Source organism: Dryobates pubescens, chromosome 9, assembly GCF_014839835.1.
Source record: "Dryobates pubescens isolate bDryPub1 chromosome 9, bDryPub1.pri, whole genome shotgun sequence".
Lineage (NCBI taxonomy): Eukaryota > Metazoa > Chordata > Aves > Piciformes > Picidae > Dryobates > Dryobates pubescens.
The window spans coordinates 10,204,782-10,271,714 of NC_071620.1; the positions used below are offsets into that span (position 1 = coordinate 10,204,782).

General features: G+C 44.1%; 1 protein-coding gene across 1 annotated transcript; it reads right to left on the reverse strand.

The window, feature by feature from the left end:
* Positions 1-24,967: 24,967 nt before the first annotated feature.
* GLIPR2 (GLI pathogenesis related 2) lies at positions 24,968-60,520 on the reverse strand. The gene is made up of 5 exons (XM_054164207.1): positions 60,347-60,520; positions 44,222-44,330; positions 40,195-40,298; positions 27,342-27,419; positions 24,968-26,130 (listed from the first exon to the last, which is right to left on the reverse strand). Exons 1-5 carry the CDS (start codon positions 60,357-60,359, stop codon positions 25,970-25,972), a joined length of 465 nt encoding a protein of 154 aa, XP_054020182.1. The 5' UTR covers positions 60,360-60,520; the 3' UTR covers positions 24,968-25,969.
* Positions 60,521-66,933: the final 6,413 nt, after the last annotated feature.

Sequence of the window (66,933 nt, forward strand, 5' to 3'; positions counted from 1 at the left end):
CCTTTCAACCTCCTCATTGGCCAGTGCTGTATATGTGCTCTTTGCATCTCTTCAAGGTCTGATGCGATGATCCAAGGCTGTTCTCTAGACCAAACATGGGAAACATGCACATCTTCTTGACAGAGTGCTTATTTGCACTTGCACTGAGCACTCTGCAGGACCTGTTCTGCTGGACACAGTGCAATCTCTGAATCTCAGAAGATCTGATAGTCTACCTGGAGTAAGACCAACACATTCCTTTCAAACCAGCAACTAGATACCCAGAAGGTGGATTAAGGAGATTAGCTGTTTCCTCCTCTGAAGAGAAGGATCCCTCAATGCTTTTTTCCTGGACTTTTATTCTGCTGAAGTTCTGAGTGTTGTAACAGTACTCAAAAACAGTATTATGGTACCACAGTATCAGAGCATATTAGAGGTTGGAAGGGACCTCAACAGACCATTGGGTCCAACCCCCTTGCCCAAGCAGGATCACTTAGGGTAGTCCACACAGGAATGCATCCAGGCAGGTTTTGGAAGTCTCCAGAGAAGGAGACTCCATAACCCCCCTGGGCAGCCTGTTCCAGTGCTCTGTCACCCTCACTGTAAAGAAGTTTCTCCTCATGTTGAGGTGAAATCTTCTGTGTTCAGGTTTAAACCTGTTGTTGTCTTATTACTGCGCACTGGAAAGAGCTTGGCTCCATCCACTTGATATCCACCCCTCAGATATTTATAGACATTAATGAGATCCCCTCTCAGACTTCTCAAGACTAAATAGTATTCAAACAGTATTATGCAGGCTGCCTGCAAATGTCCATTTCCTTATGTCTTGGGTTTAGAGTGGACAGAAGCTCTTTTACCCCTCCCCAGAGGAGTAAGAGGAAAACACTCCACATAGGGTTGGAAAGAATTGGAAATTTAAATGGAAGTGCTATTCACAACTATATACAAGAGTACAAAAAGATATGAAATACACAAATTCATATTCACCCTCAGCCCAGTTCTCCCCAACCTGGGCTTTACCAAGCCTCACTGGACCAGAACCTTGCCAAAACCCCAGGTCTCAATGACTCCATACCTCCCTACCCAGGCCCTAATGACACAGTAATGTATCCAGAGAAGGGTAACAAGGCTGGTGAGGGGTCTGGAGCACAAGCCCTATGAGGAGAGGCTGAGAGAGCTGGGGCTGCTCAGCCTGGAAAAGAGGCTCAGGAGAGACCTTATTGCCATCTACAACTACCTGAAAGGAGGCTGTAACCAGGTGGGGGTTGGTCTCTTCTCCCAGGCAACCGGCACCAGAACAAGAGGACACAGTCTCAAGCTGCACCAGGGGAAGTTTAGGCTTGAGGTGAGGAGAAAGTTCTTCACAGAAAGATTGGCCATTGGAATGTGCTGCCTGTGGAGGTGGTGGAGTCCCCATCACTGGAGGTGATTAGGAAGAGACTGGATGGGGCTCTTGGTGCCATGGTTTAGGTGATTAGATGGTGTTGGGTGATAGGTTGGATCTGATGATCTTGAAGGTCTTTTCTAACCTGGTTAATTCTATGTTCTCTACTTTGTATTCTGTAAAAATTAGCCAGGCCACTCAAGGGTGAAAGCCTCAACTTCCCCAGGAAAATACCAGCGAGATAAGAGCTCAGCATGCTGAGAAGAAATCAGAGAGAGGAAAGGGCAGAACATCCTGTGCTGTCCATTTATGTAGGGGAGATGCAGGCATGATGGCATGAAATAACAAAAGATTACACTTTCTGGTGTCCACCCCTGAACTATGTAGTCCCCATGGAGGACTATACTCTGTGGTTAAGGCATCCAGTCTTAAACCCACAACACCATAGGACCTCACACATTAAGGAGACACAATTAATAATTCAATTTAAAAAATATTGTAAATACATGTCCTTAAAAAGTTTTCTTCATTAATCGTTGCAGTAATTCTCATCCTTCTCTGTATCGCTTTGGGGGAAAAGTGAGCATTGAAATGTAATCTGATTTAGTGCTCATCTAATACAAGCAATATTTTGAAGCTGTCTTGGTTTTACCCATTGTTTGGTGGGTCTGGGGGTTTGGTTTTTTTAGAGGAATGTCTGGATGTGAAAACTAAATGAAGAAAGAAATTTTTCTTAATGTCATAACAATTTATAGGAAATACTGTCCCTGAGGGGGGGAAAAAAGTGTGTGCTACAAAAGCAGTTCTTAAAATTCAGATGTTGCTTCTTGCAGTCTTTTGTAATTGAAATTTCCACCCAGCCAAGGTTTTTACTGGCCAGTTTTAAGCTTCCTCTGCAATTTATGTTCATACATAAACAGCTCTGATTTTAACTGCTATCAACTTCTTATACTTGATAGATGGTCTTCAACATTTTTTTTGCCTCCAGAGACTACCTCCTTTGCCAAGTATTGACACACTTTGAAGATTTATACTTCTCTAAGGAATGAAATTTACAATAAAATATAATGTATTCCGTGGCTGTGAATGGTAATGTTGCTAAACAATCCAAAGATATTTCACAGCTGATGGTTATTTCCCTCTCACACCCAGCACTGCACTGGTTTAGTCCCACTACAGGCTTATGTTTTTAAAGCAAAATGCCTAATTTGCCTATTCTAATGTTCCAGAGAGCCATTATGACTTAATTTAAGTTTCCTTCCATTAGAGCCATTATTGAGCTAATGATTATACTTCTGTTTTTCTCAATAATTATTTGGGTAACTCTTGTGGAAGGGACTCATTCATTTAGGGGGTTGAAGTAACCCCTTACAGAGTGACACTGCATTCAGAAATAGGAACTGTACAGAAGTGTTAAAAACAATGTCAAACATACAAGTAGTTACTGCTTGCTAGGCAGACATAACCCAGTAGATGAGTGAAGTCACATCTAGGTCTAAATATCTAGGCTGGATCCAGTTTGCTGGTAGCAAAACACATTGCCTAGAGGAAACCCCAGAGGACAAAGAAGGGTTCTTAGAAAAAATATATTAATTTGTACCATCTGCAAGCAGCTGCTCTTGCTTTACTGCAGAAGCAGCAGCAACAAGCTCTATCAGCAGCTTTTAAAATCAGTTGAAAAGATCTCCAGCACTGAAACAATTCAAGGCTGTTACTTCAGTGACAAAGTGCATCTATCAACTTTCTAAGAGTACACTTTCAAGGGAGATTTAATTTTCTTACATTATGTTTTTCCACCCATTTTGCCTCTTTAATACAATAGTTACTTTGTTACACAGCTGCTTTGCAAAGGAAAAAAGGAAAGACAGCTCTGAGTTGCTCTCTTGTTATCTTATTGCTAACACTTCACAGAGATGGCACCACAGATGGGAGAGCCACCCTCCAGGAAGAGTTTGACAGGCTGGTCGAGTGGGCAAGAAAGAGCTCTATGAAGTTTAATGAGGCCAAGTGTAGGATCTTGCACCTGGGAACACATAACCCAGGAAAGCAGCTCAGATTGGGAGCCACCTGTCCTAAGAGCAGCACTGTGGAGAGGGACCTGGGGATCTTGGTGGACAAAAGGCTCAACATGAGTGAACAGTGTGCTGCAGTGGCCAACAGGATGCTGAGTTGCATTAATAAGGGTATTACAAGCAGAGATAAAGATGTCGTTCTCCTACTCAGTGCTGGTCAGGCTGCACCTTGAGTACTGTGTACAGTTTTGGTCCCCACTATACAAGGATGTGGACAGGCTGGATAGGGTCCAGAGAAGAACACAAGAAGTTCTTAGTGTTCTGTCGGCATGAAGTTAATTTTCATACAGGCCTGGACATCTGTGTTGCAAAGACTTTTTGTGCTACCACCAGCGAGTTTCCAATGACATTTTTATGACTATGTAAATTAATTCTAGAGAACTATTACAAGACACAAAATAAATAATCATTCTGTGGTGTATTTTATATGTTCCTTTTGATGCAAGGGTATAAAACTGACAGTAACTTTGAACTAGTTCAATAGAAGACTTCTAAAAGCCAGTGGATGAAATAATGGCTTTCCAATTATTCGTGTTTATTTTATCTTTAGCACAAATAGGTTATGAAAATAATCTGTTCCATGGGCTGGTTCTATTCTGATGAGTTTAAATTGCACGTGGAATATTCTTAAGAAGAGAGACACAAAAAAATAAAGCACAGAATCACAGAATCAATCAGGTTGGAAAAGACCTTTGAGGTCATCGAGTCCAGCCTATCACCCAACACCACCTAATCAACTAAACCATGGCACCAAGTGCCACATCCAGTCTTTTTAAAAACACTTATTGTCTTGACTCCTGTTGGCTCCTGTGCTTAAAAATATCTACACACAGAAATTAATGGCAATATGATTTGCAGATAATCTGTATTTGAATTGCTGACTTGAAAATGGTGAGATTAATAACACTGAGAACATCTAAAGGTAATAGGATTATGATTTAATATTAACTAAGTTTTTTTTCTCGGTCTGTTGTCTCATCTCTGGAACACACTGGAGTGATTAGTCTGTAGTGGCATACAGTGGTGATGCAAGGTAACTGCAGCTTTCTCCTACTGCAGTTTGGTTTTTCTGTTTGCTGGTAACTAGTTTGCATTTGTAGCATCTGGCATAAATAGGCACAGAGCAAGATACAGACTGGGGGATGAGGTGATAGAAAGCAGCCCTGTGGAAAAGGACTTGGGGTGCTGATGGATGAGAAGCTGGACATGAGCAGGCAGTGTGAGCTTGCAGCCCAGAAGGCCAATCGCATCCTGGGCTGCATCAAAAGATTGTTGCCAGCAGATCCAGAGAGGTGATTATGCCACTTTATTCTGTTCTGGTGAGACCTCACCTGGAGTTCTGTGTGCAGCTCTGGAGCCCTCGGTATAGGAAGGAAATGGACCTGATGGAATGGGTCCAGTGGAGGGCCACAAACATGATCAGGAGGTTGGAGCACAGGCTGAGGGAGCTGGGGTTGTTCAGCCTGGAGATGAGGAGGGTCCAGGGACACCTAATAGCAGCCTTCCAGTACCTGAAGGGGGCCTACAAGAAGGATGGGGAAGGACTATTTACAAAGGTCTGTAGTGATAGGATGAGGGGCAATGGCTTCAAAGTAGAGAAGAGCAGATTTAGATTGAATATTAGGAACAAGTTCTTTACCGTGAAGGTGGTGGAACACATGAACAGGTTGCCCAGGGACATGGTTGGGGCCCCATCCCTGGAGATACTCAAGGTGAGGCTTGGCAGGGCTCTGGGCAACCTGATCTAGTTAAGGATGCCCCTGCTGACTGCAGAGGGGCTTGGACTAGATGGACTTCAGAGGTCTCTTTCAACCCAGACCATCCTGTGATTCTGTGCTTCTATAACTCCCATGCTCTTGCTCTAAACTCATGCTGATGAGGGAGAAACCAGTCCTCAGAGGGTCCCATATTGATGTAAGCGCACATGGAAGGATTAATTTTTCTTTTCTCCCATATAATCAAATCAAATTATATACTCTCACTTCCACTACACTCCAGGACAGGTGATACTGCACAGTCACTTTAGGAGAAAGCGTTGTAACCCAGGGTGACCACAGGCTGCAGGCGTTGTGCTGTCTGCAGAAGGACAAAGGGAGAGAGGGACAGCTACTGCAGTATTATCATGTAAATGTCTGGGGTTTTCTCCTCATTTTGCTAATTATCAGTGTGAAAGGAGTTGACCTCTTCTATCCCATGTTGGCTTTCCCATGTGGGGGTGACAGGGTGATTTCTTTCTGCTGTCACATATGATTGTCTAGCCAAGCCACACCTGAAATACCAGTCAGCTAATCAGGACAATGAAGTGAGGGTCATGAGGACCTTCCTCTTGCTGTAGGAGTTTGTAAAAGAACCACTATGGTAGCATTACTGAAGTGCAAGTGGAAAATTATCTGAGGACAAGGCAGAGCAAAGGCTACAGGATCAGCTTTTTGTTTGTAAACAAAGGCACAGTCAACAGCAGGCACGCTTGTAAACGTTGAAGAAGGTATTCTTTATAACAAGACAGAAGGCCCCTGCTTCAATAATGCCAAAGTACAGCTAGGTCAGCAAAGGACCTAGAGGGGAGGATGGAAAAAAGGCCCTGTTTACCTGACATGGCTTCTGCTCTCCCAGCAGAAACATGCAGCTTTACTAGAAGGATTCCCAAACTGGGAAAAGGAAACAACATGTAATAAACTGTGCAGAGGGTTAAACCTGTGCAGAGGGTTAAATAAGACAAGTTCAGAAGCAAAATATTATCTCACACTAAATATTGATCCTTAGAAGCTCAAACAGATGTGTCCAACAAGCCACTTTATGATGACCAGACCCAGGAGAGCAGTGAGGACTCTGCAGATAGAGCCCCTTGTTCTCTGCTTGTATGCAGGCTTGAGTGAGTGAAACCTACAGAAGTTGTGCAAATTTGGTAGCAAAATGAAAGCATTTAAATTAGAAAAGTAGGCTAACAAAAAACAAACAAACAAAACACAACAACACTAAACCCCAATCACTCTATACATCTTTGTAATCAGTTGAAGGGTGGTATCTCAGCTTGCAGAATATCCTCATAAAACACAAAGCTTGGGAATGCTGCGTTTCAAGGACTTCTCCCTGGAAAATGCTAGAAGGATTTTAATGCTGTTACCTGTGCATTTTAAATTCTGCCTTTCAGAGAATGAACAATTTACAAGGTTCCATTCACCCAGAAAGTTCAGATCCACAAAAGATCTCAGGTAGAGCCTTCACTAAAAAGTAGCATTATGCTCAGTACCAATCTCTTCCCTGCCTTCATTCAGTTCAGCTGCTCAAATTTCCAGCTATTTTTGCCAGTAATTTTTAACCCTTTCCTTGCTAGGGAATATCTTTATGCTAGTCAGAAAACAGCTAATCACAGAATCACAGGATGGTAGAGGTTGGAAGGGACCTCTGAAGATCATCAGGTCCAATCACCTAGGGCAGGTTACACAGGAGTGTGTCCAGATGGGTCTTAAAAGTCTACAGAGAAGGAGGTGCCATGAACTCTCTGGGCAGCCTGATCCAGTGCCCTGCCACTCCCACAGTAAAGAAGTTTCTCCTCATGCTGAGGTGGAAACTGAATCTCCTGTGCCTCAGCCTGTGTCTGCTAATGAAGATAATGACTCAAAGAGTGAAAACCAGTAACAATTCGATGAATGTAATATAAGATGAAACAGAGGACTGAGATCTAGTCACAGTTTCTCTCAATTTCAAAACCTCTGTAGTTCGATGAACCCCCAATGAACCCCATTAGGTTAGCAGATGGGAGCCTACTTTACCTTCATGGCAGAAAACTTTATTGGGGAGCAACTGAGTGCAAAAGGAACCTGAGGAAGCTGTCCACAGCCATGCAGCAGAGGAGAAAATCTGGGATTTCTTGGATGGCTCTGATACAGACTCATTTCCCCCCTCCCTATAGAGTTACAGAAGCTCAAAAGTCAATCATATTACATGAGCCACTGCCTATCCCCACTTCTTGACCTTCCTGCTGTATTTAGGTGCCCTCCACTGGTATATTCTAGAGTCCATAGGTGATTCCTGCCAAAACTTACCCTAACAGTGCTGCACTCATACACATGCTTTCCTCATTTGGGTGCCTCTGTTAGAAACTCATTCCCACAGCTTCAGAAGCACACAAAGGAAACTGAAAACATATTGCCCAATATCAGTGAAACGTACAGTAAAAATATGTGACCACCAACAAAGAAACACCAGCAGAATAAAAAGGAGTAGAGGTGAAAGGGGAGGTAGGATGCACACTTGCAAGGGAAAAAAGTGATGGCAGCAAACTTCTGAACTGAAGGGGGAAAAATGTCCTATGCAAGGCCATAAGCCATAAGCATCTCGAGCTGAGAGGGTAAGGACTGCACCTGAGCACATAGTTATCACTGTAACCGCTTATTGGCAACACTGAGCCGTAGGACAGCTGGCCAGAAGGAGCATCTGGAGGACATCTCTCACTCAGAGAGGGTCTATTGCCCACACCAGATCATGTTGGCTTTGTCCAGATGAATCTGGAAAACTTCAAAGGATGGAGGAATCTCAAAACCTTTTCACTGATTTCAGCAGAACTCGGGAATGTAAACAGCTACAACAATCTGTGTTGAAAGCAGTAAGGCTAAACAGCTCTTACACTACTGGTAAAAAGATTCACTTGTTTTTGAACCCACAATAACTGAATTTGTGCAGGCTATATCACAGAATCACAGAATCACCAAGGTTGGAAGAGACCTCAAAGATCATCGAGTCCAACCTGTCACCACAGACCCCATGACTAAACCATGGCGCTAAGTGCCACATCCAGTCCCCTCTTCAACACCTCCAGGGATGGTGACTCCACCACCTTTCTGGGCAGCCCATTCCAATGGCAAACAACTCTCTCAGTGAAGAACTTTCTCCTCACCTCGAGCCTAAACTTCACAGGGTTTATCAGCATATCTTGTACAGGCTTGCTTACTCCTTTTCCTGTATGTGAGCCACAGAAGCTGCTGTAGGTGCACTCATCACAGAATCACAGAATGTTAGGGGCTGGAAGGGACCTCAAAAGCTCATCCAGTCCAACCCCCCTGCCAGAGCAGGATCACCTATACCAGATCACACAGGAACACATCCAGGCAGGTCTTGAATATCTACAGAGAGGGAGAACTCCACAACCCCCCTGGGCAGCCTATTCCAGTATTCCATCACCCTCACAGTGAAACATTTTTTCCTCATGTTTACATGGAACTTCTTCATGTATCTCTCTTATCCCTTGTAAGCAGTAGAAGAATAGTGACAGGACAGCATCCATTGGAGGACAGCAACAGTGTGTCTGCCGTGCATAAAGCAGTGTTTAAATGGATTCCTTCTCCTGGTGTTTGCAAAAGCAGGTAAGCAGCTGTTCACTTCACATGGAGACCATCTTAGCCCACCCAGGAGCTGTTTTTGACCACTGCTACTAAGTGTTACCTGCAGTGAACTAGCTAGCAAAAGAATAAACATGAATATATTTCAGTTGTGCCTATTGACTGTGCATTTTAAATAGACTGTGCTATTCTGCTCTTCTCTCCCAGCGGAAAGATTTATTTTACTTTAAGGATATATAGAGCTGTGCTTTCAGTACTTTTTCTTTGTTTAACAAGCAGCTCTCTTACTGAAAACCCAGTAGACCACAAAACCAGTCAGGGGCTTTTATCCAGCATGTCTGACCCATCGCCTGACAATAATTAGTTCAGGTTAATTACAGCAAATCTGTAGATTTGCAGCCTGAAATCATCTCATCCCCTAAGCTGAACCCTCCAGAGGTTTCTTTTATGAGCTCTGCATCCTAAGGGTGGACTTAAAGTAATGAGTTTGTCTCTAATAAGATTCATAGGTTTGTTCCCTAAGCAATGGTGTCAATTATAGAATCTAACACTGATGGCTTATTTTGCTGAAAATAGTGAAATTGAGAGTTTTTAATGAAGCATGCAGGATTTTTAGCATTTTTGTTTAACTCTTTGCATTGTTGAAAAGTATGAAAATACAATTATGGAAAAATATCCTACCACTTTCCATGTATTTCTGTGTGTGCCAATAGCTAATTTCCTTCTGCTCTATAATGGAAAAGGTTAATGTAATGACTCTGAGATTTCATTTGGAAATGTTCCAGAAGAGTGTCTGAGTATTTGCTGCACTTAATGGCAGGAAGTAATAAGTGAGGTTATGTATTGCTGAAAAATATTTCATGTACTGAGAAGATTAATACTGGAGAGAGGCACAGGGGACACAAGCCTGAGGCTTCCTCCTCAATTCTGACACAATATAATATGTCCTTACTTGATACGTGCCCTTCTGTAGTTAGTTCTTAATCATTAACAAAGCAGACAGCAAGTCTCTGGGGGCCATGGTATCAGGAAAAGAGAAGGAACCAGACGTAGGACTGTCCTCTCTCCTCCAAATGAGTGGCAGGCACCTCCAACTGGGAACACTGGACCAGATGGTGCTGGTACCAGCAAGGTATCTACATAGCAAGATAATGCTGCAACACCCTTCCAGGGATCGCCTCTGTCCTGAGTATTTGAATATCTATACTAATTTTTGAACATAGTTATTGTAGTTAGGGTACCTGGCACATAAATCACCGTGTCACAGCTTTATTGCAGCATTTCATTTCACATTAAATTTATTATTTCTAAACACAAAAAAAATAAACCAGTGTTACTGCATACAAAAGATTTAAGTCTTTCCTTCATTTTAAGCTTTGCAAATTTGCTTTTAACTCAAATCCCATTCTGATTGTCTGAGTCATTCCAAGTCACAAACCTAAGGTTTTAAGCTCATAAGAAATAGTTCCAGTCATCTCTTAGCTCACTTTATTAATTAAATTATTAGTATTGTTATGCTTTTAGTAGCCTTGAAAGAACAGACAAGGCTCCAGGGTACTTGACTCTGCTGAAAAGCAATTATTGAGGTTGGACCTGGACAGGGGTCAGTGTGGCAGCAGCCGTCACTGGAAGGGTGGATGCACCTAAGAGGTACAGTACCTGTACACCTTAAATAGCTCTTGGCATTTAGAACACAGTTTAGCTGAGCAAGGTAAATTGCTAAAACACTGAAAGTAACCCTCCACTGCTGGTAGATACCACAAGAGCTTGTTCTGCTCCCTGGCCAGGAGTTATGCAGGCTGGTGGTCTAGCTCACAATGAGAGGACAGAGGGCTGTGTATCTCCTCACTTACCCCAAGCCAGTGAGTTCACTGAATTCTCACTTTTTACTGACTGTCACACGTAATCTTTCACTTGTGTCCACTCTGAAGGCTTTGCATCTAATGAAGACTATTTCAGTGCACATTTGAAATAATAAACACATCCATTAGGAAGGTTAATATTTAGAAAAGGAAAAAGATATGCACAGGAGATGCAAGACTAAAAAGAAAACTCCCTTCTGAAGGCTGAGCTCTCATCAGATGCTTGCAGTGACACACTGAAGTGTGTCCCCGGTGGAAAACACTGAAGTGTGTCTGCAGGCAGGAGACTGTTGGATTGAAAAGCTGTGGCCTGTGGGAAGAGCCCACACTGGAAATGGGAAACATTGCAAGCAGGAAGGAATATCAGAGGTGAAATATTATGGACTGACCATTCCCTGTCCCCCTGAACTGCTCAGGAAGGGGAGGCAGAGTTGTTGGGAGTGAGGTTGTACCTGTGAAGAAAGGTAGGGGTGGGCAGAAGGTGGTTTTAGTTTTGTTTTTACTTCTTATTATCATTCTTTGTTATTAATTGGCATTAAATTAATTTCCTCAAGTCAAGTCTGTTTTGCTGGTGACAGTAGTTGGTGAATGATCTCCCTGTCCTTACCTCAGTCCATGAGATTTTCATCCTATTTTCCTGTCTTTCTGCACAGGGAGAGTGAGAGAACAGCTTGATAGGCTTCTGGTGGCCAGCCTAGGTCAACCCACGATGAGCACCAAGACCTGAATCTTTAATGGAAAAATTACTTGATTTTATGTTTTCCCAGCAGGGCCTAGGTTTGCATTTCTGCAGAAGGAAACCCATACATAAGAGAGCAAATGGATTGATCACTTGTTTCAGATGGCAAATTCTTCAGTGTCAGCCACGTTTTTCTCTGCTTCCAGACAGGGATCTGAACCTACAAACTGGGCGTTGTGCATGAGTATCCACTCTGCTTCAAAGAGCAGAAGGTCTGCTTTAGCCCATCTATAAGTCAGATTGTCCTCTTATTCCTCTTGTTCATGCAAATAAAGATTGTTTCAAGACAAGCAACTGAAGATGGTAGGAGGATCATATTAGAAAAGACCAAATTTCTTCTTCTGATGTTGAATCAAATAAAAATTTTGCAGTCTCTCACACCTCTCATAAAGCTGAAAAAAACCCAAAAGAGTTTTTCAGATGGCCCTGGGGACTGCTATTAATTACTTAGGAGAATACCTTGGCCACCTCTTTGGAAACATTTCCATTACAAAGTTATTGAGCAGGGTTTTTATTCAGGGCAGACACTGTGGTTGGTTCTGTTAACCCTGTTAACTCAGCATTGCAAGGTATTTTGCCACATAAACAACTTGTCCTGGTAGAAAGACCACAGTAAAGCTCAGATATGCAAAATATCCATCTTTTAATATTGTATTGCAGTCAGAACGCTCCTCACTTGGAACCTGGAACCTGTTAATTGCCTTACCCTCATTTATATGATAAGTGGTTCATTTCCTTTATTGTGATTGAATCCCCACCCTATATTACATGAAAAGTGGAGCTGCAGAGAGTGCTTGATTGGATTTCATTGCTGTAGGCCATTTCTTAAACAGGTTACAGGTTGACAAACATAGAAGGGGGATCAATATCCATCCTTTGCCTCATTGACAAGCTAATCTTTTCAGTAAACATTTCATCAGTACCTGCCATTTGTATACATACCTGCCTCATGAGGCCAGAGAAAGCTCTGCTTTATAAGGTTTAGGTAACTAATAAATGAAAAGACAAGAATATAAATGGAGCAAATCACCAAGATAGCATTTTTAGGAAAATAGCCTTTCAGTGCCTGCAGAATATAACCAAGCACTTTCCCAACCATTCTTAATTTTAATTAGGTTGCATTACACTCAGACCTGGTGTCAGCTTCTATTTCTGTAACTCAGCTTGTACCACTCTCTCTGAAAGGTCTGCCCCTCAGCCCAAAATCTCCAGCCATACTACAAATGCTTCTGAAGATCACACTCCCCAGAATCAGAGATATTGAGTGCAGCAAATGTAACAATGCACTGTGTGCTGCCCACTTTTTGCCTATGTGACATCCTCCTGTGTTACAGAGGTAACAGGGATATTTTGAGTGGGGGTCAATGAAGTCAAGGTTCTACCAAACACTTAAAACTCATGAGTCATACTCCAGAAGAAAGCAAGAGAGTTGTGTTGTGTTTGGAGACATCTCTTTTCTGTTTGCTTTTGTGTCACATGCTGAAGTGTCTGCCCCCACAACGATGTGGGCTAGAAACTGGCATTGTCTCTGACATAAATGAGGGCCACGATGATCACTATATTTAGGCTTCTTTTACAGTCCTGCCTATTAGAATTGCATGGCTGCATGACAAATGCTGCAAAAATTGGCAATGCTGAATTTCACTCTAACCTGAGACACAGCACAAAGACATTCCCTGCAGGGTCTGGGGTGAAGGAAAATGGGCAGCAAACACAAACCTCTGGGTGCACAAGAAAAGCTAATAATTCTAATAGTTCATTATTATATTGATTTTTTTTTTTTAAGGAAAAGTATGTATTAGTGATGCAGACAGGCTGTAAAGCATGGCAGGTAGTCAATTTCATTTACAAGACAATCCTCTGCTCTCCTCACCTCAAGCCTAAACCTCCCCTGGTGCAGCTTGAGACTGTGTCCTCTTGTTCTGGTGCTGGTTGCCTGGGAGAAGAGACCAACCCCTTCCTGGCTACAGCCACCCCTCAGGTAGTTGTAGACAGCAATAAGGTCTCCTCTGAGCCTCCTCTTCTCCAGGCTAAACAATCCCAGCTCCCTCAGCCTCTCCTTGTAGGGCTTGTGCTCAAGGGCTCTCACCAGCCTCAAGGAGAAAGTTCTTCCCAGAGAGAGTTGTTAGTCATTGGAATGGGCTGCCCAGGGAGGTGGCGGAGTCACTGTCCCTGGAGGTGTTCAAGAGGGGATTGGACGTGGCACTTGGTGCTATGGTTTAGTAGTCATAAGGTCTTGGGTGACAGGTTGGACTTGATGATCTTTGAGGTCTTTTCCAACCTTATTGATTCTATGATTCTATGATCCAAAGCATCTACTGACTGTGCTAGAGGACTGCACTATTTCCTCTTGTGCTTCTGAAATACAGCCAGCAGAAGGATGTACATGTGAAAACAGCTCTCTTCCATGCAGATACATGAAAAGAGCTCCCTTCCATGAAGGCAAGTCTCCCTTCATTGCTCCAGCCTCTGTCTTTTCACTAAGGCTAATAGCAGTAGGCATGCTGGTGCAAATTGTCCATTGGTGCATGTGGTACTTCATCTAAGCTACTTCAAATCACAGTTACAGGATGTGGCATTCCTCTAGTTTTAGGCAACATTAAGGCTTCCAGACCATCCTCCATACAGGAATGCCGGTGATGGGAGATACCAACATTAGGAAGTCATAGCAACACACCTAGGACACTGCACCAACACTGCTTACAATGCATGTTTGTTCCTTCTGACATTTTTTGTTTGCCATCTTGCCAAGTTCTACAAATCAGAAAAGTGACCTGCAATAATTCTGGAGGCAAATTATTTCTTCAGTTCCTTACTAACTTTCCTTTTTTCTTTTCTTCTGGGACATAAAGAAACACCATTAAAACCACACAGTAACATTTACCAGTCAGCGTAGACAGCAGAAAACATTAAAGGTGAAGATCAGCCCTGATGTAACTTCTCTGTCTCTACTTAAGTACTACTAGAAATATTTTGGTCCTGGATTTTGCTAGTGAAAATTGAGGTGATACAACTTTTCAGTGCATGAAAAGCACTGCTTGAGGCAGTGTAAATGTCAGGAGAACACGTACACATTACCTTTTCTTCCCAAAGGAGTCTTTCAATAAGTCTTGAAAAATACATATTAGCTAACTGCAACACACCTCAGATGTCTGTTCTGTTACCTGTGTAGTGCTAGGAAGAGCAAGGGGAAAGGAAGCGCTCAGTTAATGTTCTGGGAGAGGATGGCTGGGAGAGGATTTAATGTGATTTATTTCCAGCACATTGAATGTGGTTTTTGGGGTTTGCTGGGGTTTTTGTGGGGGGTTTTTTTGGTTGGTTGGTTGGGATTTTTTTATCATATCAGGCTGGGTCCTTGTAGGTCTGAGAACTGTTGTTTTCTAGCCTTTTCAATTAGCAAATGCAGTGTTGGAATACATCTTTTATCTGATGTGCAGACTAGAACAGAAGCATAATAGGGACAAAATATTCCCATAACCATAGGTTAATTGCTAGTAAATGTTGCTCAAGCAGTCTTGGGTATGTTGATTAATGGCCTCCATGAGCAGCTGAAAAATAGCTAGGCTGCTAGGAAGATCATTAGCAATTTTAACTCTTCAGCTATTGTGATGGGCATAGAGAAACAATTACTAACGTTTAGGATACACTGAGTACAGTGTCACAGTGAAACGCAAGTTACAGTGAGGTGGAAACAATCACTGAGCTTTTCTTGTGTTCCATTTATAAAAGTTTACAAGACAAAGAGGGGCAAGAAAATGTCTTTTTTTCTTTTTTTCTAAAGCTTTTGGACACATTCTTGATAAATGCTTGGGAGATTTTATACATAAACACAAATACTCAGTACTGCTCATGAATCCTATCATTTGAAAAAGGGAGGGACAGAGCTGCCTCATGAAAAGTGGCTTGCTGGCAAGCAACTCCCATTTTAGCTTGTAGAGGCACAGCAATACTAAGCTGTGCCTTATGACAGCACAAAGCTTGCAGTCCAGGGTCTGAGAAAAAGAATGATGAGCTTTCAAAGCTGCTTCTGATCTTTCAAAACTCTGAACAGCATAGCCGCCCCCGCCAGAGCATCCACAAGGCCATGGTGCTTGTGGGAATTTATGACAATACCCCTTCTTACCTGGGGTGACTGCAGACTTGATGATGCTATAAAGCCTGCATTTTCACCATCATTGGAGGTCTTCAGGAGGAGACTTGATAGGGTGCTTGGTTGCAAGGTTTAGTTGATTAGGTGGATTGGATAACAGGTTGGACGCAATGATCTTGAAGGTCTCTTCCAACCTGGTCTATCCTATCCTATCCTATCCTATCCTATCCTAGCCTAGCCTATCCTATCCTATCCTATCCTATTCTATTTTTGGGTAAGAGATCTCTCAGCAGTCATAAGGGTGGAATCTTAAGCCCTTATAAGCCACTCCAGGCCATTTACATCAGATAAAGCCAGGGCAAGGGTCTCATCTTCAACCTTCGGATAGCCACCCAGCTCCACAAACAAAAGTATAAATTGCCTTTTTCTAACCTAATCCTCAGAAAAGGAAAGCAATATTTTCATCTTGATTCTTCTTGGTGAGGCTTCTTCAGGCTAGAACATGGCCCTACAAACACCTGAAGCGCCACACCCAGAAGGGTGTAAGGATAAGCAGCTGAGAAAAAAGCTGATAGGAACACACTTGCTTAGGCAGCAGTGAACACTGCTCTGCTCAGGTACGAGCCAGCTGCCAGGAAAATGCTCACCTTCCTTGCTATCTTTCATCTGTCAGTGCAGCAAGCAGAGCATATTGGTACATGAGTCCCATAAAATACACTGCTGAATGCTCTTTCTGGCCCTGAGTCCTTGACTCAGTTCAGGTACAGCTGGGACATCTTCTCAGTCTGCTCTATTGCATGAGCCAGACATGCACAGAATGATCCTTTGCAGTCTTATTAAAGGTTTGGGGGTGTTTTGCAATCCTCCCATATTCTTTGGGCCACCTGTCCCATTCAGCCATAATTTCTCAATTATTTCTGTCCACAGGATCATCTTTACTGAAGAGTAGCATAAGGGTAATACATACTCATGAACAGTCCTTGCTGCCTCTTAGACCATCACTTGGGAGGCCCTGGTCTAGGTTATAACCACCATAGAATGCCTTATGAAGCACCCATAGTGCTCAGAACCCTCTCTGCTTGCCCAGCTGAACTTGTGCCACCTACCTTCAGAGAGTCCATGACTCATATTAGCATTCCAATCCCAGGAGGGAAAAATAAAACAATCCTGAACTACAAGAGAAAAAGGATAACAAGAAGCTGAAGGCTATATCTGGCTGCTGATGAGACAAGTTCAATTGTAGCAGGCTCCTGGAAAGCTCATCAAGAACAATTCCTCACATGGTTTCAGAATATATGCAACAGGAAATTACAGCCTGAAGGCACTGTATTCACTAGTAATTCCCAACCAAGAAAGGGGGAGAGAGGACAAACCAAAATAATTGAATAAGACTCTTCGAGCTTTATATGCAAGCTCTGCACTTGCCAAGGGAAGTGGGCAAGCAGCCAAAAGGGACACAATATATCACTAATGAGCAAATATATGAGAGATATAGCCTGCTTGTTGGAGAAAGTTCCTGTAAAGCTTTATCTTCCTAGCATATACGCTGTAGCATTGGCAGGGTTCAGTACATGCACGTTTTCCACAGTGTAACTTTGCCTGGAGTGAGGCACCTGTGATGGAAGGACAGGGGGAAATCCCACTGTGCTTCTTACACTGCAATAGCTTTTGTATTGATGCTTCTAAGAGGAGACTCAGTCTGTGCACAGCGTAGACACAAAGAATGTAAGGAACTGTAAGGTGTTTCTTTCATGGAAGAAAGCTGTATACATTTGGTTTGCCAGTCATAAAGCACATGAACCTCTTCTTGCCAGTACCCCACAACAGCCAGCTCACTATTGCAGGGAGTTTCTTCTGTTTTGCAGAAAGCCTAAGTAAATGTGGGTGAATAGAGAAAAGTGAAGGCAAGAGGAGAGAGGAAGCCATCTACATCCCCTATGCTACCAGGCAGGCCATTGTTTCCGCTTAAATGTGAGCAAGTACTACAGATCCAGCATGCACGGAGCTCAGCTGCTCTGAAGAAGGCTTTCAGTCTTGATTTCCCCTGGACCTGTGGCCACAGATCTCTTCCTCTGCCTTCTTCCATTCCCAACACATCCATAGACACTTGTCAGTACACTTATAGTTATCAAGCACCTATCTGTCTGTCCCCAAGGCCAGCAGAGATATTTAACTGTTGAGTTAGTACTGCAAAACAATATTGAGAACCGCATCAGCCAGGATACTTGAGTAAATGTAAGCTTTTTACCTCACAAATTTCCTTATTACTACTTCATTTCCTGAAACTGATGCTCAATGTGAACTTTGGTTGCAGGTGTGGATAGAGCAGCAGCCTGGATACTGCAGTGCTGTGAAGTGTCTGAGTTCGTAGAAAAATGGACAGGACAGAATAAAAATCTGCTCACTGTTCCTATTACTCTATCTCACTCCATATTTATTTGAGCTCAACTAAATTCCTTCCAAATTATATTTTCAGTCAAATTCATGCAGAAAACAAACAAAAAGCCCCGCCACAACAGAAAAGGCTTCTTCTGCAACAGTGAACAACCCCAGTCTGTCTTAATTCCACCAGGTGCTGTGATTTGAGGATGAAAAACTGACCAGGTGTGCTCACTGCTCAGAAAGTCAACTGTGCTCTGAGCTACATCAAAAGAAGTGTGTCCAGCAGGTTGAGGCAGGAGATTCTGGCCCCTTGCTCTGCTTTGGTTAGACCTTACCTGGAGCACTGTGTCCTGCTCTGGAGTCCTCAGCACAGGAAAGATGTGGGCTGATGTTGAGCTGTAGATGTGTTGAGCTGAGTTCAGAAGAGGGCTGCAAGAATGATCAGAGGTTTGGAACCCCTCTCCTATGAAGAAACAATGAGAGAGTTGGGGTTGTTCAGCCTGGAGAAGAGAAGGCTCTGGGGAGATCTTATAGTGGCTTTTTAGTACCTAAAGGGGGCCTATAAGAAAGATGGGAACAGTCTTTTTAGCAGGGTCTGTTGTGATAATGGCTTCAAACTAAAATAGGATCTATTCAAACTAAATAGAAGGAAGAAATTTTTTGCAATGATTGGAACACGTTGCTCAGAGAAGTGTTAGAAGCCCCATCCCTGGAAACATTCCAGGTCTGGTTGGAAGGAGCTGTGAACACCCTGATCTAGTTAAAAACGTTGCTGCTGACTGCGGGAAGGGTGGAGTAGGTGGGGTCCTTTCCAACCCCAAACGTCCTGTGATTCTGTGATTCTCTGACTCTGGTTCTGTGAGTCTAGGATTTATTCACGAGATGCTGTGAGTATTTTAAATGCACTCAATAATACTCCCGTGGGATTAATCACGCTTAGAACCGTATCTAGGGCAGCCTGTGTGGCAGGGCCCGGCAGGAGCCGGGGGTCTCCAGATCTAGAGCCGGTCGGGTCCCACTCTGCTGCCAGCGGCGGGCATGAAGCACGGAGCGACGCTGCCACCTGCTGCACGCCCGCCCACACACCGCCGCTGCGATTCAGGCTGCATTGGGTTGGAGGGGACCCTCAAAGGTCACCTTGTGCAACCCTCCCTGCAGTAAGCAGGGACATCTCCCACTAGATCAGGCTGCCCAGAGCCACACTGAGTCTGGTGGCCCCAGGGACAGGACCTCAACCACAGTCTAGCTTCCTGGGAAACAGCTGGCTCCCAATGAAATATCCAGAGCATCCTCGGGGAGGGCAGAACTGGCAGCCTGGCCATAGCTGAGCCAAACTGGGAGGCGGCTGTGTTGGTGACAAATGTAGTGCCTGTGCATTCAAAAGCTTCTGTCAGGAAATTAAAAAACCCACAAATTAAGTCGCTGGCAGAGCATCCAGAGCAGAAGTGGAGGAAAGACCCTGGATGGAAATCTGTCAGGGACTGTGTGACAGCAGAGCACTCACCACTGGTCACAGCACACTTGGCATTCACCACATCTTACAGCTGTGCCTGTCTTAAAGATGAGATGTCTCCAAAAAATGGACAAATGGCTAGGCTTCCCTTCTGACACATCAGTAAGCACCCCAAAGCTGTTGAACAGGGGAGAAGTTGTTCTGACAGTTCCCAGCCTTCCATATGAACCTTGATTCTGGATTTTGATGACCTCTCAACTTAGCTTTGCCCAGGGAGACTGACCCCAGGCATCGCAGGTGAGCAGGCTCTGCATCCTGGCTCTGCTTTGATGTATTCTTGCTCTCTGCAGACCTCTCTACAGCTTCACCTGGGCTTGTCAGATCCTAGGCTGCATATTGTCCCTGGAATTCATTCTGTGTTACTTCTTTCCAGTTCATTTGGCATATCCACAAGCCAAATGCATTTTGGTTTATCGGTGGCAAGATTCCTGTCTTACCCTGCGTCCTCTTAGACAAGCTGGGACACATAGCTCTGAACAGACAGAGGAGTTAATTTCTGAGCAGAAGAGAACATATATGTTCTTAGTTGAGTATATGGTAGGATGTGGTCCTGATAGCATTGCTCAAGATAATAAACCAGTTTAAAAAGAAATCTTCTAAGGCAGATTTACAGTGACTACTAGGTTGTGCAAGGGTAAACTCAGCTAGAAGACCCTACTCTCTGTGAAGGAACCAAGGAACTCTGAAGTGTATGGAGAGGAGCACAAAAGAGAGGAGGTCTCTTGGTTTCCAGACTGCTGTATGGGGCACGTGGAAGCACAGGGTTGGGTACTTATCTCAGGAGGCTGGCAAGGGCGTTTGCTGTCAGAGCATGTCTCCAGACACAGGAAAGGGGAGGCTGAACTCATGTATTCCTGGAGACTCTCCTTGGCTTTCAGCGCTTAACACTTTTCACAGAGGGCTTCTTTAACAGCTTGAAGAAGCTGATTGCTTTCTGGGTTATAACTTGCTTCAGGTCAATCGTATAGGCAAGCCCAGGCCTAGTGCAACTCCTGCTTTGCGTTACTGTCACAAGAAGTGACATTCTACAGCCTGGTGTGCAGAGCTTTGGGGAGCAGAAGTTAACCCATTGTGTCCCCCAGAGAGGTAAAGAGACATCTGAAAGGCCTTAAAACTCAAGTCTTACAATCTCCTTACAATATGGTTTGGGAAAAGCAGTACAAGGATACAACAGCTCCTTGTGGAGCTGGATGTGCAGATAGGTTTTTTGATTGTAAGGCTGCGTGAAGGCGACAAATAACACTGTCGTTTTCAAATTGCACTTTCCTACCATGTAATAACTGAAGTAGCCTACTTTTGACTTTTTCCTGTATTCTCCCCAGAAATGCAGTTTTCTGAGATTTCTAGTGCCAGGTTCAGAAGGGAGGAAAGCAGCTTTGGCTCACTAGCTTTCGTTGTGCCCATTTTCCGCTTTGCTTGGTGTCAAACAGACACCAGTTCCCATCTTACACAGAGCCCAAGATGTGGCACTGGCATGTACCACAACCATCAGCTGTACCACAACAAACACTGATCTGCAGCATCAGTGTTTGTAATCAACAGACTGGGATGGTCTGTGGCTTTGTTCTGGACTTTCTAATACAGATCAAAACAACCATTACCACGGAGGCAAACTAAATTGCCAGTGAGCACTTTGTTCTTTCAAAAGCTTTATTTTCCTGAGCTGTTATCTCAGCTGATGTCATACCTGGCTTTTTTCCAATCTGCTGCTTGGGCATAATAAGAACTTATGAAAATGGATACTGAAATGACAGTTCAAAGTAGTGTTAACATCAGTCACATGGAAGAGGATCTTTAAACACTTAATTAGACAGAAGGAAAAAAGGCTGTCAGTTAGAGGTATCCACAAAAGGTAAAAAATAAAGTTCTTAGAGTACATGTGACACTGCAAACACTTCACATGATTTCTCTGCAGTCCACCCAATCAGGTCAGCCACTTGTTGGAGGCAAATCCACCTGAAAAGTAAAGCTGGAGACAAAGAGAGTGAGGTCCCCCAAAGTAAAGCATTTCCAAATATCATTTGTAAGACTTCCACTAAGTACTTGCATCTTTCTTGCCCAGCTGCTTATTGTTCATGTGATGTGGCTTTCCATGGTCTTCTAACAGTACCTCTGCCACTTCTCAATGTTATCTTCCAATTTTTGGAGAAGAAATTGTCCTTTTGGGGAGATAAAGGAGGGAAGTTGGCAAACTAAAATGTGTAATGTCAGGTTTCCTTTTTAGCACTTTTTAAAGACTGGTCCAGGTTCTTACCTAGCTGCTTTGTTACTATTGAAACTGGAAGGCTGGAAATGAAGTTTTGGACCAGCTAGAATTCCTCTTCCACCTCTTGCTTCTTCCTCTTAGAAACCACCTGCAGGCCTCTAAAGACAGGTATTTTTCTCTGGTATCAGAGCTGTCAGATCATCCTTTTCTTTATTTCCAGGGCAAAACTGACTTCTACATGTACAACCCTGGCTGAGGAAGCACCTTGTTTTGCTCTAACATGACAGGAGATAACTTTTCTTTGCCATCTCCCAACTTTCACAACTATCCAAGATGCAGTGGAGAGTGGAGCAGTACGCCTACACAGAGTCTTTTAATACAGACTGTTGGGAAGTTTCAGTTTCATGTTTCAGCACACACTTACCAGAAATCATACAGCATTGGAGTGAGTCACATCAGCAAGGTTACCCTGCCCTTTGCATTTGGCCTCCTAGGTACACCATGGTTTACTGCACAACCAGAGTTGTTGATGCAGAAGACATCAACATAATGTGCTTTTGTGGCCAAGAAGGTCAGTGCCATCCTGGGGTGTATTAGAAGGGGTGTGGCTAGAAGGTCTCTCTCTACTCTGCCCTGGTGAGGCCACATCTGGAATATTGCATCCACTTCTGGGCCCCTCAGTACAAGGACAGGGAACTGCTTGAAAGAATCCAGTGCAGAGCCACAAACATGATTAAGGGAGTGGAACACCTTCCTTATGAGGAGAGACTGAGGGAGCTGGGGCTCTTTAGCTTGGAGGAGACTGAGAGGTGACCTCCTTAATGTTTATAAATATGTAAAGGGTGAGTGCCAAGAGGATGGAGCCAGGTTCTTGGTGATGCCCAACGACAGGACAAGGTGCAGTGGGTGGAATTTGAGGCATAGAAAGTTCCATGTAAACATGAGGAAAATTTTTTTCACTGTGAGGGTGATGGGACACTGGAACAGGCTCTCATGGTGGGCTGTGGAATCTCCCACTTCAGAGATATTCAAGACCTGTCTGGATGTGTTCCTGTGTGATCTGGTCTAGATGATCCTGCCCTGGCAGGGAGGTTGGACTGGATGATCATTTGAGGTCCCTTCCAGCCCCTAACATTCTGTAATAATCTTGGGTCATGAGAAATTAAGTTGATAGAGGTTTTTAAATTATTACAGCCATACTTACTTGTGTGGATTCTCCGTGGAGTGTATGGAGCATATGTTGAGTTTGAGTGCTGCTTCTATGTCTGACAACCTCTGATGCCCCCTCAAACTGCTCCATCTACAAAGCTCTGGACGTTCTCTTGCCACAATGATTTTAAGAAAAGATAGCTACAAGCAATGTTTTGTTTTGTCCTCTCTTCACCTACCTTCCCAGTTCTCTCTGGTATTAAAATAAAACATAGGTGGCAGCAGAGAAAAATTTAGACTTGACTCACTCAACTAGGATATACAGCAGTGACAAGTGGTGTCCCTCAGGGGTCCACACTGGGACTTGTGCTGTATAATATTTTTATCAACAACATAGACAGTGGGATTGAGTCCATCATCAGCAAGTTTGCAGATGACATCAAACTGAGTGGTGCTGTTGGTACACCAGAGGGATGAGATATCATCCAGAGGGACCTGGAGAAGCTGGAGAGATGGGCCCAGGTGAACTTCATGAAGTTCAACAAGAGAAAGTGCACCTCGGCTGGAACAATCATTATTAATACAGGCTGAGGTGATAGAAAGCAGTCCTGAGGAAAAGGACTTGGGGTTGCTGATGGATGAGAAGCTGGACATGAGCAGGCAGTGTGAGCTTGCAGCCCAGAAGGCCAATCACATCCTGGACTGCATCAAAAGATGTGTTGCCAGCAGATCCAGAGAGGTGATTCTGTGCCACTTTACTCTGGTGAGACCTCACTTGGAGTACTGTGTGCAGGTCTGGAGCCCTCAGTGTAGGAAGAAAATGGACCTGATGGAGTGGGTCCAGAGGAGGGCCACGAAAATGATCAGGGGGTTGGAGCATCTCTGCTGTGAGGACAGGCTGAGGGGTCTGGGGTTGTTCAGCCTGGAAAAGAGAAGGCTCCGGGGAGACCTAATAGCAGCCTTCCAGTACCTGAAGGAGGCCTACAAGAAGGATGGGGAAAGACTGTTTACTAAGGTCTGTAGTGATAGGATGAGGGGCAATGGCTTCAAAGCAGAGAAGGGCAGATTTAGATTGGATCTTAGGAACAAGTTCTTTACTATGAGGATGGTGAAACACTGGAACAGGTTGCCCAGCGAGGTGGTTGGGGCTCCATCCCAGGAGATACTCAAGGTGAGGCTCAACAGGGCTCTGGGCAACCTGATCTAGTTGAAGATGTCCCTGCTTACTGCTGAGAGGGGATTGGACTGGATGACTTTTGGTAGTCCCTTCCAACCCAGACCATCCTACAATTTTATGATAAACAGTTTCACACCAACCACCCAAAGAATTAGGAAAAATCCAGCCTACTTTAATACTGTTAAAGCTAAAAGTTGATGTTAAATAAATTATGTCATTTGCAGTGAGCCTATTTTCTTAAGAATGCCCTGTTTTCATTCTCAGGGATGATATTGTGCTGCACATAAAACATTCACCTGTTTGGAGCTGCAACATTTGTCAGCTGAGGGTTAAAGAGAGGAAGGTCCCAAGACTGTAGTTATGGAAACACACAGGTCTGAGTGGGAGTTGAGTGGGTATTCTCCACTGAAAACACATCAGGTAAGAGAGGGAGCAGCAGAAATGAAATGAGATACAAAGCAGGAGTCCGAGAGAGAAAGAGGTAGGCCTCTTCAGCTTGGGCTTCAAGTGCTGCCTCATCCTTTGTATAAATGGATGATGTATGATCTGCTGTGCAATTCATCATTCCTTTGAAGGTCTCTTCTATCTTCCCTGGACTGGAATATTTGATGTTTTTATTTGTTCCATGTTGTAAAAGTAATAAAGTCATGCGTTAATGTCCTAGAAAGGAAATTTGAAGATTATTCAACAGAGGCTTGAGTAATACATATTCAAAAATATTTCATTTGCAGATGTCCATTATATGTGTCAAATTCTTGGTTACAGCAAAAAGATTGTAACATACAGTAACACGTAATCCAGATGTAACTGTGCAGTTCATTACAACTGTGTAAACAAAAAAGTATTTCTGTAATGGCACTCTTGAACCAAACCCTGGCATACAGAATCTGAACAGAAGTCAGAAGAAACGTTTCAAAAGACAAGAAAACCCCAGCCTGGAGCACAGACATGAACCTGGCCACAATGGCCCAATTTTCCAAGAGAAAAAAGTGCCCTCAGAATTTTTGCTTGCTTGCTTTCGAGGACGTTTGATCTGCTGGTTTTTTTTCCAAGGCGTCAATCCAGCACATGAGATATTTTTGCTATTAGTGAACAATATGAACAAAGAGTAAATGTCTCTTAATTATGAGCATGTGAGTACCTCCTACTGTGACATTACTAAAGAAGACAAGAGCTGATTTGGAATGTTACTGTCTGGATAGCGTGACACTTGCAGAAGGTATTCCATAGGAAATAAAAGTAAGTTCTTGAGAAATCAAATCCAACATGCTCTAGCATCTTACTTCCCTGTAACAGAAGCAAACAATTTGATCATGAGACATTGTACACACGAAATGCAAGATGAGATTTGAACTTGAAATATACTAATCTCAAACAGAGTTTAAATATTAGCACCTAAAAATGTAATGTTCAGATGTAAAGGATTTTAGTAGCCTTCAGGTCATGCTTGAGTTATGGCTTGCTCGACAGACACAGTTTTGCCAGCAATGTTTTAGTGTTCCATGAGATCCTTTCAACAAAAACCACACAGGTCTGAATGCCACTACCTTTTGCACATGTGCCTTCCATACAGGAAATTTTGCATATGTTCCATCTGTAGGGAGAAGGCCCCACAGTAGCAGGAGGTATAGACAGAGCAAAGAAGTTAGTTATTACAAAATACTGGGAAAACTGGGAGAAGGTGACATAATGACAAGCTGGTATCTTCAACTTAACAGAAAGCTATAAATTCTCTTGTTTAAAAAAAGGCATTCAATGTGCTTACTCACAAGCTGACACAGAGTTCATGCAAGCTATAAAAAACCAAAACAAACCAAAACAAACCCACTCTAAATTTTGCCCTTCAGAAATGCTGCATATATTTAATCCTGAAATAAATGGAGCCCCCCCTCCCCGAAACAACAGGGACCTGATGCACAGATTGACTCAAGCAACATGTAATTGCTTCCACTGTAATGAGAAGTGAGCAGCAGCAGCAAACAGGAAATTTCACTGAATTGTACTTCATTTCAAACACTGTTCAGTCCAGATCCAGGGTCACTTCTAATGACAATAAGACTACATTAAAAAGAAAAAGTTATTTTCTTGGAGGAAGGACATTTTCTTCATAATAGCCTGGATTTACTACATTTCCAGCTGGATCATATCTAGCCACCACAAATGTTGAGCCATCACTAGCAGATGCTTTTCCAACTCCCATCCTTTTTGTGCTCTTCCAAACCATTGCTGTGAAGTGCCCTGACAAAAGGAGACAAACACATGCGTTCATTTTAGGGGCTAAATCTGTAACATCCTCTTTAACACATGAGGGGCAGAGAAAGACAGAACAATATGGAACAGTTTCTTTCTCTAAGGAGAACAAGCTAAGGACATAAACCCCAGCAAACCTCTGTATCAAGTATTTTCACCGTATCACAGAATCACCAAGGTTGGAAGAGACCTCAAAGATCATCAAGCCCAACCTGTCACCACAGACCTCATGACTAGACCATGGCACCAAGTGCCACATCCAGTCCCCTCTTGAACACCTCCAGGGATGACGACTCCACCACCTCCCTGGGCAGCACATTCCAATGGTGAATGACTCTCTCGGTGAAGAATTTTCTCTTCACCTTGAGCCTAAACTTCCCCTGGTGCAGCTTGAGACTGTGTCCTCTTGTTCTGGTGCTGGTTACCTGCACCAACCCCTTCCTGGCTACAACCACCTTTAAGGTAGTTATAGAGAGCAATGAGGCCACTCCTGAGCCTCCAGGCTAAACAATCCCAGCTCCCTCAGCCTCTCCTCATAGGGCTTGTGCTCAAGGCCTCTCCCCAGCCTTGTTGCCCTTCTCTGGACACGTTCAAGTGTCTCAATGTCCTTCTTAAACTGAGGGGCCCAGAACTGGACACAGTACTCAAGGTGTGGCCTAACCAATGTAGAATACAGGGGCACAATGACCTCCCTGCTCCTGCTGGCCACACTATTCCTAATGCAGGCCAGGATGCCATTGGCCCTTTTGGCCACCTGGGCACACTGCTGACTTTGTCCAGATCTGATCTGATCTGGCTCCCAATTATTCCCATCCTATTTATATCCAAAACTACCACTCAATATAAACAACAGCACAGCACATCCAGTGCTGTGGTACTAATCATACCTATAAGACTTCAATTTAGTATTTTATACAAGTTGATTTGCCTTAAAAATAAGTTGCCTTTTAAAAATCTTGGGAGTTGGAGGAGAATTAAACAAACCCACACACTTTGCTTTATTCCTAATTTCTCAGTTTCCTTCTACCCTTCTCTCAGTTTCTTACATAGAACATCAGGAACATTCATGGTTGTTTTTTTCCCCCCCTCCATTTTTTTTTTTTTCCCTAAGAAAAAGAGGTAGATTTTGGAAAAATATCAAACAAGTTGGCTAGCCAATTGCTGTGTTTTTGAAGAGGCAGGGCCCAGTTGGAACTCACCTGTCCCAGAAGAAAAGCCTGGATTTTGAAAGCTGTAATTTTTTATTTCACTGTACCATCTGTCAGCCACATCTTTTCCTGAAAGACAAAAGGAACCTGCTGTGGAATCGTGACTGAAACAGAGATGTGTGTCTCAAATATGGCCTGGCCAGCAGAATCTTCTGTTAATAGGTAGCAAGAACTTCTAGAAACATAGAGAAACAGAGTGTTTACTGAAAAGAGTTTAGGAAATGCAAGTAGCATGGTAGTGTATGTAAATGACCAAATCTCTATTGGCTTGCAATAGCTATCACCACTCACTTATCATAGAATCATAGAATTGTTTAGAAAAGACCTTTAGTGTCATTAAGTCTGACAATAATCCAGCGCTGCCAAGTCCACCAACAAACCATCAGCACCCCATCTATATTTCTTTTAAATACCAACAGGGATGGTGACTCCATCACTTTCCCAAGTGGCCTCTTCCAATGCCTGACAGCCATTTCTGAGAAGTTTTTTCTAGTGTCCAGTCTAAACCTTCCCTGGTGCAACTTGAGGCCATTTCCTCTCATCCTATCACTTGTTACCTGGAAGAAGAGACTGAACCCCATCTCATTATAGCCTCCTCTCAGGGAGTTTTAGCGAATGGGGTCTCCCTTGAGCTTCCATTCCTCCAGGCTAAACAGCCCCAGTTCCCTTAGCTGCTCCTCAGAAGACTTGTGTTCTAGACCCTTCACCAGCTTTACTGCCCTTCCTTGGATGCCCTTCGGCACCACAGTGTCTTTCTTACAGTGAGGAGCCCAAAACTGAACACCCTACTTGAAGCGTGACCTCCCTAGTGCCAAGTACAGGAGAACAAACACTCCCCTAGTCCTGCTGGCCACCCTATTTTTGACATAAACCAGTATGCTCTTGGCTTTTTTGACCATCTGGGCACACTACTGGCTCAAATTTGGTCAAATGTCAACCAGTATCTCCAGGGCCTTTTGTGCAGGGCAGCTTGCCAGTCACTCTTCCTAATTTACTAAGTTGCTAGCAGAATAGAATGGAATGGAATGGAATGGAATGGCATGGAATGGCATGGAATGGAATGGAATGGAATGGAATAGAATAGAATAGAATAGACCAGACCAGACCAGACCAGACCAGGTTGGAAGAGACCATCAAGATCATCGCGTCCAACCCATCATCCAACACCACCTAATCAACTAAATCATGCAACCAAGCACCCTATCAAGCCTCCTCCTGAACATCTCCAATGATGGTGACTCCACCATCTCCCCAGGCAGCCCATTCCAATGGCCAATCACTCTCTCTGTGTAGAATTTCTTCCTAACCTCCAGTCTAAACCTCCCCTGGTGCAGCTTGAGACTGTGTCCTCTTGTTCTGGTGCTGGTTGCCTGGGAGAACAGACCAGCTCCCGCCTGTCTACAACCTCCCTTCAGATAGTTGTAGACAGCAATAAGGTCTCCCCTGAGGCTACTCCTCTACAGGCTAATCAACCCCAGGTTCCTCAGTCTCTCCTCATAGGGCTTGTGTTCCAAACCCCTCCCCAGATTTGTTGCCCTTCTCTGGACACCTTCCAGCAAGTCAACACCCTTCCTAAACCGAGGGGCCCAGAACTGGACACAGGACTCAAGGTGTGGTCTAAAATCAAATACCCTTTTATTTTTTTCACAAGTCAATTACTTTTTGTTAAGCATCTCATGGCATCAATGGTGAGTTCTGCCCAATGCAAACACAGTCCATTAGTTTCTTCCCTGGAGTACCAGGGACTATACAGCCAGCACCGCTTGGCTCAAAGCCTGGCAGACAACCCAGGAAACAGCTGTAGAATCAGGTAGAGTTCATCCTGTTCAGGGAAGATCTTTGCAACAAGCTGCTCGCCTGGTAGAACATAACCCATAAAGAGTGCTGTACTATCACCAAGAGATCAGGAAACAGGACCAATGCTTGGTACTGCTGTTAAAATATTACAAGGCCAAAATAAGAAAAAAACTTTAGACAAGAGAGATTTGTGTGGCATGGCATTTGGATTGAGGTGGGGCAGAAATTCTTTTAGTCCTCAAAGAAATATCCTCCAAAAAACCTTTTGGTACTTTAACACATTATGTTTACTTTTTTTTCTTCTTCTTCTTTTTTCTTCTTCTTTTTTTTTTCTTCTTTTTTTTTTTCTTCCTCTTTTTTTTTTTTTTTTAAATCTTTTCCTTTTTTTATCTTTTTTCCCCTGCCCAGAGCCTTCTGTAACTTTCAGCCTGGAAGATGTTCACAGAATCACAGAGTTAACCAGGTTGGAAAAGACCTTCAATATCATCAAGTCCAACCGATCACCCAACACCACCTAATCAACTAAACCATGGCACTAAGTGTCTCATACAGTCTTATTTTAAACACTTCCAGGGGCAGTGACTCCACCACCTCCCCAGGCAGCCCATTCCAATGGCCAGTGTCTCCTTCTGTGAAGAATTTCTTCCCAACATCCAGCCTAAACTGGAAAATTGTTTTAGAAACATAGAATTGTTGGGGTTGGAGGAGACCTCAAGGATTATCCAGTTCCAACTGCCCTGCCATGGGCAGGGACACCTCACACTACATCAGGTTGCCCAGAGCCACATCCAGCCTGGCCTTAAAAATATCCAGGGATGGGGCTCCTACCACCTCCCTGGGCAACCTGTTCCAGTGTCTCACCACCCTCATGGGGAAGAACTTTTTCCTAACATCCAATCTGAATCTACCCATTTCTATTTTTTTCCACTCCCTCTAGTCCTATCATTACCTGACACCCTGAATGTCCCTCACCTGCCCCTTTTACCCCTCAAATCCCAGAGCACCTGGGCTCTATTGGAGTCTCCTCCCACCCCAGGTGTGGCTGCTTGGCCCTGCCCACCCACTCCCCTTTTTAATCCCCCCCAGGAAGGGCAGAAGCCTCAAGCTGAGCCCATCTGGGCTGAGGGATCCTCCTCTCATCACAGGTTAGTGCCCATGGTGCACACTGGGTGATGGTGGTGGTGACAACAAAGGCCGGGGGGCCTGGTGGCCCCCCGGTTAGTTAGGAAGAGGATTGATGCTCCCTCCTACAATGTTCACAGGTGCTGGCTGGGACTCCTTACTGGGGCTGAGCTCCTCTGTGTGGTATCTTGGCTGGTGAGGGTCTTGCTCTGGGATGGGTGTAGTAACGGTGGTGGTGGAGCAGGAGCTGTTTAGTCAGATGATATTATGCTATTACAATATTTTCACTGGAGGCCCCTTGAGTCTGCTCTCATCATTCAATAAATCTCTGCTTTTGTGCCTCATTTACAGACCATTTCTTCCCCTTCACTGCTTCCTTTCAGAAATAAGGAAGGAAAGGAGGAAGAAAAGCAATAAAACATATCTGGAAAATGCATTCACTTATCAATCAACTCTGAACAGGAAGCCTGCAGGAAGAGGGACCAAAATCTTCCAAAGACCTACCCAGAGAATTACCTGCTTCAGGCAAATAATCTTAAAAAGGTGTCATTGAGGGTTCTGATGTAAAAATATAATCTAAATAGAAAGCAAGCTAAGACACTTTTTGTGTTACTTCCATATGAATTTAAACTCTAGAGGCAATGACTGAGGTGAGTATGACTGACCAAGCAGCAAGATTACATCTGCATCAAGGGAAAATTTATTGATATTTCTTTTTTTTTGAAGAACTAGGGAAATTTTAAGTCTGTCTTCAAATGAGCACAGCTACCAAAAAATAAATGTCTCTGTGGTGTCAGAGATGGCCAAACAATTCTCAAATTTCCCCTTGTCAGCACAGGAGTAATATTTACATACCTCCCTCACCACCACTGAAATATTAGGCAAAGACATTTAGTGACTTAAAATTACATCTCCCTCATCTTGTCATGCTCCTGTCATTAGGCTTCTACATACAGCTTTTACCAGCTCCTGTGTCTTGGAACATCTTTGAAAAGACTTAAGTGAGCATTGCCAGATTTTCTGAGCAAAAGGGCATAAGGACTTCCTCTGCAGGGAGGCCTCCCACCTGGGGATGCAAGTGTATGAAGATATCCTCTTACAGCTCCAGCAAACCAAAGGAAAATGACATTTAGTTTTCCACATTCTCATCAGTAGTTAATCATTCAAATTTGAGTGCTTTATTTTTAGTGGTTCTTACTTAGAACTTGAACCTTTGCACATGTCCACTTTGAGGCACTCTAACTTGGGCTACTACAGGCACTTTAAAAACACATGTGAGGAGCTGCTGCTTGTGGAAAAGTCCTTGTGACCAGTACTCTCTTATGTCATCAAAGGCCTTCACTGACCACAGCTGTGCAAGGACTATAACAGGGGTCAGTGATGTAGCCCTACATGTCTGTGGGTCTCTAAGGATGATGTCTGACAAAGAAATATTCCTTCTTTTTTTCTGTTGAACAGTTAAGGAACCTCACCTGGGTCACAACAACCCCACAGCAAGCTACAGACTTGGGGATGTGTGACTGGAAAGCTGTGACTAGGAGAGGGCTCTGGGGATTCTGGCCGACCATTGATTAAATATGAGTCAGCAGAGTGGCCAAGAAAGCCAATGCATCCTGGCTTGTATTAGAAACACTGTGACCAGCAGGAACTGGGAGGTGATCCTCCCCCTGTACTCAGCACTGGTGAGGCCATACATCAAGTATTGTGTTCAGTTCTGGGACCCTCACTACAGGAAGGATATTGAGGTGCTGGAGTGTGTCCAGGCAAGGGCAACAATGCTTGTGAAGGGCCTGGAGCACATGGCTGATGAGGAGCTTCTGAGGGAGCTGGGGTTGCTCAGTCTGGAGAAGAGGAGGCTGAGGTGAGACCTCATCACACTCTACAGCTACCTGAAGGGAGGTTGGAGCAAGGAGGGGGCAGCCTCTTCTCCTTGGTGTCAAGCAGCAGGACTAGAGGAAATGGTTTCAAGCTGTGCCAGGGGACATTCAGGTTGGGTGCTAGGAAATACTTCTTCACAGAGAGATTTATCAAACACTGGAATGGTCTGCTCAGGGCAGTAGTGGAGTCACCATCCCTGGAGGTGTTTAAGCAGTGTGTGGACCTGGCACTTAATGACATGGTTTAGTGTTGACCCTTCAGTGCTGAGTCAAAGGTTGGACTGGATGATCTGTGAGGTCTCTTCCAGGCGGATGTTTGATTTCTGTGATCAAAAGGAGCAGATTCTGCTAATCTGCAGTGCACCCCACAGAACAGGCAGCACAGAGGGCAGGAGCTCACACCAGAACTTGCAGCTGCTAAGCACTCAGGAGTCAAATGTTACTTCTTTTCCATTACTGATGGTTAGGAAATTCTTGTGTCAAACACTATGGGGGAAAGGGGACAGGTTTTTCCCTGAGCTACATCAATAATGAGATTCCTGCCTAGCATTCCAGGATGTATAACGCAAGGCCAGTTGCTTTCATAGGAAGCTGCCAATGCTGCTAGGCCTGCTGTCGTGAGGAGCAACATCCCTGGTGGACTGTTGGCTGCAGAACAGCAGTGACTCATGCTTTGCTGTTCTCCAGCAAAAAGTCTTAAACTTGCACTGTTCTAGAAGTCAAGACACTGTGTTAACTTCTTTAAAAGTCAATTTCTTCTGAGTGCAGTCTGCTGAAAGAATGGCATCGTCAGCCTGGCAAGCTGGCATTCATTATATGTTATTGAATTAAATGCCCTCTCTTGAGAGGTTTGTGAACTGAGAGCTCTATGAACTTACCCATGCCACTCTGCTTGCTGGGATGTGCTCTCTTTAATACAGTCAATTTACTTTTTCTACATAAAAAAAGGTAGCAAAACCTCTCCTGCTTCCCAAAGTACTTGTTTCAGGAATAACAATAGGTTCCTTCTTTCCTTGCTCTCCCTGCAGCAAACAAACCCTCTAGACCTGTTTTACTGTTCAAGTCTGTAACACAAATAAATATCTGTTTGTTTCCTACTCATATTAAGGCTAAAATTAAGACAAAAAAATAAAAAGTATGAGAGGCAATCTTTGTACAATATAAGACGAAAAGAAAAAACATGCAGATCAGCCTGTCCCACACTAGACTGCAATGTTGTGAAGGATTTAGGTGTGTTTGTGGTAAGCTGGGTAGAACAGACATACAGAATGTGGTTACAGATATATCATGCCTTATGTATTTCAGGGAATCACAGAACATAGCTGGTTAGAAGGGGCCTCGAAGATCATCCAGTCCCAACCTTCAACCCAGCACTGAAGGGTCAGCACTAAACCGTGTCCCTAAGTGCCAGGTTCACACGTCATTTGAATATCCCCAGGGATGGGGACTCCCCCACTGCCTTGGGCAGACCATTACAATGTTTTATAACCCTTTCAGTGAAGAAGTATTTCCTTATATCCAGCCTAAAACTTCTCTGGCTCTGCTTATAACCATTTCCTCTAGTCCTGTCACTTGACACCAAGAAGAGGCTGCCGCCTCCTCACTCCAACCTCCCTTTAGGTCATTGTAGAGAAAGATGAGGTCTCAATTCAGCCTCCTCTTCTCCAGACTGAACAACCCCAGTTCCCTCAGATGCTCCTCAGGAGGCCATGTGTCCTTTGCCAGCCTTGTTGTCTTTCTCTGGACACACTACAGCACCTCAATATCCTTCCTGTAGTGAGGGTCCCAGAACTCAACACAATACTTGAGGTATGGCCTCACCAGTGCTGATTACAGGGGGATAATCACCTCCCTGTTCCTGCTGGTCACAGTGTTTCTGTTCTAGTGCTTAAGTTACTGTATTCTGTAAGCAGTATTTTTACAGATGTGGGAGTGCATTCCCACTGCTACCAGAATTTAATCCCTTCTGTTAGTGTATCAGTGTGATAGAGCATAAAGGCAGCTCAGGAGAAAGTTACCCCTGCTCTGCTTACCTAGGCTCCAGGCAACAAGAACTTTAAATCTCTGTTATTGAAACATTGCAGGACACAGACACTTTGACAAACACTGTGTCTTGTCATCATTCTTTAAAGAAATTTGAGAATATCATCATGTGAAAAGCTGGGAACTCTAATTCAGTGAAGATGGCAATGGCATCAGTAAGACTACCTTAGTCTTGTACATGAAGACAACAAGCATAGCTGGGTAGCACAATCTATGAGGTGTGAATTCTCAGCCTTTGTAGGTGAAAGCTTGCAAGTTACTGCAGCCAGGCAGTGAAAGCCTAGAAGCTGATAGCTGTGCTCCATCTTTCACATGCAGGATCAGATTATTATACAGCATTACTGTCATCCTCCTTTAATTAAGAGGGTCATCACATCATGGGCTAAGAGAAATGCAAAACGAGCTTGTTCCTGGGAAATGAGAAGATGAGCAAAGGACCAGACAACTTTTGACAGACTGTCTTGAAATCATGTTAAAGAAGTGGCCTGGAAGAGAGGGAATGCCTTCTGTCATATGCCACAGGAGGTGCAGGGTGTCCTATGCAGAAGTTATTATTAGGTACCTGCTTGTCTTCTCCTGTGGTGAGTAAACTTGCTCTCTTTTCCTCTGAAAAACTTTTCTTCCGATTCTTTGCCCTTGGGGAGCAGTAAACAATGCAGTGGTGGGACACAAGCCAAGTGACAGCTGATACACAGGGGACTAAAGAAAAACTCTGTTTTAATCCTAGTAACACTCAGGCTTTCAGAAGTAGAACAACAGATAGGTCAGCAGAGCACTGAGCCTACCTGCTTTAGCAGCAACATGCATCCCTTGGACTTGCTGGTTCAGAGAACTGACCACATCATTTCCCTTGGAAGTCATTATCACACAGCAAGTGATGCAGTTAGATTTAGTGTCCATTTCCCCTCTATTTCAATGTTTCACTGGAAACAGCTCCCACTCCCACAGAAGCTCTCCCAAAACAGGGGCTGGTCACTGCTCAAAATGCATTTCACTCAGAAGGAAAGAGCACAGAAACCTCTCTCCCACCCCTCATTCCTGATCATAGCAAAGTCATAGAAGTTTACTTCTCTCCCAAAGCATGCAGATCTGTCTTACAGTCAGTGCTGCAGCTCCACTCACAGAACTGCTGTTCTCTTCAAACACCCTTCCTGTCTGTGTAGCTGCAAACCCCATTTAGCCTTTAAAAAACTCCTCTATGGATACAGTTTCACTCCACTCTCCTATAGTGATAGCTGACTGATGACTTGCTCCCTTAGGCTTACCAGATGTTCATTTCAGAACAGGCTGAATCTCACCCTAACAAGTTTGATCAGTACCATGCCTTGCATAGAAATTTGGTGCAGAAATTCTTGAATTAGTGTCCAAGTACAGTTCTGCCCAAAACAAAAATCAGCACAGTGGTTTTATTTTAGTCACCCAAGCTATAAGCTTTCCATGTGGTCACACTGACCATGCCTCAAGCTGCCTCATATGGTCAGAGGATTAATCATATGGGGGTGGTCCTCGCATAGGACTAACAATTCTGGTGTAAAGTTCTTCTGTTGTACCACTCTGTGCAGACTAGAGAGGTGTCCCACCACTGCATTGTTTACTGCTCCCCAAGAGTTAAAGAATCAGAAGAAAAGTTTTTCAGAGGAAAGAAAGCAAGTTTACCCCCTAGGTACCTACTTGTCTCCTCATGTGGTGATAACTTCCATGTAAGATACCGCTCATCTCCTGTAGCATATGACAGATACAAGGCATTCCCTTCACTTCCAGGACACTTCTTGAACATGATTTCAATAAATACACTGCATCTAAACAGGTGTGCCAGTACTCTTGCCTGACCATTCTCTCATCAGTTGTCCTGTTGTTTCATTACATTGTATTTCTAACTGTTCTCCTGGGTGATGAATGGGGATGTCAGTGCTAACAGCTGACATCAGACTAGGGGCTGCAGAACCCTAGGTGCCTGTGGTGCCAGCCCCTGGAGCACAAGCACGACTGCATGTGCCTGAACAGTAGAATAGAGTAGAATAGAATAGACCAGACCAAGTTGGAAGAGACCTTCAAGATCATCATGTCCAACCCATCATCACCTAATCAACTAAACCATGCAACCAAGTGCCCCATCCAGTCTCCTCCTAAACACCTCCAGTGATGGCAACTCCACCACCTCCACGGGCAGCACATTCCAATGGCCAATCTCTCTATGAAGAATTTCTTCCTAACATCCAGCCTAAACCTCCCCTGGTGCAGCTTGAGTCTGTGTCCTCTTGTTCTGGTGCTAGATGCCTGAGAGAAGAGACCAGCCGCCGCCTGTCTACAACCTCCCTTCAGGTAGTTGTAGACAGCAATAAGGTCACCCCTGAGTCTCCTCTTCTCCAGGCTAAGCAACCCCAGCTCCCTCAGCCTCTCCTCATGAGGCTTGTGTTCCAAACACCTCACCAACTTTGTTGCCCTTCTCTGAACACATTCCAGCAAGTCAACATCTTTCCTAAACTGAAGGGCCCAGAACTGGACACAGTACTCAAGGTGTGGCCCAACCAGTGCAGAATGACCTCCCTGCTCCTGCTGGCCACACTGTTCCTGATACAGGCCAGGATGCCATTGGCCCTCTTGGCTGCCTGGGCACACTGCAGGCTCATGTAAAGCTGGAGGAGCTGGCAAGCCAGTGATGTGCTCTGAGAGGAGTCAGCGCAGAAGTGTGTGGCCACCACAGTGACAGGGGATGACTGGCTGGTGGCCAGGGAGGTGCATGTGTGTGAAATGTACTCTACTGGCAGCTGAAGTACAGCTGCAGCCTCAGGGGTTGGTACTTCCAGGTGCAAGCAGCTGGGGAGACCAGGATCTAGGGGCAGCTACTGGGCAGACTGGATGTCTGAGCTTGACTGCTGCAGGGATCCACACTGGGATTTTATTTTTCTTACTCAGAACTATACATACACATGCATACATACACACAACTGACTGCTATAAAAATATAGACCATTCCTATTAAAGAAAAACATTACTGGGAAATAATACTATGTCTGTATGTATAAACAAATACATATTTTTGTGTACATCTATAGTCCTGTAACATACTGCATTGCAATTAGCCAAAAGAGGGAAGAGGATGAGGCCACTTGTGCTGTTCATTTTAATGTTGTTCTGATCTGTGCATATGTACACAGGTAGAGCTGTATCTGTGTGTTTGTGTGTGCAAGCCTAGGAATACCTGCTCAGCCTCACTTCTGGGAACACAAGGCTGTGGCAGCCTGACCACTGTGTTAAGCTCGCCCTAACATTTAATTTCTCTGGCCCCAGCCAAAGGACCCTTAAATCTTCAAGTAATCCCCTGGAGTAAGTTGCTAAAACCCACATTTTTTGTGCAAGGATGGGCAACAGCATGGTGATGTACTTAAACGCTGAGCTTTGGGGTACCTAGAGTTTCTCAAACATCATTTTAGCTTTTGTTATCACAACCTTCCTTCCACCAATCTGAGGTGAAAGAAGGTAGATTGAAATTTGCCTCACACATAAAAACATCTAACTAGCCTGAAATCAGACTAATGGTTTTAGAAGGTGATCCCCTACTTCCAGCATTCCTTATGCAGGTCCTTATTTTATTTACAGTACTGTATAAGACTGGTGCAAGCAAGAGATGCATCAAGGCAGGCTCTCAGTCAGAGCATGCTCCTCCAGGGCTGGAGCATAGAGTGCCTGTGCTGCTCTGCCCACTGATCTCAACCTGTAGGCAGACCCAGGCTCATTCTGGAACAGTTTTGGGTGATAACATTCAGTGAATTTCTCTTATGAACTCTCTACAGTTCTTAAGCTGCAGTATATTCACAGGCAACATGGCACATTCCTCACGACCACACCAGCCATCCCCATCAGAATTCAGTCATCCAGTGCTTGCCTTCAGCCTGCCAACACATGAGAGATGAGACAAGGCATCCTGAGAAGCCTGACACTGCAGCTGCCAAGGCAGGCTGTGGTCTCTCACATTAGTGGCAGATGACAGTTCACTTATTTGAACGCAGACAAAGAGAAGTCTGCCACGGAGCAGCTCCTGCAGGACCGGAGGGAGGAAACAGCTGTCAAATATTTCTTGGATTACAGGGATAAACATATTTCCAGCAATAGCTTTAGGCTATGTAACTCCAAAGTCCTGAATACAATTCAAGGTATTCTTGTACCAGGAGAGGAGTCAAACTAGAAAGCTTTTATAGTTGAAAGCTTGTATTTTCTCTGAAAGAAGAAATGCATCTTCTGGCACAACTACAGAACTCAGTAGGAGCCAAAATAAACAATAGCATCACTTTTTAGAGAGAATACAGAGTATGCTGGAGGTTTATTGTGTTTTGCTTTATCTGGGAAAGAAACCAGAGGACACTGCCTGCCTTTGTTAAGCCCTTGAATGGATGCCTTAATACAAGTTTCAGCCTCATTGAGCAGGGTACAAATTAACTCTCCAAAGGGAACTACATGAGAAAGAGGAAGAATGAACCAGCTCCACAGAGGTGAAGACTAAGCCCAGATGAGAGAACAACCTTCTTTGAAGAACTAGTTTTCTCATTCTGGTACTTTGACTGATCCTGCTACACAGGAAATGCAGAAGTGTTTTACAGAACAAAAGAGGATGTGACTTAATTTTCTCAGCAAGACATTCAATCTTGTGGATTAAAAAAAAAATAGCAACAGAACTGCTCAAAACTGGCAAGTTATGTATGGAAAGAGTGCACTGAAGAACAACAAATGGGATCCAGAAAAAGGCAGGATACAATTTATGGAAGGATTCATGGGTTTTGTTTCCAGCTCTCTAAGTGGGAATTCTGCAACTCCAACCTCAGGGGAAGGAGCCCAGGCCATTAACACAAACAAGATGGAAGAAGTAAGCTCAGTCAATGAGTCATAGGCTCTATGCAAACTTTGCCATACATCTGTGTTTTCCCATGCTGCTCTGAACCCTTGCCTCAGACTCTGGCAATGGACAGAATGCCAAATATGAGCAGATCAAATTGTATTTTCCACCCTGGGCTTCTCTTTCAACATGAAAATGTACCCACTGGGGACTGGACTTGGCACTTGCAGAGGAATCAAGCAGTGTCCTTGAGTCTAAAAGTCACTAAAAAATTCCAGGTCCTTCAAACAGAGCCTCTAGAATGAACAAATGAGCTTCTGTCTCCCTGAGGCTCTACTGGAAATTTTAAGGGTAGATGGGAATAAAGAAAGCAAGTGGTCACTTTTAATACATTCTACCTGCTGTCTCAGCAGGCTGACATGAGCCCTGCCCTCTTGAGGGGGTAGGAGGCAAGAGTCTGCTGAACATTGGTCTGATTGAGGGCCCACCACAAGCTGTCAGCTCCTCAAGCATCAGAACTGAAGGCTGCCAGTTCTATGTTGCATTTATGACCAGGAAGTATATGGAGTATTTTTGTCTTCAAAAGTGAAGCCATGGTAAAGGGCTCACATCCCATTGCCTAACAGCAGAAGAGAGTAGATGCCTGACACATTAGCCTCTGTCACTTTAGTGTCTGCCCCTGCCCTGGTTTTGTCCCCACAGAAACTGCTGTGTAGTACATAGTGGCCATTTCTTCTATCCTTCTCACACAGCTGGCCTGCAGTCAGGACCTTCTTTGGCTGGGGAAAACTAAGGGTGGAAGTAAAGTACAGGGCATTGACAGCTTCTTCTCTCTGCCCATAGACATACAAGTACCACTCAACACAGCTTCACAGCAGGGACATATGGAGCAGCCTAGTTGTCAAGCCCTGCCTCCAGAAGGACATAGCACACTACCGAACAGTCCCTTTCCCACCATGTGCCTACACGTGCTTCTAGTCTTCAGTACACACAGGTGACTGCAAGCCACCATCCCATTTGCAGGAAGCCTGGGCTGGACTGGGCAGTAGCAGACATTTTGGATGTAGATGACTTGCCAGGACTCTTGCAACCACTCACAGCCCAAAGTACATGAGACAGGCCTTTTACCCTGTGTCTGTGAGACAAGAGAAGAAAGCAAGAGAAGAAAGCTTACCTGGTTGGTCATAGGATGCCCATGCTAGGTTTTCTCCACATTTTCCATTAGCAGACTCGGAGCTGTGTTTGAGGACCCTGGTGGCAGCCAGTTCTTCTGCATACCTACCAAAGTAAGCCACACATTGAGGCATGGACCACAGCCACAGTGAGAGAAGAGGAGGAGATGTAAGAGGAATAGGAAGAGATGAAAGCAAAGAATTTTGCAGGAAGGTGGTGGTTTAAGTCCAGTTACACAGATGCGAAGCCTTGAAGCCAGGGATGCTTGAAGCTTGCATAGATCTAGGAGTTAGGCAAAGGCAAAGCCTAGAGGCCATTTTCCTGTCTTTCTTGAGCATCCGTGTCACTACTGAGGATGGCCTAGAATAAATCAAAGGGCAGATCTTCCCCCACCGTGCTCTGCCCAGTACATGGAAAGCCACCAGCCATCCATAGCTGCAGCTGCTGGTGGAAATGGCAGTACCTGAAGGCAATTGCTACAGGTGTCACCTGACATTTCCAAGCACCTTGTGGGAGTAACTTACAAGTTCTAAGTGAGACAGAAAAGAAATCAAAGCAGGGATTCATCCAAAGCAAGTGTAAAAACCCCTACATTTACAAATGAACAGAAGTCAAATGCAAAACAAGAGCAATGTGCCAGGTGAGAGCACTGAAGAGAAGGAGACCACAGGGAGAATCTGAGGCAACAACTGTGTGCACCAACACAGGGATAATCAGCACTGTTTCTATAGAAGCTGATGTGTGAGAGTGTGGGATGTATTTTACTGTCTTATGGTAACAGAGTTAAGAACAGCATCACATGAAATACAATTACACTCTTTATTTGCTGTGCTCTTGTGAGATCTCCATCTTGAATACTGCATTCAGTTTTAGTGTCCCCATCATAAGAAGGACACACAGCTGTGGGAGTGAGTCCAGAGGAGGGCCACAAAGATGATCCAGGGGCTGAAAAACTTCTATGAGGACAGGCTGATTGTCTCAGCCTGGGATTGTTCTGCCTAAAAGAGAAGACTCCAGGGGCACCTTAGAGCTGCCTTCCAAATACCTAAAGGGATCCTACAGAAAGGCTGGACAAGGACTTTTCATAAGGGTGTCTAGCAATAGAGGGATGGTTTTAAGCAGAGGGAGAATAGGTTTAGATTGGATCTTAGGAAGAAGTTCTTCAGTATGAGGGTGGTGAGACTCCGGAATAGGCTGCCCATGGAGGTTGTGGATGCCTCCTCCTGGGGCTGTTTAAGGCCAGGCTGGATGAGGCTTTGAGCAGCTGAGTCAAGTTGTGAGGCATCCCTGCCCAGAGCAGGGAGGTTGGAATAGATGATCTCTAAAGGTCCCTTCCAACCTAAGCCATTCTATGATTATTCAGCATTGGAAAATCTTCAATACAGAGACAATGAAAATGTAAAGACCATTTGTTATTTCCCATGGCAAAAGAAATAGTATGTTACACACAGAACCATCAGGTCACAGGTGTAAAAGTCAAGCAAGACACAGCACTTTTTCTGCACTGTGCAGAAGTCACTGCTATGGAACAACACAGACAAAGTGCAGATGGGTTTGAAAACAAGCTGGACAAGTTAACAGTGTGGGGGGGGGTATGTGGAATCTGCAGGGCTTATTAAACAATGGCAACAAAATAATGAGGATACAAATCTACTGCTTAGAAGAAGACAAATAATATCCAGGAGAAACCTGTAATTTCTGGTAGAAGGTAACAGACAAAAGATCACCACATTGGCTTTGTCCTGCTCCTCCTTCCCTAGTCATGAGTTACTGGCATCTGCCAGAAAAAGGAGATTTGCCCAGCTGAACATTTTGGCCCAAGCTAGTACTTCAGTCATTAGGTTCTCATTTCCTTCCATTCTATCCTCCTACCAAAACAAAACAAAACCCAAACAAACAAATCCACAACTATTTAGCTATCACCATTAATTTAGGAATAATGAAAACCAGGCACTTGTCAGTCTACTAGATCCTGAACTAGAGGATCTCTAGATGCTCCTTCATGCCTTAGGTCACTGCAGCACTGTGATCTAAGGAGGATTCCCACTTCCTAAGCAAGACACAAGACTGGAACAAAGCACACCTTGCACACAGCTAAAGTTGCCAAGGATTTGAGACAAAGGGTGATTAATACCTCAGGCTCAGTTGAAAGTTTGGGATTTGCATTTGAGATCATCACCCTATGCTTCATTACAGTCAGAGATAAACAGACACCTGCTGAGAGTGACTCATCTCATGCTAAAGCCGGGATCCAATAGTCAGTTCATCTAACCTGTCACAATCATGGGAACTGAAAATAGTCAGAAACAGGACATTTTCAACAAAGACAGAGAAGTACTGAAAAGTACCCAGAGATATACTAAAAAAAAAAATAAGATATACCTAAAGAAAAGTTGAAGTTCTCTGAATTTAAGATTATGTAAAATCTGTCTTGACAAATAAGAGATTCCTTATATTTTGTATCTTCTATCCAGATTGAATCATTCCTGCTTCCCACACTCAACCAGTTCTACTAACCTCCAAACAGGCACTTTAAATTCTTACAAATTAAGTTACAGACCACAACCAAAGTTTTCCTATTGTTATTCATCACAGCAAGGAAAGTCAGCTGAGACCAGAGAGGACTGAGAGGAATTCCAGAAGGATCTAAAAATACCCAGCAAGGGTAATGGCACACTTAGAGATAAATGTGGAGCAATGCATCTTTGACAGAATAATCTGAGCTATTCATAAGAGTTAACTTGTTCAAAGCAACTGTAGCCCTTTGGAGACACACAAGGGTTATTGACAAGTCAATGACATTTCTTCTTGGTTGTGAGACATCATATAAAGAAAAACAAAGCAGCCCTTTGAAGAGCAGAAGGAAACCCCCAGAAGATTACCAAGGTATGTGAATGAGTCACTGGCATTCCATCTCTTAGTAATACTGTATCCAGTTATCATGGCTTCCCAAGGGGAAAAAAAAGTGTCAAAAAAGGAGACAGAAACAGATTTTCCTGCTTCCAGACCAGGTACTTTGTGCATTGTATAGCACAATGCCTAGCACACAGGTATGATAGCACAACACTACTCTGGGACAGTAAATCAAGTTTTGGATCAGCTGTAGCCTCTCAGGCTCCCAGTCAGCTGGTATAGAGAAGTCTGTATGGTTATGGTGGAAAGCCTAACCAGAGGTGAGAGCTCATGTCTGCAGAGATCAAACTGGCAGTTGACTGCCAGTAACTATTCAGCTATTCTGAGTAGTGGAATCAGCATTTACTCCTTCATGTATCCCCTTTGTATTGTCTGGGAAAATAAACATGAAAAAATTCAAACCCACTTTGAAAAAGGTTGCTGTAAAGGGAAAAGAAATAATCTGGTTGCCATCTCTATAGCAAAGAGGACAAGCAGTATGAGACTCAAATTTCTGTAATGAAGACTTAAGTCAGAGAGCAGGAAGATGGACCCACTCTATGTTAGCATACCGCTTCAGCACTGGTGAAGAGGTGAGACATATTCTTCCTGGCAGAACAGAAAGCAGAGTATACTGACTTTGCTTTTGGACCAGGGAGATGGACAATTTGATCTGGAACTACCTCCTCATGATTCCATTTATCTTACACCAGTTATCACTTCCTACCATGAAACAGTTCTTTTCTCACTATTTCAGCAGCAGTGGACATTCCCTTTCACATGACAACACATCAGCTGACAGAGGTGGTGGTGAAGTACGTTTTAGGCAACTGCTCTCTGCAAAGGAGACATATCAGCATAAACAGATGCAGCCCATGTCTGGAAAAAGGTGCAAAAAGGATTTATACAGTTGTGGCCACAGAAGAGCCCATGTGACCAGCTGGTGCTGTGTGTTAGAGAAAGAAGGCATGACAAGAGCTGGGCAGGGAGACAGAAACAGTAAAGTCCCTCACTTTCCACCCAGTAAGTCTTCATTAGATATAAGCATGTCAAAAGGTAAATATTTTTGCAGAATGCACAATCAAACCTAACAGATAAGCATCACAAATCTCATTAGAGAAAAGAACCGAACTCACTGTTGGGCTCCTCTGTTTAACTTCTTGCAGAGTTTTAATGGGGGGACTCCGTGTTTCTTCCTGTAGTCATTGTGAGCTTTCAAGATGTCTTCAGCAAATTGTTTGGAGGCTGAAATTACATCAGAAAAAAATTGGAAAAGTCTGTCAAATACAGACATTAGTGAAGACAGAAAAAAGCATTCCCTTGAGCTTAGATAATGGTGCACGCTGAATTGAAAACCAGAAGAATACCACCCTCATTACCTGGGAGTAGGATGAAATGAACCCCTAATGCCTTCCATTCAGGAACTGAGACACTGCCATTGGGATGGTACAGTCTCATTAAAAGTTGAAGAAAAGTGTGAACCTTGTTCCTTTCCTCAATAGCAAGGTGATTTAAAGTTAGTTTGACTGACTTTCATGTTAAGATTAAAGTGCACTGCATCACCACTGCAGAGAAGTCTTCTAGTGAGTGACAAAGAGGTTCTTTAAGGGGATGCCTTAAAATTGCAAATTATTATCACTGGATGCAAGAATTTTATGTATTAGTCAAGACACAACAGAAAATAGAGCCACTAAAATATGTAGCACTCTGCAAACACTTTGAAACACACACCACTCTTTGTAATTCATTATAGTACAAATACACTGACATCTCAAAACGCACCTTTATTGGGCTCCAGGCAAATCAGACTATCATAGTATCAGTCAGGGTTGGAAGCGACCACAAGGATCATCTAGTTCCAACCCCCCTGCCATGGGCAGGGACACCCCACACTAGATCAGGCTGGCCAGAGCCTCATCCAGCCTGCTCTTAAACACCTCCAGGGACGGAGCCTCAATCACCTCCCTGGACAACCCATTCCAGGGTTTCACCACTCTCATGGTGAAGAACTTCCTCCTCACATCCAGTCTGAATCTACCCACCTCCAGCTTCATTCCATTCCCCCTAGTCCTATCACTACCTGATATCCTGAGAAGTCCCTCCCCAGCCTTCTTGTAGGCCCCCTTCAGATACTGGAAGGCCACAATTAGGTCACCTTGGAGCCTTCTCTTCTCCAGACTGAACAGCCCCAACTCCTTCAGTCTGGAGAGGTGCTGCAGCCCTCTGATCATCCTCGAGGCCCTTCTCTGGACACCTTCCAGCACCTCCATATCCCTCTTGTAATAGGGGCTCCAGAACTGGACACAGTACTCCAGGTGGGGTCTCACCAGAGCTGAGTAGAGGGGGAGAATCACCTCCCTGCTGGCCACACTTCTCTTGCTGCAGCCTGGGATGTGATTGGCTTTCCGGGCTGCAAGTGCACACTGAGAGCTCGTAATAATTGTTCATAAACAAGTGATCAGGAAATAAATGACTGCTCAGGGTTTGTTTCTTTGTTTGTTTTTAACCCCCTGTGCTAGAGTGTATTCTGTAAACACCTGAATTCCAAAGTTACTGCAGAGCTTCAACAAATTTGCTCCTGTTTGTACCATGATAAACTTGGGACTTTCAGTGGTACAACACAGAGGGCAGGTGACAAGTCACTGTGTAATTCACCTTGATGGCAATTTCATTACCTCCTTCCATGACTTTGCTGATTTTTTTGATTGTTTGTTTGGTTGGGTTTTTTTGCTGAGATTTAGAGAAAAAACTCAACATGTTCCCTGGCACTGGCACTTTTAGGAGAAATCTGAAACAGGGTATGGGGCAGTTGTAGATGTATGGCTAGCAATGTCAAATCAGAAAGTCAAATCAGTTTTTACTTTCCCTGTGTTACTGAAGCTTCTGAACAGGCCAAGACATTGTTCAGTATTTACTCCACTTTTACCATGACACAGGTTTCTACATTTATTAATGACTCATCAGCTTAATTTCTGAACATCCTAAGTAGCACTATTATCACCATTTTCCTGTAAGAGGCTTCGGAAGCTGAAATAGACCTCATGACTAGAAAGTGTTTCCTGTTACTAAGCTTAGCTTTCTCAACTTCCCCTCACTGCTCAGTCCTAACAGCTATCATCAATCACTCTCCCCTTTATCAGTGTGTGCACTATTCTGTTTGTAGAGCTGTCAGTTTGCACACACTGCTCTTGTAGCTTTTTCCTAAGGTGATTACTCAACCCCCACTCCTGCCTATTCTCAGAGTTGTGTCCAGTTTCTCGAAGAGCTTAAGGCTAACACAGCAGCCTAAGACAATCTTGATCTCCAGTGCATGTACAAAGTCATTGCTGTTCTACACAATACCTTAAACCTTTTGAGCACAGTCTGAGGCTGAGTTGACCTTTTCCAGACCATGGTTTCAGGGTAGATCTTTTGGTATAAAATTGTTGGCACAAGACAGAAACAGAAACCTTGTTGAGTAAGATGCTATCTGCCCAACATCTTCCACCTCTTAGGTTTTCCTTCCATTTTGCTGCAGATCACACCAAGCAGGTACCTCCACTCTGGTGTTTAAACACTCATGCATCCTTTTGCTCACAATCCTGTCCCATTGCTTTTATTGCCATTGCTCCCAGTTGACTTATTTCATCAGGCCACAGTCCTAAACCTCTCATTTGCTGCATCATGCAGGGGCCTGGCCTGTTTCTAAGGCATCTGCCATAGGTTACTGAGGAGAGCAAGCCTACATCCAATTCACTTAATTTCACTGATGTAGGGGGCTGTTTCCAGCAGGGAAATTTTAAGACATCCTGCAGATCAAAGAAGTTGAGAGACAGCTTTGGAAGTTTCAGCATATACTCCAGAATGCATTTTTCTGCACAAGACCATCTTAAAGTTTGTGGCTGTTATCTCCTAGACTTATCATCTCATCCACCCAGCATTAAATGGTAGATAAGCAATCTGACCTGCAAGCACAAAAGCTTCTATTCAAGTTATTTGCTTTTCATGACAATACCAAATTCAAATTCTGAGAAGAAAAGGTTGACTGAAATGCAGGCTTTGTCAACCCACAATCCATACATCAACAGAAGTATTGCATAATCAGCTCTGAGTTATTATTTTGACTTTAAAAGACCAAAAAGGCATGGGAAAAAATGAGTTTCTTCTAGCCATGGCAGACATCACTCTGCTGTCCCTAGAGAGCTTCCATCCCACCCTTCCCTCAAAGGTGGCTGCTTCAGAAACACATATCTACCGTGACTCAAGCTCATGTGCTACCCACCTCCCTCTCTGTACATCTTCTGTGCATACTGATCTGTGGAGAGGGAAGCCCAGCTGCCAAATGTGTTTCAGAAGACATGCTAAGTTTTTCCATTTTTCCAATGTCCCACACACTGAGAAATCAGACATTAAAAGTGAGAGTTAAGAGGAGTTTTCAGGCTCCCACCCAAATGGGAATAACTTCCCAAACAGCTTTTTAGATGGAATTCTTTTCCCCTTCATGCAGGCTGCTTAAGCTGCTAGGAAAAAAAGAGTATTTCCTACTGCCAGGATGTTAGGTTTGGTCATGAGTCATTAGACATCTTTAAAAGTAAGACAACTAGAGGTATTAGATACAGTTGCATTCTTCTCATTATTTATGTCTATTTTGGATTATTCTGGAACACTGGCTAAGAAAATGACAGCACATGACATTCAATTTCCAGGCTACAATGTGGTACAAGCACACACCTTACAGCTGTTATGGTTTTGCATTTTCAGTTTCATTGATCAGCTTTTTGTGACCATGGGAAAATAAGCAGAAGCACCTGTGTTGCCTTTTCCCATCAGATTTGGGTTTTTCTGAGCATTCTACTTCTTCATTCTCTTACTGTCTCTAAACAGTACCAGTCTACTCAGTGTTTTTCAGATGAAGAGCTCCTGCCTGAATCCTCCCTGCCTCTTATCTGAACAATGTCTTCTCCTGCTCTTTATTTCCCCCCTTAGATCAACTGACCTCAAAGTACTAGCTTTGGGACAAAGTACTTTGGGACAAAGTACTTTGGGACAAAGTACTCTGCATCTCCTTTGCAGCTGTCAACTGTACCTAGAATAGAATAGAATAGAACAGACCAGACCAGACCAGGTTGGAAGAGACCTTCAAGATCATCATGTCCAACCTATCATCCAACACCACCCAATCAACTAAATCATGGCACCAAGCACCCTATCAAGTCTCCTCCTGAACACCTCCAGTGATGGTGACTCCACCACCTCCCCGGGCAGCCCATTCCAATGGGCAATCACTGTCTCTGTGTAGAACTTCCTCCTAACCTCCAGCCTAAACCTCCCCTGGTGCAGCCTGAGACTGTGTCCTCTTGTTCTGGTGCTGGTTGCCTGGGAGAAGAGACCAAACTCTGCCTGTCTACAACCTCCCTTAAGGTAGTTGTAGAGAGCAATAAGGTCACCCCTGAGTCTCTTTTTCTCCAGGCTAAGCAACCCCAGCTCCCTCAGCCTGGAGAAAAGAGCTACTCTACTGATCTTGCAGAGCTCCAAGATGATGTGGGGAAAGTAACAGTCAAATGTCCCACAAAACAAATATAAAATCTCTCTACTCAATACCTACACAACAGGTAGCCCTTATGTCAGCTCACAGGCTGCCCAGAGAGGTGGGGTCCATTCCTGGACACATTCAAAGTCAGGTTGGATAGAGCTCTGAGCAATTTGATACAGTGAAAAATGTCCCAGCTCACTGCAGGAAGGGTTGGACTAAATGACCTTTAAAGGTCCCTTCCCACCCAAACTATTCTATTATTTTGTGAAATTGGCCTTATGTAGAATCCCACACAGAAACATAGTATTTTTTCTGTACCAGTCCCTCTCTGAATCATGACATAGGCCTCAACTCCTCACCCAATGTGTGCATTACAGCTAAATGGAAATAATGAGCCCATCTTTTAGTTCTCACTGTTTTCATATAATGGCTAGAGCAATATATCTGAGGAAAGCTACAAAATACACTCTAAAGGATCCACTCTTCAGGAAGGAGGTAAACACCTCTTGGCAATGTGACTCATTATCTAGGACACTGCCTGCTCTACAGTCTTTCCTACCCAGAACCCAAGCAGAAAGAAGCTAAGCACCATAGATGAAGAGGATACAAGTGTAAAGTGGACAGAAAGCACATTAAAAAGTAACCAGGTAACCATTTAAGCTGAGTATAGCTCTGCTTTAATGATGAAATCTCTTCAGTCTCCCTTGACTCTTCAGAGAAGCTTTGCCCTGCCCTGGTAGCAGAAATGGGGTGTGGAAAAAGAACGCAGTTGATACCATTTTAGTATGCCCAACAGGTTTGTGAGAAAACTCCTAGGTTTAGGGAACAGTAGAGGAATTATATCAAGAAGTATCCTGAAAGAATGTAAAGCCTTTAACACTGTCCCCCACAGTATCTTTCTTTCTAAGCTGGAGAGATATGGATTTGATGGGTGGACTGTCCAGTGGGTAAGGAAACAGTTGGATGATTGTATCCAAAGGGTACCAGTCAGCAGCTCAATGTCCAAATGGAGAGAGGTGACAAATGGTGTTCCTCAAGGGTCTATATTGGGACCAGTGGTGTTCAGTATATTCATCAACAATACAGACAGTGGCACTGAGTGCACCCTCAGCAAATTTACAGATGTTACCAAGCTGAGTGGTGTGGTTAAGACTGAAGGACAGGATGTCATCCAAAGGGACCTGGACAAACTAGAGAGGTAAGCTGAAGATAATCTCATGAGGTTCAATTAGGCAAAGTGTAAGGTCCTGTGCCTAGGTCAGTGCAATCCCAGCTATAAATACAGGCTGGGAGATGATGAAATTGAGAGCAGCCCTGCAGAAAAGGACTTGGGGGTGATGGTGGATGAGAAGCTGGACATGAGCTAACTGTGCGCTTGCAGCCCAGAGGGCCACTCACTCTGGTGAGACCTCACTTGGAGTACTGTGTCTATCTTCTGGAGCCCTCAACACATGAAGGACCTGGACCTGTGGGAGTGGGTCCAGAGGAAGGCCTTGAAAATCATCAGAGAGCTGGAATGTGTCTCCTGTGAGGACATCTCTCCTATGAGGAGATCTTCAGCCTGAAGAAGATCAGGCTCCAGAGAGACCAACTAGCAGTCTTCCAGTAACTGAAGGAGCCTACAAGAAGGCTGGAGAGGGACTGTTTACAAAGGTCTGGAGCAACAGGATGAGGGGCAATGGTTTGAAATTAGAGAAGAGTTGATCTAGATTAGATGTTAAGAACAAGTTCTGCACCATGAGGGTGGTGGAACATGGCAAGAGGTTGCCCAGGGAGGTAATTGAGGCCCCATTCTTGGAGATATTCAAAGTCAGGTTCAAAAAGGCTCTGAGCAACCTGATCTAGTGGAGGATGTTCCCAGGGTGGTTGGACTACGTGACCTTTGGAGGTCCCTTCCAATGTAAACCATTCTATGATTCTAGTTTAAGATAACTGAAGATACCTCCATTTTGACAAACTTCTCAAAGTATATTAGGAGACTGGAAACAAACAAATTTCATGGGTAAAAGATATTCCAGCTTCTAATGGCCACATTTTCATCTAGACCTGCCTAAGAAACCTGACATCTTTATTGATAACAATCTTTACCCTCACTTGAAATGTAATTCCTGGAAAGCTAGCTGAATCTTTCACACTGAGAGTAACGGAGAAGTGATGGGTAGTTAAATGATAGGAGAAATGTTAAGAGGACAGTTATGCCCCTACTGCATTTGGACTCAGCGCTTTGGTTTGAAGTCACAAACACTCCAGGATGGTCTTACACTGGCTCACGTCTGCAGGGCTACAGGGAGGGGATATTCTGTGTATCTTTCTCCATGTATTTGGCTGCATTTTCTTGCTTCCCATTTGGGACACTAACTTCTTCACAGGCTGGCCCTTAGTGCTGTACCTAAATACATCATTTGGGAGTATGGATCTGACACTCCTATTCATTAATCACTTCCAGCCATAAAAAAGTTACCTATCTCCTTCAGTGCTAAACTCCCCTGCTCGTGAACAAAATTGGCTGATTGCTTGGAAACACAGAATACATGGAATAATGGATATATCCTGGAGGGAAGGAAAGATAAAATGATACTGCATTCAGAAAGAATTCTATCCTGAGTGAGGTTTCTTTGTTTCTTTTATGCCTTTGAACCAATTCAATAAAGGAGCAAGGTCTCCATCCCATTCAATAGACATTTATGGGATATCATAACCGTTGGTAGGCTATCTCCCTTCCAACCTGAATTATTCCATGACCCTACTAAAAGTTAGCAAGTATTGCTTATGGAATTAAAGCAATTAGTGGTTATAAATAGACATGACTTTGAATGGGGGTATTTTCCTGGAAGGTTCTTGTGTGGCTGCTCAAAATAGCTTTCCCTTCAGCTCAGGACACTCCTCTTCAGGGAAGAGATTCTCTGATGTCTTTCAGTTTTCAGTTTTGCCTGAACTTTTCTTACACACCTACTTATTGCTGGGGTGAGCTTCAGGATACCAGTAAGATGTCCAAGTTAATTGAATCAGAAGGGCAAAGTACCCACTCATTTTATTATTTGAGTTTCCTCTACAGCAAACTGGCAACTTAATAACCTTGCATTACCTGTGCCATATGACATAACACCGTTCTCCCCCACACCCCGCCTGAGGCACATTGCCTGAGAATATGAAGCCCCTGGTGAAATAATGTTTCAATGACATTAGTCACATCACTGTTTGATTGCAGATCCTTTTCTTGCTATAATAGACAGTGTTGATTACTTCCTCACTTAAGGCCTTTTATGAACTGCTAGGCAATTGACTGCCCTGATTAAAACAGAACACCTGGTAAACTGGAACCTGCACAAGTCTGAGAGGCAGCAGAGCCTTTTGTGATATAAGGGGGGGGTGTTGTTTGTTTGGGGTTTTTTTGTTGGTTTGGGGGGGTTTTTTGTTATATTTATTTTTTTAAGCAACAGTACTCAGCAGTCTTGAGCAGTGACAGAACCAAACTCTCACTTACAGTGGAGGCAAGGATGGGGGAGGAAGTCCTCTGCTTGCAGCCCCTCACTCCTTCAAACAAGACCACCAAGCCTATTGACAAGCAGTTACTAACATAGAGCAATGATCTTGCATAAGGTTGGAACTGGCTGCTGATCATAAATAGAGAAGTCAGTGCTGGGTTTGCATGAAGACAATCAAAAGCATCATTCTTATTACTATTCTGACATGGAGGACAACTAAATATTGTAATTGTGCCACAGACAGCCCTTGTAGGTAATTAATGTATAAGCTGTTAATCCTTTCCAAAAAAGCTAAGGAGACACTCTCACTGTATTTTTAAATCTAATTGCCACACAATTTCTAGGGCATATGCACTTCAAAATACAAAGCCACAAGGGACCTGCATCTGTTAGAACTGACCACACTACTTAGGAAAAGTTATCGTCTCAATTTCTTCTCTTCCTGCCTCCTCAACATCACAGAATCATACAATTGTTAGGGTTGGAAGGGACCTCAAGGATCATCTAGTCCCAACCCCCATGCCATGGGCAGGGACACCCCACACTCCATCACGTTCCTCAGAGCCACATCCAGCCTGGCCTTAAAAACCTCCAGGGATGGGGCTTCTGACACTTCCCTGGGCAACCTGCCCCAGTGTCTCACCACCCTCATGGTGAACAACTTCTTCCTAACATCCAGTCTGAATCTACCCATTTCTAGTTTTGCTCCATTGCCCCTAGTCCTATCATTACCTGACACCCTAAAAAGTCCCTCCCCAGCTTTCTTGTAGCCTCCCTTAAGATCCTGGAAGGCCACAATTAGGTCTCCTCAGAGCCTTTTCTTCTCCAGACTGAACAGCCCCAATTCTCTCATTCTGTCCTCATAGGAGAGGTGCTGCAGCCCTCTGATCATCCTTGTGGCCCTTCTCTGGACGCGTTCCAGCACATCCAGATCCTTCCTGTAATAGGGGCTCCAGAACTGGATGCATATCAGCTTAGAGTTTCCAATGACAGTAATGTATGAAGAAAATAAGGTGCAGTTGTGTTCACTAATGAGTTACACCAGCAGCCACCTTATAACAATGCGTGCATGGCAGCCGTATGCTACTATACTCTTCACCACATAACAGCACTTCTGAGCCTTTTGTAAGGAACTGCACATCTGACAAGTAATTTTTGCTGATCACATTCATATTTTGGATGCTGAATACTCTTGGGTTCTGTGGATGACCATCACTAGAGAGAAACTCCTTGGTACCCAGTACATTTTACATAGCACTGTTAGCTGTCTGGTGCCAACCAAACTCTTTGCAAAGTGAAGAGCTGGAGAAAGGTCTATCTCCTGTGATATGCCCTGCCATTTTATACCTCTACCATTTGTGTTCTGCCATTGCTTGGGGTAACCATACCTCAACTAGCTTTCATCTCATTAGCTCCAATACTCTCCCACCTTGCTTTTCTGCCAAGGACATCCAAGCTGGCTAGGGCAATGCTCAAAGTATGTTTATTTATGCACCTCCCTGAGGCATGGAAATATGCCCACGCACATTCTTTTGATCACGGATGTGTAAACTCACATATCCATAACCCAAACCAGGTAAGGAGTCACAGGAAGCTTTCTTTACCCATATTTACTAGCTATTACATCATCTCATTTTCATCCTCCTGTTCAGCAGGCCAAAACCCAGTTTCCATTACTCACAAATATTTCATAGAATAATAGAATGATCTGTGCTGGAAGGAACCTTTAAAGGTTGCCCAGCGCAGCTCTCCTGGGATGAGCAGGAACATCTTCAACTAGATCAGGTTGCTCAGAGCTCTGTTCAACCTGACCCTGAATGTTTCCAGGGATGAGGCCTTCAGAATGTCTCTGGGCAACCTGTTCCAGTGGTTTATCATCCTCCTCAAAAAAAATTATTCTTATATCTATTCTGAATATATTTCAAGGGGCAGATAGGCATATTACTCCCACACCACCCCTTGGAATGTAAAACTCACCCTAAATACCAAGATCTTTAAACCTCTTGATTTCAATATTCATTCTGAAGCTTTCATGGCTTATGCACTGGCCCAGCACTTGGGAGCCAGATAAAGAGAGACTGCAGTATATGCAAGGAAAATACAGGCATGCCTACATGTGGGGACTGCAATTCTAAAGGGAAGCCCTTTGCATCTCTCCAGAAAGCCAGTGCCACATTTACAACATGGACATCCCCTCCTGTGACCTGCCATAAGGGCAGTCAGGGGAATAGACTCCTCACAGGCATAAATCCTCATACAATCAATCTGTAGAAGAAGCTACATCAGCCACCGAAGTCTGAGTATCAGTGAACATTTTTTCAGTGTTAGGGTGACAGAGGCTGCCCAGGGAGACTGTGGAGTCTCCTTTTGGACATGGTCCTGGGCAAGATGGCCCTGCTTGAGCAATTGGACCAGATGACCTCCAGAAGTCCCTTCTCACCTCAACCCTGCTGTGATTCTAAGCTGAGAGGTTTGTTTTAGTAATGTGTCTCCATAAGAGAAAACTGAAGAAGAGGTTACATGCTACTACAGCTCACACCAAATGATTTTCTGACGATCACTAGATGTCCAACATGCACCAGTGGCCCACAGAACTCACAAGTGTGACAAACAAAACAGATAGGGTATAATCAAAGCATGTATACAGTAATCTCTTAACATCTGCCTATTACAAACTATCATCAGAGCTATCTCACAGAGGAAAAGTCCCTTTGCCGCCACACTGATGTTTACAACAGAGCATGGAGACTTCAGTAACACATGTAATCCCATTTCAGCTGTGACACACGGGTGTATATATGGGGACAGCCCTCAGAATCTATAGTAGGAAATGGCTCCCAACCACCACACCTGCAATAGTGGCACAGAAAAGTTTCAGGACAATTAACTTACCATTTCATGCAGCTCTGCAATAATTGTGCTTAAAGCTGAGACCAGGAAAAGTTCACAGGACTTCTGTTCAAAGCCAAGATTGATTCTTAACTCAGTTTAGTCAACTTTAAATGATATTAAAAAACATTTGTGTTGGTTTTAAACAAGCCCATATTGTCTTCCTCCACAATACCTTAGACTACTACTATCTCCTCATACCTGCTTGCACAGGAGCCAGTTCTGAATCAGAGTGGGTGGCCACCTGTTTGGCTTCACCTAAGCCAGTTCTGCCAGAGCTGCTGTTCAGACCTTCAAAGACTGGGCAGAACTTGCTTACATCTGCCTGTAAAAACATAGCATAGATATGCTCCAGCTAATCTTTCAGAGAACAGCACAGCCTCTACAAAACCAGTAATCTGGAATAGCCTTCTGGCCTAGTGAGATATGTAGTAAAAGAACTTAAAATCAAGAGACTTTTTAAAAATACTTTTTGTTCCTACACAAAGCAGCAACTAAGGCAAACTCAAATCCAGCCAAGACAGACACTGCCAACTGTACCAAAACAAAACTAAGGGTTTGAATGTTTCCAGTAACAGAAGCTTTCATGCTTGCTTGCTTGCTTGCTTTCCTCCTTTCTCTTTCCTCCTTTCCTTCCTTTCCTTCCTTCCTTCCTTTCCTTCCTTTCTTCTTTCCTCTCCTCTCCTTTCCTTTCTTCTTTTGAGAAAGATTTCTTGGAGAATTCATAAAGGGCAGGCGATACTGTCTTTGTTGTGTAACTCTATGGCATGGGAAACGTTGTTATGCATCTGGGCTACTACAAACTATTGCATTCCACTTCTATTATTTGCAAACCCTTCGTACTTGTTCTGGTGTTTATCTGCCCTGTGCACAAGGAGCTAAGGCTGCTAATCTAACAGTCAGCAGGAGTAACCACTGCTGCACAGGATGGCTGCTGCATTCTCCTCCTCTCACCCACCAAAGTTCTGCTGGTTCAACAGGCAGCTACATAGTTGGTCCAGAATAATTCTACCAAAGTCTGAGGCCTTCCTGGTGGATTTTTCTCTACCTGCCATTTATTGAACTTGAACCAAGTAATCAGTGTCTTCTACACACAAAAACTGGAAAAGTGTGTATGTGGGGGGGAGGATAATTAATTAGTGAGTTTAGAAAGACCCTTTTCTCACTCCACCTTCAGTTCTGCTTTTGTGTAATGAGAAACAGCCGGTAACTTGTATTGACAAGTTCTGTGAATGCCCCAAACGTGGGGCATTACCAAACGTGGATGATGAGCTGCTAGAAGTTTACATGAATTAGTTTCCTCTCTCCTTCACTGGTCCTGTTAAGCCAGCCAGCATGAAATGTCAGTTTGGCAGCTTACAAGTGTCACATTTCTCAGAAAGCAAACAGGTCCCTCCCCAGGTGTCTTTGGACTTTTGTTACAACATGCTATGGCTGTCTTCCCCCAAGATGCTGAAGCACAAGTTAGCCATTCAGCTGAAGATGTAACTTGCTCCACAGAAAACAGGGCTGTCCTTTTTACTGTGCTCCAAAGGTGTATCCCAAGAGCTAAAAACAAGCACATACTGCTAAGGAAGATTAAAACCAGTATGGAAAACTGCACTGAGATTGGTTCCTCTCTCTTTTTATCAAAATCCCTTCTCAAGTCCCTGTTTTTGTACTGACTCAACAAGCAGCACAGTGGGTAACTCCCAGCTCTTTCTCTGGTGACCTTCCCACATCTGCAGGAGGAAAAAAACCAAAACAAAGGGAAAAAAAAATAGAAAGAAAGAAAAAACAAAAGGAAGATAAATGAAAATAGAAACAATAGAATACTAAACACTGCTAAAAGATATCCAGTACGTACTGAGCCTGTCCTTGTCTTTGTCTGATAGCGTCCATATCCACTAGCTAGAAGAAACGAGATAATTCCCCTGTTGTCACCTCCTGGTTTTTAGGGAGCAAGTGGGGAGAGATCCCTCCCCCCACCAGGCAGGGTCGGAGTGGAAGTGGAAGGAATGACACTTTTTAGCAGCCTTTTTCTGCCAAAATCCCTGGCTCTTCGGAGACTTTCTACTGCGCAGTAGAAGTCCCCACGCTCCCGAGCGGAGGAGGGGAGTTTGCTGCCAGCTGCTTCCCGAGCATCACCCGCAGCTGCTCGCATGGATATCCATCCCCTCTGGGGCGGCGGCTGCTCGCTGGACCTCCGGCCGCGCACAGCTGCGGGGGGCCAGCGCCTAGCCACACCACGCTCTTAGCAACAGGGCAACAAAGAGCAGCCAGCTCACCATCACCTCATTTCCTGCAGCAAATGCTTACCTCAGTCTTCTCGGCTTGAGCTCTTTGGGATGCGCAGGAAGGGAGCCCTGCACCACCCATTAATCCAGTGCTGTCCAGATAGAGAAGACATGGGGACCCTCTCTGCCCTCCTCCACGTTTGGATTAACTATCTGCAGGAGCTATGGCCACAGGAGGCATTTTTGTAAATCTGATGAGAGAGTTTTGTTAAATACTCGGTTTCAGGAGACTGCTTCCAGGAAAAGAAAGCTGAGTCAACACTCAGAGCTATTCAGTGAAGCAAAACCAATGCTAAGTCTCTAGCTCTGATATTTACATAGACCATTGCTTCAAATATAACCCAACAGCTCATAACAGCGAGCTTTTATCAAAGAAGTGAGATTTTCAGCAGCAGGATGTCTTTGCCTGGGGATACTTAGACCTCAAGATAGATTTACTGGAAAATTTTAAAAATTGTTAAAGAAACTGCTCTGAAGACATGTATTCTGAAATAGTGCCCCCCACTTTACATGAACTAGAACATCCTTATGTTTAAGCCTCTAGGTAGTCTCTGCTTTAATCTCTCTGACCCAGGAAAGGAGCGAGGGTCCTGTTTCAGGGACAGATAGAGTCAAACCTGTCACATTGCTGTACATCCTCGTGTAGAGAAATCTGCCTGTACCATTTCTTCAGGGATACTACAGCAGAACCATGAGGTATTTTACAGAAAACACTGAGGAAGTGGTACTCTGTAAAATAGCTGCTCTTGCCCATTCAAAGGAAAACCACACTGATGATCTCAGACAGGAATTTGAAGACTTCAGTGTACTGGAAAGGGCAGATGTGATTAAGTCAATAGAAAATGGTCAGGGCAGGATCTCAGTTTTATGATTCATCTAAAAATACCACATGCGGCTCAAAGATGTAATCTAGACCCAGTTTACCACTGATTTGAAAAGCATGACAAGTGACAAAACATTCTCAACATAGACTTACATTTCAAGCTCTGTTTTTATAACTACTTAGGGATGCAAACATTACCCAAGCCTTGGCAAAAGGAATTTCTGGTCTGTCACAGAATGTTAGGGGCTGGAAGGAACCTTGAGAGATCATCTAGTCTAAACACCTCCCCTGCCAAAGCAGGATCACCTATACCAGGTCACACAAGAACTCATCCAAGCGGGTCACTGCTCCTGGTGTAGAACAAGCTAATGGGCAGCAACAAATGCACAGTAAATAACCAAGACAGTAATTTCTTTAAGACTATGGTAGCAATTTGCAAATACTACAAGAGAAGATTTTAATCCTTCTGGGATTGGGAAGTGCACAGTGGAGTATCTGTACCACTTTTGCCCACTGTGCTTTGCTAACACAGAATCATAGAATTTTTAGGGTTGGAAAGGACCTCAAGGATCATCTAGTTCCAACCCCCATGCCATGGGCAGCGACACCTCACACTCCATCACGTTCCTCAGAGCCACATCCAGCCTGGCCTTAAAAACCTCCAGGGATGAGGCTTCCACCACCTCCCTGGGCAACTTGTTCCAGTGCCTCACCACCCTCATGGGGAAGAACTTCTTCCTAACATCCAATCTGACTCTACCCATTTCTAGTTTTGTTCCATTCCCCCTAGTCCTATCACTGCCTGACACCATAAAAAGTCCCTCCCCAGCTTTCTTGTAGGCCCCCTTCAGATACTGGAAGGCCACAACAAGGTCTTCTCAGAGCCTTCTCTTCTCCAGACTGAACAGCCCCAGCTCTCTCATTCTGTCTTCACAGGAGAGGTGCTGCAGCCCTCTGATCATCCTTGTGGCCCTTCTCTGGACACATTCCAGCATGTCCAGATCCTTCCTGTATGTAACATAACATACAGCCAGTAGACTTGTCTGGTATTTGTACTTTTTATGTTATTAGCAAGGAAGTGCTGAACTTGATACTTCTCAGCAGCTACAGCAACTTAAATTGTTGTAAGGTTATTTACTAAATCCCAATCCACTTGCAAACATATGCAGTTTCCAGGACATGGGGCCAAAACCATCCACTGGCAGTTATATGGTGCTTTGCCTGGACTGGATGCAATACCAGTAAGCCCCTTTATGGTAATATTTGCAGACACTTCTGACCTCATCTAGTGTGCTGACTTTCAAAAATAAGGGAAAAAAAACTCAATACCCATGCTGAGGCCCATTAAACTGTTACCCACACAAGGATTTTCCTCAGATTTCCCTGGAAGAGGCTTATGGTTTTAAGTGAATCAAGTACTAGGTTTTGTTGAGCATGTCCCATACGGGCAATTTACACACAGGACACACAGACAATCTGCCACCAGGCTCTGATTTGTCACAGAAATAACATTCTAACAACAAGGACAAAAATAAACCATCCCATTTCAGAGCCATTTCTGAAGATTGCTGCAGATTTTCACTTATGACTCTACAGAAAAAGGTGCAGAAAGCCCTTCCCTGGCCTCTCTCTTCTTGAGGCCTCTGGCTCCTTGGCAGCTCCCGAGTCATCTCCCTCAGCCAAGGCTGTCAGAGCGGGGCACACAGACAGCCAGCAGTAGTAGGGAAAGGACCAAGAATGCAGCCAGCAACAGGGAGAGGCTTCACAAGCATCTACACAGCTGGGGAGAGACTTTGGAGCTAAGTAACACTATCTTTGGTTAAATGGTAACCAAATTGTAAACCTAAATCCTCACAACAAAAAGGGTGTTAAAAAACGAACTTTCACACCCCCCTCCTCCAGCAAGAGCATCCTGCTGCCTATCTGAAAGCAAAGTAAGTTTGGTCAGACAGCTAGACACGAGGTAATTTTAAAGCTGTAGGGCTTATAATTATTTCATGCAGCAAAATAAAGCTACTATCAGTCATAAACTGTAAGCTGCACAGAAAATACAACTCCCTCTGCATTGTGGAGGCTGTGGGGAGAGTGTCTTTTTTGTAGGTTTTCAAATCTAACCCAGTGCCAGAGAGAAAGCTCCTCCCAGGCTGCACCATGCACAAATGAAAGCAGCTTTCCGCACAGAAAGCCACTAACGCTTTAGCAATGCTTTCCGAGCGTAAAACCAGGCACGGACACTGCAAGAATGCGCAGCCAACAGCACAAAGGCATTCGCTCACCTGATTTTCCCATGATCAAGTGGTGGGGCTTTTTAAATTTCACCTGCTGCTTCCTCTCTTGAGTGAGTTTTGCTGCTAAGCGCCGGGAAGGAACGTTTGCAGTTTCAGCTCAACTTCTCCAGTCGCCTGCGACCGCTGCCGGAGAAAAGTCAGCGACGGGAACCCGTTACCGCCCCTTATTCAGCCCTGGAGTAAGCCTGCCCATGCCTTATAAGGCATAGGGATACCGTTTTGTGGGTTTTTTTCCCCCTTTTCTTAAAAAGATCCTGTTTAGGGTCAGGAGCTATTTATCCTCCACAGCAACCAAGCAGCTCCCAAACACCATATGGTTCCACATACCAATTCAGCTTAGTAATCGTGGCTATCTTCTGATAAGAGTAGGCTGGGAAAATAAATTCTGCTGACAAATAGTTCTGCTGCCACAGTGGGCATAGCCCTCAAGGGTAATTCGTACAGCTAAACACTTGTTGAAGTTTTACCCTGTTACTGTACGCACCGTTGAAACAGACAAGCGATGAAGCCGTTTGAAGGATAACTGTATCTTACGTCTATAAAACAGTACTTTCTGAGCTGTTACAACACATTCTGGAGATAAAAAAAGTAGTAAAGTGCAGCATAAAATTTTGCAAGTCAAAGAGGAAATGTGCCGATGGTGTATTTCCTAAGAAGAGCTGGATGTGCATATGCCTCATTTTCTCTGTGCAAGCACACTGTGCCGCTGTTATCTTCACTCCGCATCGAAATACCTCAAGCTAATCTGGCAAATATTAACTGCTTCAGCGACGGTGAGCACCTTACTTTGCTTTAGCTGCAGAAGCGCTGCGTGGCTCCAAACAATACTTTGGTTACGTGTTTCCAGCTTTCATCTTTTCACTATCAAAAAAATTAAATCATCTGAGGTTAATGCTTCCCAGCCTTTTAACAATGCCTCTCAACACTTCGAGGTTCTGCTTGGTTTTACGCCAAGTCTGCTGGCTCAGCAGGTTCTAGTCATCTTTTATCTACCCCTGGAGGCTAAGCTCCAAAGAGAAGTTTAGAAGTAAAAAGATGTAGGCTATTTTCTTCCTTTGTAGACAAGTAGCAGCAGCAGGTGGGAAAAGACAGCATCCCTTCACTAACACACTGCTCCTCATGAGGTTGTTTCACAGGCAAGGTGGAAACACTAACACACTGCTCCTCCCGAGGCTGTTCCAGGGGCAATGTTGAAACACAAGTTACAGTATCACAGTATCACCAAGGTTGGAAGAGACCTCAAAGATCATCAAGTCCAACCTGTCACCACAGACCTCATGACTAGACCATGGCACCAAGTGCCACGTCCAATCCCCTCTTGAACACCTCCAGGGATGGTGACTCCACCACCTCCCTGGGCAGCCCATTCCAACAGCTAACAACTCTCTCAGTGAAGAACTTCCTCCTCACCTCGAGCCTAAATTTCCCCTGGCACAGCTTGAGACTGTGTCCTCTTGTTCTGGTGCTGGTTGCCTGGGAGAAGAGACCAACCCCTTCCTGGCTACAACCACCTTTCAGGTAGCTGTAGAGGGCAATGAGGTCACCCCTGAGCTTCCTCTTCTCCAGGCTAAACAATCCCAGCTCCCTCAGCCTCTCCTCACAGGGCATGTGCTCAAGGCCTCTCACCAGCCTTGTCAACGTCAAAGGGGTATCAATGTCTAATAGCTGATGACATCACTAAGAAGTGTGGGGACAACTGTGCAACACCCATAGGAGAGAACCACAGGGTGTGTGATCACACTCATCTTCATAGCTGCTTCACTTTGCTGGTAGTAAAGCCAGCAGGGGAGCGGAAGGACGAACTCAGAGAAGACGCAGAAGGAAATATCTTCCTTCTGCTCTGAGTGGCGGTAGTTGGCTGAAGAGCAGGGTAGCTAAACTTGAAATACTGGGTTGTACTTGTCCTAAGACACACACCAATGCTCAGCAACACCTTGTGCCACCCTGGGGTTGTGACAAGGAGTAGCAGGAAATGTAAATTTGCACAGTTGGGAGACTCTGGTATTTGAAATGTTCATTTATACTCTCATAGTTGGTTGTTCTATTTTGTACTGTTTCTGGTTTAGATCTTTATAATAGCTACATTATAAAGCAACATTTCCTTGGGACCTGGACTGCAACTAAGAAAACAGCATCAAGATCTTCAGAAATGACCAGATACTTGCATGCCATTTTCACAACATGCAGTGCAGTCATGACTTGAGAAAGAGGGTTTCTCTGATTTGGCAAAACCCCAGCATTACAGGGGGAAAAATTAGTGCATTTTCTCATCAGAAACCAAGGAAATCAAAATCACTGCTCAGGCATCACATGTGAGAAGTATCAGTACAAAGCAAATGTGATGACTCAACAGGAGTTGGAAAGGAATGTAAGCTGAGATACACAAAATGAAGAGGAAGGAGGGAGCTCAGCATTTTTAACATTTTAACATTACCTGGCTGAAATATCCACAGTAATGATAGAAATCTGGAGGAAGTAAGTACATTAATAATTGAGAATGTAATCATGTCTTTGAAAAGAATTAACATGATTAAATAAAAGCCACTGCTAGGGAGATTTGTGAGCTGTAAATCATTATTATCTTTTAGCCTGTTTCAGGTAGTTCAAACCTACTGGAATCTGAGTGGAAACAAACAAGAATTCCCATGTGCTTTATGATGCATCAGAGCATCTCTAAATACATGCTTGTTTAATTACTGCATGATTCCTTTACACACAGAAAATACTAGGATAATGTTGGTATTATTTGAGGGGCTGGACAGATGGGTGGAGTCCAACGGCATGAGATTTAACACATCTTAAGTGCCAGGTTCTACACATTGGCCACAACAACCCCATGCAGTACTACAGGCTGGGGTCAGAGTGGCTGGAGAGCAGCCAGGCAGAAATGGATCTGGGGATACTGGTTGATAGTAGGCTGAACATGAGCCAGCAGTGTGCCCAGGTGGCCAAGAAGGCCAATGGCATCCTGGCCTGTATCAGGCCAGCGGGAGCAGGGAAGTCATTCTGCCCCTGTACACTGAACTGGTTAAGAGACACCTTGAGTACTGTGTCCAGTTCTGGGTCCCTCAGTTTAAGAAAGTTGAGTTGCTGGAACATGTCCAGAGAAGGGCAACAAAGCTGGGGAGGGGTTTGGAGCACAAGCCCTGTGAGGAGAGGCTGAGGGAGCTGGGGTTGCTTAGCCTGGAGAAGAGAGGGCTCAGAGGAGACCTTATTGCTCTCTACAACTACCTGAAGGGAGGTTGTAGCCAGGTGGGGGTTGGTCTCTTCTCCCAGGCAACCAGCACCAGAACAAGAGGACACAGTCTCAAGCTGCACCAGGGGAGGTTTAGGCTGGATGTTAGGAAGAAGTTCTTCACAGAAAGAGTGATTGACCATTGGCATGGGCTGCCCAGAGAGGTGGTGGAGTCACCATCACTGGAGGTGTTTAAGAAGAGACTGGATGGGGTGCTTGGTGCCATGGTTTAGTTGATTAGATAATGTTGGATGATAGGTTGGACTTGACAATCTCGAAGGTCTCTTCCCACCTGGTTAATTCTATTCTATTCTATTCTATTCTATTCTATTCTATTCTATTCTATTCTATTCTATTCTATTCTATTCTATTCCATTCCATTCCATTCCATTCCATTCCATTCCATTCCATTCCATTCCATTCCATTCTCAAACGGTGGGCACTGGAAACTGTCTTCCAGAAAGAGAAATGCCCTGATACAATCAGATCTGAGTCCAGCATTCTGCCTCCTATAGCAACACCTACTAAACATTTCTGGAAAATGTGCATAAAAAGAACAATGTGGACAGATTAATTTTTAAATGTTCCATCTTTCTGCTGAAAGAAAACAGAACAAAAACAACTGGCTAGAAAAAGTAACACTTAACTAGTAATGACTGGGATAATAAAGATTCTTTTTGAGAACAGGCTATAGAACACATTAAGAAGGAAAAATGCAATTTGAAAGGAAGTGCGTGAATCATTACAGTCAGTGAGTTAGAGACAATTCATCTGCAGCAGAGCTATTTCATCTTCAGCCTGAAAATCTGCAGCTAGAATTTTGGTGTCAGTATGTGACAATTAGAGTACAAAACAAATTCCTCCTTCTATCCTGTTTTCCCTTTTCTCCCAACAAAGCAAATCCATTTCATCCATTTGCACCAACTGCTTCTGTGAATCTCTTTATGTTGATGTGACTGACCCTAATGCTCTCAATCTCATAACCTTGCCTGGTGCCACCATATATAAACCCACATCCTTCCCCTGCTCTGCTTTCCTGTCTCTTTCAAAACAGACAGGACCCACACCTCTTCTCACCAGTGTTTTCCCTTTCATGGCTCCTAATCTGCCCTGTGTGACCGGCTGTTTGCATTGTGACCAGGCCTGGGTAGCCACAAGTACTACTGCAGTGCCCCAGAGATTGCCTCAGGGCATGTGGACCTGGCAATGCCAGTGTATTCAAACTGTCAGTTTGAGTTTCCAGGCCCAGTCCGGGTTGTGATGCTGCTGGTTGTCTCATGCAGCTTGGTCTTCATAGTCACATGCTTCCAGCCTCCTACATCCCTCCACTAGCCAGCCATGCATGGCTAAATCTATAGAAACTCAGGACTAAACAGCTGTCTTATGGACAGGGCAAGAAAAACCAGGCAGACTGCAGGTTACCATTGCCTTCCCTGAGGTCTGCCACCACACAGCTGGGTATTCATATCTGTCTGACAAGAGAACTCCCTGGACTCTGCACCAGCAATGTGTCTGTTGTGAGAGGCCCAGTAACAGCATGGATTTCAGCCTGCAGATTTCTGTTCCAGCAGCGGTGCACTTTATGGGCTCTCTTCTTCAACACAATACATCAGCCTGAGCTTAAACAGCATTCCTCCAGGACCACTACACTGTAGCTACAACAGAAATCATCCAATGACAGACCAGGTGAGCACAAACACACAGAGGAGTCAGATGACTATGCCAGCTTCTGACCTCCAGGAGTGGTATATCCTTACATAAACACACTGACCCTACAGCATCTTGGGGTTTGCCTTCTTGTAGATAGCCCCTGCAAACTTAATATCAGATCCACATACACAGTAACCTTTGTCTTAGCAAACCCTCATCCTACTAACTGGAAACACCTCCTGCTTAACAGCCACATATTTAGCCATTACATTAAAAATATCCTTATATATGAAACACTTTATGAGTCAGAAAGTAAATTTGAGCAGTCACTCATGAATGAGATCATGAAAGTATGACAGGTCCTGGAAACATGAGTTAAGAAGTTCAGAAGGCAAGAAAGCACTTCTGATATTGAGATTAGCTGAAGAAGAAAGCAAGCAGGTGGCGGATTGTGGTACTGTTTAAACTTCTGATTTGTTTGTGCCTTGAATTACACAGGTAGTCCTGGTTTCCTGATCTCAAAAAGGATATGACAAAAGTGGAATAAGATCAGAGAAAGGCAACAAGGGCATAGTAGCTTCATGCACATAGCAATGGGGCTTTGAGCAACCTGATTTAGAAGAAAGTATCCCTGCCATGGAGAGGGATTTTGGAACTGGATGATCCTTAAGGTCCTTTCCAATCCAAACCATTCCATGATTCTTCAGCCAAGTGAAGAGATCATGGAAAGACAAATTACAGGCATTACTACAAGGCAATGAACAACACAGCTCATAGTTTATTGTGTCCTCCAATATAAGAGTTAGAGGATATTAAAAGAAGCTTGTGGGAACAAGGTTCAAAAATAACAGATGTGGGATGCAAGAGAGAAGGTGGTTTGCAGAAGAGTTTTTAAGTTCGTGCACATCGGCTCTTGCTCCCAGTGGGCGCTGCACAGAAGTGTCTGCCTCCCTTCTTTCACTCTCTCCCTTCAGCTGTTGATAACCCTCCTGAGCCGTTTCCCTTCCAGGCTCAACAGTCCCACCTCTCTCAGCTTCTCCTCAGAGATATTCCAGTCCCTTAGTTGTCTTTGTGGCCCTGTATTAGACTCACTTCAGTACATCGGTATGCTTCTTGTACTGGCAGGCTGCGGTGGTTCAGGCTGAGTGCCTCTTGTTGCCACCACACAAGCTGTACCTGCGGTGTCCTATAATGCCGTTTTTCAAACTTGTGTTTGAAGAGGACTGCATTCTGCCTCATCAGTGTTGCACACTGCTGGCCATGAGGGGTACCTTCTGTTTCCCTTTTATTTATTCTTTGCTTGTTGCTTAGCACTTCTAAAACATTGATCATCCTCCATGATTTGAGCACTACTTACAGTTTTGCAAAATCATAGAAATTACCAGCACTGAAAGTTTGTGAATAGATAGCTTCAAGCAAGAAGGTAAAGAAAATTCTCCATACCTCTGAGATCAGCTGGAGCTGGTTCTGCTGTACCGTCTTTAGGTTGCACTACCACCCACCGGCTTAAAGTAGAATCAGCAAAAGCAGTGGAATGGACAAAGCCTCGGCTCTGCTGCTGCAGCTCTGCCTGCACAGTAACACTGCTCCAAGAAGTACATCCCAACAGCTGAATCCTCATTCCTGAGGGATTTAGCTGCAGTGGCTGGAGAGATTACCAACTCCTATTACTGTCCTCTTTTAGAGGGAT

Coding starts and splice junctions, on each gene's coding strand:
- GLIPR2 (XM_054164207.1), bottom strand. Junction 27,420..40,194: donor GGCATCCTATGACCAACCAG/GTAAGCTTTCTT, acceptor TTTGTCTTTCAG/GAAAAGATGTGGCTGACAGA. Junction 26,131..27,341: donor AGGCTTTTCTTCTGGGACAG/GTGAGTTCCAAC, acceptor TCCTTTTGTCAG/GGCACTTCACAGCAATGGTT.